The sequence below is a fragment of the Phoca vitulina genome, unplaced genomic scaffold, assembly GCF_004348235.1.
Source record: "Phoca vitulina isolate PV1807 unplaced genomic scaffold, GSC_HSeal_1.0 scaffold58, whole genome shotgun sequence".
NCBI lineage: Eukaryota > Metazoa > Chordata > Mammalia > Carnivora > Phocidae > Phoca > Phoca vitulina.
The window spans coordinates 317,070-389,158 of record NW_022589761.1 but is presented as its reverse complement, the minus strand read 5'-3'; positions in this window follow the sequence as shown (position 1 = coordinate 389,158).

Genomic DNA, 72,089 nt, shown 5'->3' with positions numbered 1-72,089 from the left:
TATTTTGATGGTCTCAAATTACCATGGCACAAATGTCAGTGAAAAAGGGATTATGTCCCACCATTTCTGGAAAAAAGTCCTGGGTTTCTTCTTACCAGACTAGCTTGGGTCATATGCTTATCTGTGAATCAAGAAGTGATAGCCGTTAGGGACCTCTGTCATTGAGGGTGGTTTGTTTAACTCACATGGAAACCATAGTATCCAAATTATCTTTAAATTCTAGTCCTATTTTTTTTTTTCCAGTCCTATTTTCTGAACAGGGGAATGGATGCTGGGCAGCCAGCAACAAGTGTGTGTTGCACATTATGATATCTTCTTAGTTATTTTCCTATTGTGAATAAACTTACAGCTAAATCTTCACACTCATGTTTGTTTAGGAACTATTCTATTTCCCCCCCTTTCAGTTCAAGTAGTGGGGTTATAAAGAAGTCTCTTGATGCCCACCAACGATAGAGGAAACCTTAAATGTCAGGTGGAAATTCCAGGAGAGTTCTTCCCACTGACAAACCCATGCTCTGGAGATGCCCTGGCTGTAGGGCGTCAGGGAAAAGTGTGGTTTTCTGGGCATTGATGGACTATGAGAAGCCCACCTGTCAACTTCTTCTCTAGCATACTCCCTTTGGCCTCCTAGTCAGCATGTGCATAGCTCTGCCTGGAAGGGACCAGCTGCTGCTGTCACCTAGTCCTGTGCCTGCAGTAAGAGTGACTGGGCTGGAAAGAGAGATAACAAACCATATGGCTGCCTAAGCAGCACAGGCAGAAGGCAGGCCGATTTGTCACAATGATGGCTTTGCTTTCTCCCGAATGAGGGACCCTCGTGTAGGTGACAGCCTGCAAGTTTTCTGGTGCTGTAGATGCTGCATGGGCCCTTCCAGCTTCCAATTTCCCTGGGCTCTGGCACAAGTGCCTAATACCCTAAAATGCTACCAAGGAAGCTCTGTATGTTGGGAGTCCACATTGGCCTCAGTTTTAATTTGGGAGTTTGGCCATAGAAACAAAGGCTGCTAGTCACAGGGTCTGGTTTAGTAGCCTTTTGACCTTGGATCTTGAGGGCACATAGGAGCAGAACTTCCAGCCAATCTCACTCTACTGTCTTCAGTGTCTGTCCCAGATTGGAAAATAACACCTGATCTGAGACAGAGGAGCAAACACAGCATATAGCCCTCTTAGATTAGTAGGAGGCTTAGGGAAAATTCCTCACTTGGCGTTAACAGGAAGTGGCCATTGGCTAAGTACCACAACTTAATGCAGATGGAAGGGAGGGAGAAGGGCCCCGGGGAAATGTGGAGCCAGGTTGGTGAGGAAACAGGTGAAGCATGGCCTCATTCTTTCCTTGTCTTTCCTGGCTTTGAAATTTTTGAAATAAACAAGTAAATCGTTTTGTAGAATGTCCGTCCAGTTTGGGTTTGTCTCATGTTTTTGTCTCATGTTTTCTACTTACTAGATTTAGGTTGATTCATTGAGGAGGATCCCATGGCAATGGTGTGCCCTTCTCGGTGCATCACACGGAGTTCATGGCGGTGATGTCTATTATAATTGCTTATTTCTTCATCACCTCACTAAGGTGCTATCTACCAGGATTCTGTGCTGTAAAATTAGTACTTTTTTCTGTGAAATTACTAAGTATTTGAGAGTAGATGTTTGGAGACTGTGTAAATATCTTATTGCTGCTTAAATTTTCATCCATCCATTCATTTTAATATCCATCAATAGATCTTGGCTATGGCAATTATTATTCTGGTATACTATTGATGATTTTTATTTCCTTTATTCCTTCTACATTTATTAATCGGAATTCTTCTGTAAGGAAAAGCTGCTGCTTCTCCTTCATTTATTGATTTACTCAGTTACTTTTTTAAGCAGTATAGACTCATGGATATTTATATTATTCTTTGGGTTATAATTCAATACTATAGTTATTTATTTTGCTCAAATTGTTCCAATGTTGGCCATTGAGAGCTCTTTCAATTTGGCTCCTGTGTCCTTTGAAATACACACACACACATACACACACACACACTTATTTTTGTTGTTCTTTTTTGTTTGGTTTTTAACACTCTCTGCTATCTGGTCCTACAAGATACTTTAGGCTCATCTTGTAATTTCTCTGCCCCATCCCTGAATCAACCAGTCCTCTGGGGTCATAACCTTATTTTCATTTCCCTCATCGTATATGGTCTCTGTATTGCTTCTTTAGAAGCAGGTTACACTGGAGGGTATTATGCTGAGCGAAATAAGTCAAACAGAGAAAGACATGTATCATATGACCTCACTGATATGAGGAATTCTTAATCTCAGGAAACAAACTGAGGGTTGCTGGAGTGGGGGGTGGGGTGGGAGGGATGTGGTGACTGGGTGATGGACACTGGGGAGGGTATGTGTTCTGGTAAGCGCTGTGAATTGTGCAAGACTGTTGAATCTCAGATCTGTACCTCTGAAACAAATAATGCAATATATGTTAAGAAAGAAAAAAAGAAGAAGAAGAATGTAGCAGGAGGGGAAGAATGAAGGGGGGGAAATCGGAGGGGGAGAAGAACCATGAGAGACGATGGACTCTGAAAAACAAACTGAGGGTTCTAGAGGGGAGGGGGTTGGGAGGATGGGTTAGCCTGGTGATGGGTATTGAGGAGGGCACGTTCTGCATGGAGCACTGGGTGTTATGCACAAACAATGAATCATGGAACACTATATCTAAAACTAATGATGTAATGTATGGGGATTAACATAACAATAAAAAAAAATTAAAAAAAAAAAAAAAAAAGAAGCAGGTTACAGGGTGTTTGGGGAATGGGAGATGCTGGAAGAACACAGACCCTTTGCCTTTGACCCAATATGAGAGAGGTCTTGGTAAGGCCTGAGGCATGACCACCAAGGGGTTGTGGCTGAGCATTAGGGGAATGCAATTTCCAAATTCCAGACCTCTAGAAGAGACCTCAGAGAGTCAATCATGTATCTGCAGCTCAAGATCTGTTTTTCCACCTGGAAGATCCATCCAAGGGGACCTGACATGTTAACTCCCAGATAAGAGTGAGGCAGATGGCCTAGTTCCTGAGCTAACTCAACACCCCCACCTGTGACCACTCACAAAGGAGACAGGGCAATAAAATTCTGGTCTTGCCATGAGTGGGGTAGGATTGCGTGTGACAAGGCTAGGTTACTGTTGGTTGGCAAGTCTTTCTGTCTTAGAACTTTGATTCCTTCCAGAAAACAAGGCCTGGGACAAGAGATTGTGTGCACTGAGTTGATTTTTGGGAGTGATTTCAGGGAACAGAAGTGGGGCACTGAGAAGAGTAGAAAAGGGAAGAAACATCAATATAAGGCTGCCTTCCTGAGTTAATTACCACTAATTGGGTTCAGTCCTGCTGGGACCCTTTGGGGAGCCATGTAGAATTCAGCCCAGAATTTCCTGCCCAAAGAGCAGAAGAGAGGCATATTTGTCCACTAGCTCCATCCCTCATTGGTCAAGGGCTTTCCTCATAAGGTGCTAGCTCCCTCACACTTTCGAATTGCATGTGCATCACAATGGCCAAATAGGTTCTTGCAAAAGCCCTGTGCAATGGTGACAGAGAAGCTCTTAAGCAGAGAGAAAAATGCCCAGCACAATTGATTCTGGGAGCCGTCAGATCACACCTTCAGTACACTGGCCAAAACAAAAAAGTGGCCCATGAGCATATGGGGGTATGTGTCACGGAATGTGTCAGGGATAGCCTGCAAGAAGCAGGAGGTGGCAAAAGTCCAAATAGACTCTAGACCACCACATCTACTGCATGCTTGGTGAGAGGTGATAAAACACAGAGCAAGAGAATGACTGGGAGGAGGAACTCAAGGCAGCAGAGTAAGTAAAGAAATGGGCAACATCACAGGTTTGGCTATTGGTCACCCTTCTTTGCTTCTAAACCATCTTATATCTATCAGCATCCCTCCTCAATCTGATATCCTCATCAATTGACATCAGGCTCCATGAACTCAACACATTCTTCCAGCCCCATGTCAATGGGTACCACTTTCCAACATGGATTAGAGCCCAAACTATTCTCTCTAGCGTTTTACAAAACTTACCTCCACTTTTTTCCCTAATGGGCCCAGAATGTATTTCAGCCATTCTTTGTTACTGAGTCATTGCCAAGCCTTCCCTCTGCCCAACTCCCTTGGAAAAGTGATCCTGGGTCTCTAAGACCAGGAGAAAAGTGGAACTCTGCCATTAAAGATTTTGGGTAAAATCTTTACTTCTCAAACTTGGTTTCCCAAGGACTCCTGAATGGTTACAGGGTTCTAAGCCCTGGCAGGTCAGGGGCTTTGATAGTTTAACCCCACTAACAGAAGCCTACAACCAAGGAGGAGCAGTGGAATCCAAGGAAGAGGGTGTGGCCTGAACGGTTGGGGCTGTCTCAAGTTTGTGCTCCTTGAGCCACCTCAGCTTGTGCACAGTGCAGGATGCTTGCACTTGCTAGCTGTCTGCTGTGATGCTCTCTGACCAGGTCTCTCCCAGAGGGCTCCCTCTCCTCCTTTAATTGCCTCTCTGCCCAGTCTTCCTTTATCAGCCAGCCTAAAGTACCTCCACCAGTTTCACCCAGGTCCTTCTCAGTCATTCTCCCTCTTTTGTTTGGTTGTTGTTGTTTTTCTCCAAGGAACTTATCACTCTGTGATGTTTTCTTGTTGATTTGTTTACTTGTTTATTGTTGTCTTCTTCAACTCTAAAGGACACTCCTGGAGGGCAAGGGTCTTTGCCTGTTTTGCTCCCAGATGTGCAGAGAATGAAGTCTAGCACTTAGAGGATGCTCCGTAACTGTCTGCTACGTGACTGAGCAACCCTAGCATCGCACAGGATCTTATTAGAAGCGCAGAACCTTGGGCCCACATTAGATCTATTGAATCAGAATCTGCATTTTGGCAAGATACCAGGTGATTTGTAGGCATATTAAAGTTTAGGAAGTGCTGTGTTGTGTATCCTTCAAGTCAGCCTATAGCAGCCAGCCCTGCTGTAATCACCATGGGGCAGATGTTCTATGGTTCTCTGGGGTACTGCACTCTGTCAGACTCCATCATCTTGTCCCTGATTCATCCTGCAGGAGCTAGGGAAGTTCTCTATCCTATTCTAGCACCATAGAAGAATGTGTGGAGCATGCATATGGCTAAGCAAGGCCCTTGTCCTGGGTGGAGTCCCTGCACCAAATCTCCAAGAGGCACACACTCACACTGTGCCATCCTCTGAGGCCATTTTCTTTTCTATTTCAGATGGAAAGGGCTAACCCATCTCAGATATAATCATATGAAGGAGAATTAGAAGAAACAGAGGCAGTTTTCTTGGTGAGTTTTCCAAGATAGCCTACTGGGGACAAAGTACTGTGGCTGGGGGATGCTCCCAGGGCTCTTAGGAGCTACAGGCACAGTACTGATAACCAAGGGGTTCTTCACGTCCATGGCACGTAGATGTCCAGAGAAGGGCAGGAGCCACCCACTTACTGGGCTTCTGCTTCCTGTTCAGCCCTTCACTGAACTCTTGGGTGGGAAGATTCAGTGCATTTTTCAACTCACTTTCACATTTGACTACTTCCTTTTCCACATCTTCATACCCTCACCTGACTGACACCTACATTTTCTCTATCATTCATCTTAGGGGTCATCTGCTCAAGAAGCCTCAGGCCTCCTTAGCCTGGCTTGGAGGTCTCTGTGATGGCATTTCCAACTCTGTGTTGGGATGATTATTTTTTCTGTTCTGACTTGGTCTTGTGCCCCAGTTGAAGCTGGCAGACCCAAATACGACAAGTATGTAAGGGGCTGCAGTTCAAGGGCCCATGATGCTCCCTGGCTCTGAAATGTCTTTTCCAATTGTCCTCATGGAAATCTTACTTATCCTTGAGAGCTGTGCAAAAGCCACCTCCTTTGGAGAGCTCCCTTCCTCTTCTTTCTGCCTCTCCTTAATGATCTTGCCGCTCTGGCCCATATCTTGTTTCATGATGCTTATCTGGAGGTGTCTTCTCCAGATGTCTCTGAGTTTCTTTTTTTTTTTTTAAGATTTTATTTATTTATTTGACAGAGACAGACAGCGAGAGAGGGAACACAAGCAGGGGGAGTGAGAGAGGGAGAAGCAGGCTTCCCGCGGAGCAGGGAGCCCGATGTGGGGCTCGATCCCAGGACCCTGGGATCATGACCTGAGCCGAAGGCAGACGCTTAACGACTGAACCCCTGTCTCTGAGTTTCTTGAGTGCTTTTCATCTTTGTATGCTGAGTGCTTCCCATTTACAGAATGTACTCCAAGAGACAGTTTGTATCATTATCACATTTAATCCCTTCAACCACCTTACAGTGTAGATATTTTTAACTTCCATTTCACAGAAGAGGAAACTGAGGCTCAGAGAGTTAACAAACTGTCCAAAGTGATGGACCTAGTGGTTCACACTTAGGTCTGTGGGTGTCCTGGTGCCAAACAGGTTCACATAAGTGCTAGTCACATATCCACTCTGGTTCCTAAATGCCTGTAAACTCCAGGTGGTTTCTCCCAGCCTTGGGCTTGCAGAGTGCCATTTGCTCTATCTAGCAAAGTGAGCTTGGATTTCCCCTTCATAGCACACTCTGCAAAAGAGTGGCCCTTGTGCTCAGCACGACTCAGCCTTTCAGCTAGCCATCTATCTCAGACCCCTTCAAAAGAAGAATGAAATGGGGTTTGCTGCTTCTAGCAACCTCATATCTACCCAGCCCTTCAAAGGAACCACTCTCCCCTGACTCTTCAATGTGAGAAGCATGACAAGTGAGTACCTGACAGCCAAACCAGCCCTGCCTGGCACTCTCCATGGACTTCAGAACACATGGCAATAGATGCTGATATCCACTGGGTCCTGCTGTCTGAGCATTGCCTGAATTTCTTTGGAAAATGTCTGACTGCCCATGTTGACTTAGGAACCCTCCTGCGTTGCTCCTTTTGACTGGGATATGGAGGCAGCATAAGGAGTCAGATTGGGGGATATTTGTCGCTATGGCCTTACAGGGCTTTGGGCAGGATCATTCCCTGGTGGTGCCGTTTGGGTGATCTGCCGAATGCTTGATCATAATCCCATTATTCTTCCTCCGTCCCTTTACAACTCCAGGCTCCTCTGCTCAAAAGGCATAGTTAACCTGGGAAGGGCAACACACACTCATACCTTATCATGCTTGTGTTGGTCAGACCTTACCTTTTCCATGCAGATAGCCTGAAGGAGCTGGGCATCAAAGGTGCAGAGGCAGATGCCAAAGGGAAGCTCCATCAAAGTTCTCCCATGGAATTCTCTGCCTGGCTCTGCACTGTGGCCCCCAATTCCAGTGAGAGCTAGAGAGGCTTTCCCCTGTAGGGCTTCTGAATGCCTGCTGACCTGTGCTGAGGGCTTGCTCCTGCTCAGTTTCTGGTCTACTCTGGTGTCCTCCCAGGGGCCTGCAATGTGGGAGCCACCTGTCCTGGTAGCAGAGGCCTTGGCCCTGCAGCAACTGCTGTGTTAACTTAGGCAAGTCACTTCTCCCCTCTGGGCTCTATTTTCTACTCTGAAAAAGGTGAGATGGGGCAAGGAACATGGCATAGTCCAGAGGGCCTCTGTGGGCTTCCCTAGTGCTAAGGACCAGGTGCCAGAGATATAGGAAATGATCCTAACCTTCTATAACTTCTGAAGGGAGGCAGAAGGACATCGGGATGAGCTGCCTTCCTACCCGCCTGTTCTGCTCCAATAACCACTGCAGCAATTGTCTCTGGAAAGAGGGCTTTATGCATATTCATGAATTCTATCATTCTGTACATACTACTGGGGGCGGCCTGTTTTTCTACCAAACAGTGTTTCAGCAAAACAGCAAGCTCAGCTGTTCGGGTACTTTCCAAAGTCTTAACTGGCTAGCTTGGTGTTTTGGGATAATGACATTTAGGTATGTGACAGAGTACCTTCCAAATGGCCAGTTTCTGTGGCAACACGTGGCCAGGGGCTGCATCAGGGTCTGGAAACCAGAAACTTCGCCCATCTATTCACAGACACAGATACCTGAGGCCTGTAGGGCTGCACAGCTATATCTATTCTTGGGCCATGACTTTCCTGGCCCTGCCCTGTCAGATCAGCTTTGGAAACTTTCTTTACCTTCATAGGCTCTTCCCGTCCCCAGCAGGTGCTTCATCCCCACTTTCCTTCACACCTGTAGGCTTGTGGAGGGTCAGACACTGGCTCTACAGAGTGGAGTGCGCCTCTCTGACCCTCTTTCCTCTCCGTAGCCTGCATATACGTGCTTGCATGTGCATAGCCTCATCTGCAAAGTGGAGTGGGAGAGACCATGTCACCACAGGACCCCAGCCCCCAGCCCCAGCCTCCCTCCTCCTCCTCGTGCTGATGCTCCTCTCTCCTGGGCTTCCTCTGCCCCACTCCTCCTCCTCTCCTTCCCACTCTCTGCACCCCCCCCACTCCCCTCTCCTCCTCCTTCCCCTAGTCCTCCTCCGCACCCTGCTCCTGAAGGTGCCCACCTGGCACAAAAGACCTCTGTTCCAGGCTGAGGCTCATGTGGTTTTTACCTTTCAGCACAGGTCAGGGTCCTTAGTTGCCTGTCTGTGTGCTGGATGAGGGCCGCATTTGTGTGGAGGGCCAGTCGTGAAGCACCGTCCACCCTCACAGGGAATGGAGGACAGGCTTCGTTTGCTGCTTTGTCCCACTGCTTGTTTTCTGGATTGTTCTTCATTACAGGCCAGAGCCAATTCACCTGGTAGTCTTTCATTCTTTCATTCACAGGTTTATTCACACACTCATTTTGTCAAGTACCCACAGTGTGTTTCCTGTCCTAGTGGAGCAGTTTGAAAGTACCACCTAGTCTTTAAGGGCTGCGATCCCTAGCGAGAATGCTGGATAGCCCCTTACGCCAGAGCTGAGGCCAAGGCTCCCCTTCCCCTTGGTCCATCTCCTGGTCCATCCTCAGCCCTGGAGCTCTTCCACCCACCCTCCCGCCTCCTGGTCAGAGCTAGGCAGTCAGCAGGCCAGTCCCCTGCTGCCCCCAGGCAGTAGGCTGCAATTTAAATGGCTTCTTACCTAAAACACATTTCTGGCAGGAATCCTTTACTTCCTCACTTCATAGCATGTAATTAAAAAAAAAAAAGTCAATGCAAGTTTCTTTAAATAAAATTTTAACAATCCAAAAGTGTACATAATAAAATAAAAAGTAACCTGTTATTCCACTGCACAGATACAATCAGTGCTACCATTTTAGTGCATTTCTTTACTTTCAATACTTTGCTGGACAGAGAATTTCACAAAATTGAGACCACCAAAATACATAATTTTGCATCTGGTTTTTGGTTTTTCACTTTACATTATCTGTATAACAGTGAAACTTTTCCTCTCTTCAGACTTTTTCTGAAAACATGATTTTAATGGCTTCATGGCAATTTCCATATTTAAAAAGTAAAAAAAAATGTGCTATTTTTGGACATTAAGGTAGGTTTTATTTTTTTCACTACTTCTGTGAGAGCCAGTACCTTGAGCATAGGCAGTAACGGAAGATTGGGGAGGAAGGAACTATATGCAGGGTTTACCTGGAAAGGAGCACACACAGGAGGACTCAATGAGACCTTTGGTCTAAAACTATTGGGTAAATGGCAGTACCATTTGCTGAAAAGGTAAGACACGGGAGAGGCAGGTTCGGGAGGGGGACCAGGAGTTTGATTTGGAACCTGTTAAGTTGGAGATGCTTATTAAATATTCAAGTAGAGAAGATTAGTAGGCAGTCAGATAAGAAAGCCTGGAGCTCAGAGGAGAAGCAGGGACTGGATACATAAATTTGGAAGTCATCAGGGTATAGATGGGTTTTGAAACTATGGGACAGTAATAGATCGCTTAGGGAGAGAGTGAGGACAAAAAGTAGTGCTAGGTTCTGATCCTCGGTCCCCCAGCATTTAGAGATCAGGTAGAGGAGGATGAGTCAGAAAGAGGATGGAAAGGCCCATGAGTTAGGAGGGGAACCTTTAAAGCTGTGCTAAGGAAGGACAGACATCTTCTACTCATTTTTGATTATTTCTTTAGAATAGATTCCTAACAATAAAATTACTAGGTCAAAGAGGGTATAGACACATTTAAAATGCTTGCTAAATGTTGTCATGTCATTTTCCAAAAATGTCGAATCAATTTACGTTTCCATTATCAGTGCATGGTTTTGCCCATGGCAGAGAACCAATGACATCTTCGCCAATTTAACAGGCAAAAAGTATGACATCCTGATTTTAATTTGCAATTCTTGCCTTCTAGTGAGTTTGAACCATGTTTTTAAACCTATGCTTGTTGCTTATTTGTGTTTCTTGCATGTGTTATCTCATAATTCCCTTTTCTATTATGGTTATATAAATATTTTTTTAATTGTTAGAAACATTCTTTATATATTAAAAAACTAATCCTTTGCTGTAGTTTTTATAAATGTATTTTGGTTTGATATTACCCTTTTACTTTCATTATGGTGTTTTCTGATATGTTTCACATTTTTTACTTAAATACACTTATCCATTTTGCTTTTTATGATTCCTTGTTTTACCATTATGTTAAGAAAAGACTTCCCACTACCATATTTTGGAAAATGCTGGCCAAGCAATTTTTCATGCTATTTTTGTCAAATTTGGTTAATATAATTTCTTCATAAAATAAATTGAGTAACCTTTTATTTTTTGCTGTATTCTGCTATAGATTTTGTAGTATGGAAGTTATCTGTTCCATGAAGTCCAAAAAACATTCACCAGTAAAGTCGTGAAGCACCCATCTTTCCAAGGCAGTGTGTTGACAGAACTTTTCCTATTTTTTTCCATGGTTATGGGTGTGTTCTAGGATTTTACTTTCTCTTGAGCTATTTTTCCTAATTTATTATTTTCACTAAATATTACATTTTAACATGTTGATGGAATTTATTAGCATATAACTGCATAATATTATCTCATAATTATAATTACTTTTATCAGCATATGTGATGCCCCTTTTCTTATTTCCAATTTTCTCTATTTCTATTTTTTTAATTAGATTTGTTAAAGTTTTATACTTGATTGGGGTTCCTCAAAGGGTCAACTCTCAAACTTACTAAATAATGTTAATGTTTCTCCTTCCAAGTGTTAGTTCCTGCTTTAATCTCTATTATTTCTCTTGATTTCTCTTGATTTCCACAGGCTTGTCTTACTTAACTCGTTTCACTCCACCAACTACGTTTCTATTTTGCACAGACATAACTGCCTGCTCTCTCTTGCTCTCTGTCTTCAGAAGACAGGACTCGGTTGCCTCCAAGCATTTAATGTTGCAGAGAAATTTGAGGTCAGAAAGATTCCCTTTCCTTTAAAACTATTATTTTCTTGACTGGATGTTTGTGTGCCCTGAAGTTTGTATATTGAAGCGATAACTCCCAGTGTGGCTGTATTTGGAGATGGAGCCTCTATGGGAGTAATTAAGGTTAACTGAGGTCATAAGGGTGGGGCCCCAATCTGATAGAATTAGTGTCCTTAGAAAAGACACCAAAGGGCTTGCTCTCTTTCTCCCTATGTGTCCAAAGGAGAGGTTATGTGAGCACACAGGGAGATGGTGTCTGTCCAGGAGCCACGAAGAGACACCCCAGAGAGCAACTGATGTGGGCTACTCACTGTGGGTGGTGCACTCTCTGGACTGCAGAGCTGGAGGACATATCTCTGCTTCTTCCAGGGTTATGACGGTATCTTAGAAGCCAGGGCTTCTACTGTCCCTAGTGGAGAATGGGAGGGCTGAGCAGATGAACATCAACCACCTTTCTGGCAAGGATCCGTTCCTCACATGTACAGGTTTCCTTGGGCTCTGCCTTGAAAACTCCAAGGAGCACTGCTTTGTTTTAGTCTCAGCAGTAATGCCTGTCCTTGTACACCCACTTGGGCCTAACTTTGGAAGAATCCTCTGATTTTACCCAGCTCTTTCTCAAAATTTCATTTCATTGAGTCTGGGTCTGAGTACGAGCCCTACAACTTCTTAACCCTGAAACTCCTCAGTTGCTGGTAACTTCCTTCACAAAGTTCTTTGGATTGAATCAGAAAAAATATATAAATTCTTTAGCACAATATCTGGCATTTGGCACATACTCAATATTTGTTGGTGGTTTCTGTGGAGCCTCAATACAACCCCATGAAGTGCTAGCAATGACTCTCCCTAATTTAAAGATGAGGGAGGTGTCCCCAAGTACCCTAGTAGTAAGAGAGATCTGGAACCCAGACTCCAGTCTAGTGTTCCTTCCTTTCACAGAGTTCTCTTGATGTTGAAGAATTTAATGTCCATGTGAATACTGTTGCCAGAATTTTCTCAGGCTGTAGATGTAACTTCCCTTTCCATTTCAAGCCCTTAGGAGACCACCAGGATGCTACTCTGTTCTGTCTTCAGCATGGCCACCTACTGGGGAAGGTCTTAACTGCTGGCCCACCAGGGGATGGGCTGCCTGTCACCCCTGTCAATGGCCCCGGCCTCTGGCAGCACCCTCATTTTGTGGATGCAAGTGATCGGGGGAAGAAAAAAAGTAAAATCCTGAATCCTAGGCTTTTCCCAAGATTTCTGTTGTAATCTCAGAATAGCAGCCTGGGAGTCACTCTGGATTAAATACAGAATTTATATCTTTGACCATGATGACTTGCATGCAGATAATGCACCCGTCTCCGTTTAAGGCGGCAGTATGGTAAATGCATCCACTGCTTGCAGAAACTGTTCCTTCCTGTGTAGGTCACCCAAGCATTACTTTAAGAGCAATATTTTGGATCACATAGAATAAAGACCTGTAATGCTGCACTCCTGTTAAGCATCAATTAGGTGATTTATGAGTAGTCTGGGGATTGTTTTTAAAAGCATTTTGCAGGTTTACTGTTTCTTTCATTTAACACAGCAGCCTGATGAGGTGACGACTACCGTGGGCCCTATTCCATGCATGAGGGAGCTGTAGCACACAGAGCGGTGGAGTAGGGGAAGAAGATCACGTAGCCCGCACACAGTGAAGCCAGGATTTAGTCCTACCAGACATTTGGGCTTTGCTTTCAACTCTGTGTTTTATTGCCCTTCTTAATAATCACTTTTGGTCTTAATATCCATTTTTCTGATTAATAATTGGTTGAGAATCTGTTCATAAATGTTCATATATTTATGACCCATTATGTATCCTCTTCTGTGACCTATATTTTAAAACTTTTTCCCGCCTTATTGATTTTTCTTAGGATATTTTGACTAATAATCCTTTCCTTGTTTTGTGTGTTACAAATATCTTCTCTAAGTTGATAGCTTGTCTTTCTACCTTATTGTGTCTCTTGATAAACAGAAGTTCTTAATTATAATGTCATAATAGTTATCCTTTTTTTATGGTTAGCAGTTTTTGTGTCTTAGTTAAGAGATCCTTCCCCACTCTAAGGTCATAAGTATATTCTCCTAAATATGTAAAGCTTTGGCCTTTTACATTGACATCTTTAAGCCATCAAGAATTGATTTTTGTTTATGGCATGAGGTAGAATCCAATGTAACGCTTCTTTCTGTCGTGATCTGTTGCCCCAGTGCTGTATTGGCTTGACCATCTGTCTTATTTGAATTTCTCCAAAAGCAAAGCCTCATGTTGTTTCTTTGGGAGGTGAACACAGGAAGCAAGAGTAAGGGTGTGAGGGGCGCCTGGGTGGCTCAGTCGTTAGGCTCGGGTCATGATCCCGGGTCCTGGGATGGAGGCCCGCATCGGGCTCCCTGCTCAGCGGGGAGCCCGCTTCTCCCTCTGCCTGCCGCTCCCCCTGCTTGTGCTCTCTGTCAAATAAATAAATAAAATCTTTTTTTTTTTTTTTTTTTTAAAGAGTAAGGGTGTGAGGAGAAGACAAGGTAGGGCAGAGTCATAGTTGCCACTGTGGACAACAGGGTTCAAGTCCATCTCTGCCAGTAGGTGCACAGAGTATCTTCCAGAATCTTCCACCTGAAAGACAGGAAGCGGCATAATGTGTCTGTCTACCATCTCCCATTTCCTCTTGTTTGGGGCCTGTCCCCGGGGGTGTTAGGCCCACACTTCTGAGCTGCCCCTTAGTGTGGACTTAGAGGTCTCAACAACTTAAACTGAGCCCTGGAGTGAAGGTAAAATATACCTGCAGCGGAACAACACCAGTGCCAGGGGATCAAGCACACAACCAGGGAACTCCAAACGGAGGTGAGCTGAGGGGAGGCTGTGACCCAGGGCATCAGGGTGGTCTGTTATGCTCTCCCCACACCATTTTCTTCACCTTGCAGAGGACTTCCAAGGGATCCTGCTCAGACCTGGCCCATAGGAGTTTCCTCCCTTGCTCTGTACCTCAGGAAGCAACCTGAATGGCATTAACTGGCTTCCTAGCCCTCTGCTTACTGAGAGCCCTTGGAAGGAGAACAGAGGAAGGGAGCAGGGGACTCAGAGCATTTAGACCTCCTGCTTCCTCTCTGTGGGATTGCCTCTGGCTGACTGGGTCCCTCCTTTCAAGGATGTATGTATGTAGTATGTCTACAGAACTCCTCCTTCTGTGAACTGGGGGATCCCTTGTTCACTGTGTCCCTTCAGGCCTGTGGTCACAGCTCCACTCAGACCTTTGTGAAATGCTACATCATTAAACCCTCTGATGTTGATGTGCACCTGCTCCTTCAGGGACTGTGACTGATAATGGCACTGTTGTCTTGTCTCACTGACATGATGGCACAGCGGGTGCTTGATTTCACGCTGCACTTCCTGGGTGTCAAGCTCTGTGCCTGAGCAGTGCTCAGGGCTACAGGGGAACTGGGTGACTGACACAGCTCCTGTCCTCGGAAAGCTTCCTGTCTAGTGAGCCAGACGAAGGAAAGGGGAGCCAAGGAGCAAAGGACAGCAGAGAGTGCTCGGAGTAGATTTGGGGCCAAATCTGTCCAACGTCAGAGTGAGCCTTGCCTCCCCTCCCATCAAGGTCTTTTAAAGCCAGACCCCTGCCCAGGCCTTTTGGGACAATGTCCCCCATCCAGCCCATCTCCCTGTTCCCTCCATCCTGGCTCGAGTTGGGCTTTTCCCTTATTCTCTTTCATGGTTGCCGTTCCAGAGGTTTCTGCTGACTGACTGATGTCTCTTTTATAGATATTCATATGACTAAAAAACAGGCTTCAGATGCATAAATATCATATTGACAAGAGTGAATGAGGAGAATGGGGAGCTTCATGGTCTTTTAACCAAGCACAGGGATTTTGTGGTAGTGTTTTTTGTTTTTTTTTTCCTTTTCCTCCTGAAATCTGCAGAAGCTGTTATATACTAATAGCTGTGATTTGCATAATTTCTGGAGTGCAGCAGAATAAGCAGCCAGGCTGCAGCAGACAGGCTGACTGCTGGTACAGGGCCGGGCCTTGCGTTATTAGGAAGAAGGCACATTAATGTGTCAGTCCCTCACGGTCCCCTGTGAGGGTGAGGCAAGGTGGATGGAACACGTACAGTGAGCCAGTGGCTTCTAAGCCACTGCCCATGACAGAGTACCTAAATCAAGGACTAGAAGGGGTGGGGGAGAGACAGCCCCCACCCTGCTCCTTAGGGACTCCAAGGCCAGGCTAGCCCTTTATAAGTAGCTGGTGCTGTGTTGAGTTGCACAGACATTGGCTGTTCTGGTTGAGGGCAAGGTTTCTCTGAGTTAGGTTCATCTACTGACGGAGGACTTTGGAGAAATTGATCATTGTCAAGTCTATGCTGTAAATCATGCGGGCTCACACTGTGAAAAAAGTCTTTGCCTTAAACGGGTTAAATGTTTTTTTTTTTTTTTTTTTTAAAGATTTTATTTATTTATTTATTTGAGAGAGAATGAGACAGAGAGCATGAGAGAGGGGAGGGTCAGAGGGAGAAGCAGGCTCCCCACTGAGCAGGGAGCCCGATGCGGGACTTGATCCCGGGACTCCAGGATCATGACCTGAGCTGAAGGCAGCCGCTTAACTGACTGAGCCACCCAGGCGCCCCTAAACGGGTTAAATGTTTACCTTGTTGCGCCACCAAAGGGGATCTGTGTGTGGTATGGAGGAAAATAAATGGGCCTGGAGTGGGAAAGAGCAGGCTCCCCATGCCCTAGGCTAAGCAGGTCACTCTGCTTAAGAATAAAGGTAATGTGGAGTTGTTGAATCGCTATATGGTACACCTGAAACATTAATATAACACTGTATGTTAACTATACTGGAATTAAAACAAAAACTTAAAAAAAAAAAAAACAACCCACAAAGCTAATGTGGCTTTGTGAGGTTCTTGTGACAACATAAGATCATAAAGGAAATGAATGGGGGCTCAGTGTGTGTGCTCACTAAATAGTGCTATTGTTAAATTTCATTCAAATTGGGTTCCTTTGCCAAACCCTTAATTCAGAGTCTGTGATGAGGGGTCTGGGTTGGGGTAAGATTTATCAGTGTCTTCTGAAAGATAAGAGTCACTGTTATAGATGTTTTTTGACAATTCCAAATTTTATGAATTCCCCTCTAGAAAGTCTTATTATTTGCACCACCTGCTGCCTCTCTCTTTTGAAGATTAAAGGCCTCTTATTGGAGGCAGGCTGATTGTAACAGGTTGGTCTGCAGGAGATCTCAAGGCCACAGCCACAGAGGCCCAGAGGAGAAACCTAGGACCTTGCAAGATGCAGTGGCCAGAGAGTTCTCAGGAGTAATTAAGCAGGACAGCAGATGTGGAAGCGTGGGCAGGCTGAGTACTGGTGTCAAAGGACATTCTCCTCTTTCCCTCACCCTCTGTTGGCGTGTCTCTTATTCCTCCCTGGGCTACAACTGTTATTAACGTTCAGATTTTGGAGATAATGGTTTTAATTAAACTACTTTGTTGTTTACTACTGTTTCGGGAATTTGCTAATTAATCTTTATGTAATTGTTTTGCAATGGATGTGCAGCAAAAGTTCTTAAATTATAAGTTGAAGCTCTCACGGAGAATCTAATTTCTAATCAGACTCCCATGTTAATAAGCAACAATGGAGGGGAAAAATTAACTATTTAAAGTCACTCCCTTCATAGAGGTTGTCTGTCTTCAACCTGGCAAGTTGACCATGCTGTGGAGAGTCCCACATTGGTCTCTGCATGTTGATGGTTCTGATGGAACTGCTGATGTCCACGTAGTAAGATATTAGTCTTCCTTCTCTCTTAATTAGCATTAAGATACTAATTCTGGCCCTATATTTGTAGAGAATATTTCTCTGAAAGGGTTACTCCTTAGAGAATAGCCTCTCTAAGATAGAGGACATGTCATCCTTCATCAAACCCTAGACTCTTCCTCTTTACTAAGGCCACTGCAGGTCTGTGAGAATCACATCTATTGAACTTTGGAAATGGGTAATAAGGTGCTGAAGTGATATCTCAGAGTACCCCACAATATGTGACGTAGAAAGAGTAGAGGAGCATTTCTAATGGATATTGGAGATCATCATTCTTTAATTTCTAAAATAAGAACAGTCCTCCACAACTCCTATAGCTTGTTTCCCTACCTTGTCAGTATCTGCCTCTCTCTGACTCTGGGTTCTGATCCTGAGTCTTGTAAGGGACAAGCTACAGAAAGGGCTAATCTCCCTCCTTGTTATTAGCCTCTGGGAATAGGGATATTATCTCAATGATGCTTGTGTCTGCTTGGGAATCAAGCCCTCTCTGCTAGCAGAGAGCTCTATTGAGCAGCACAGTGCTCCAGTTAAGGGCATGGACACTGGACCCAGACTACTTGGGCCCAAAGCCTACCTCTGCCATCTTAGCTGTGCAACCTTAGACTAGTTGCTTAACCTCTCTGCATCTGTAATAGGAGGTTTTACGAATCTATGCCTTATAGTACTGAGATGATGACTAAATGAGATGGAGTATGTGAAGATCTTACTGTGCCTGGTACACAGTAACTGAGTATACTATTATTATCCATCTTTCCCATGGTTTGTTTTTCAGCCTCTCTCATAGTGCATGCTGAATGCCATGGAGGGATTGCCTAATTTGCTCTTAGCTGTGATATTCCCAGGATCACATGTTTCTTTCCGATTTTACTTTTTCAGTTTGGAGGCAAGTTGGATTGTACCTTCTCTGTGTTCCCAAGTGTGTTTAGGGACTGCTGATGTTAAGCAGGTATTAACCATAGAAGGAGCTAGTTCAGGGATGACAGATGCTGTCCACCTCTTCTTTCACCTGTGGTAGACCTCGCTCTTGTTCATTAGATCTAGGCTTAGCTCAGATTCCTCTCAACACAAGAAAGAGAACACTCAGCAAAGCCAGCATGCTAATGCTTTATTAGGAGGTTCAGGTCCAGCAAGCAAAGTGAGGATAAAGGAAGTGGAGCAAGGAAGGAGAGAAAGCAAATATAGGTGATATGTTACCAAGCTGACTAGTTTCTCAGGAACTCCAGCTGGTTGCTCAGTCACATAGGGTAGCTTCAGGGAGGACATAAGAAAACACCATGTCCAGACAGTCCATCTCGGGGGAGGAGCTCAAGGAGTTTATCTTCTGACTTATTTCCATTTCCTGCCTCTCAATGGTCAAAGTCCACTTTGTGAGTCTTCAGTGCCTATTCACCTCCAGGTTGTAATAATTGACCTCCCACCCCCAGGCAGCCACCAAGGAAATCAGAGCCTCCATGAATCCAGTGGGCTGAACTAGGGCACTAGCACCACAGGTTTCATCACAGCAAGTGTGGTGGGCCCCGGCACAGCCCAGGACACTCTCCACGGGAGGCTGAGCCCATCTGGGTGTTAGAGGGTGAGGTGGCAGGCAGTGGAAGTTGGAGCTTTACATCTGTGGGAATGGAGCTTTGGCAGGTGGCCAAAGCTCAGGAAGCTGGAATTGCTGAGTGGATCTGAGTGGCTCATAGACTGGCTCCAGTGCAGTTGGCATGTGACATAAAAACCCATTTGGCATCCACGGTTTGGTTGACAAACATCCCAGGGACTTTGGTCTCAAAGTCTTTGTCCCATTTCTTCCTCATTTTCATCGCCCTCCCCTAGTTCCACAACTATCTGCTGCAGTGCAGGGATCACACTTGACCAGCGTACACTGTGCACCTTAACCCCTCACCCCAGGCCCTGCATGCCCATGATGAGTCCACATGAGAGAAGAACCCAGTGTAGCCAGTGGTTCCAGAATTTAGGCACCTGATGTCAGCTTCCATGTTCTGTCTGCTACACCACATTCCTCTTCTCATCTGTCACTGCACTCTGGCCCAGCCACTTTCAGATCTTATCTCAGGTCATCTCCTTGTCACCTCATGGTCTCTGGCCACACTGTCCTCTTTTCAGCTCCCCCCAGAATCAGTGTGTATAAAGACCCACTTGAAAGACACAACTGCCCCTCTTTGCCGGCCAACTCCTGTTCATCCTGCTAGTCTGAGCTTCAAAAAGCCCTTCCTGGGCCCCACGATATAAAATAGATCTCTACTGTACATCACATCTCATTGCTCCATCTGCAGCAGTATATTTACAGTTTAAGTATTTAAGTGACTTCTGTGTCTTCCACTAAGCTGTAAGCCCCATGAAGGCAGGGGGTAAGATTGTTCTCCACTATGTCTTTAGCTCCTACTCTCTGGCTCATAATAGATTTTACACATGTTAAAAAAATAAATGAATGAATTAGTGAAAAACTGAATTCCTCTATCTTTTTGATCCTTTGTCTCCATGAGCCTTGAGGCTGACAAGCTAATAATTCCCACAGCATGAGTGGGGCCTGCTATCATTTTCTGTAATGGTTGTCATGATGGTCTTTCAGAAAGTAATTGGCTTAATTATGCCCTAAACTGACCCTTTGGATGGAACTGTAAGATAACTGAACAGAGAGAAATGATTTGGAATGGTCCTGTTGGGTCCAATTATCAGTAAAGAAAGTGATTGAGGATTAGGTCTAGTTTATCCAGGACTCCCCAGCATGAACCACACTGCTCATTATAGCTGCCCTGTGGCTTATCCAGGGTTTTGGGAAACTAGTCTGCCCACTATTCATTCCCATCTATTTTCCCTGAAAAGGGTGGCAGGAATAGGCTCCAAGTTGTGGGAACATAGTGGGAACTCTGGGACCCCAAGATCAAGTGTCAATAAGAGCTTTTAACCCTTCATCAGGTTTCGGAGTACACAGGTTGCTTAAGTGGCCCTAATTCCGGGGCCCGAGATCAAAGAAGCAGTTGTCAAAGTTCTCCTCTGCCTCTGATCTAATGATATAAATGTGGTCTACATAGAAAGAATGAAAACTGGTCATAGTGGTTCTAGAGTCACACAACGGACAAAACCAAATATGTAAACAGTGTTGTCTCCTTGGCTGTTAGATGGCAATGAGAATCCTTATGGGGTAGGGTTATAATTATTAGTGCCTGGAGTAGGAGACATATATGCCTCTGGGTGAATCAATAGCCCCAGCCAATTGACTTGGGGTACAAATGTTTATGGGGGGCATCAGAGCTGTATCTACAAAGAGCAGTGTGATGTCTGAAGTTTCAGATTGGTGGTGTTCTCTGTGTTCCCTGGCCATCAGGGCTCCATGCACCCAGCTCAGTCTGTTTTGCAAAGAGCACTGTTCTTTCTCTCAAAACTTCTGGGGACACCTGGGTGGCTCAGTGGGGCACCTGGGTGGCTCAGTCAGTTAAGCGTCTGCTTTCAGCTCTGGTTGAGATCCCAAGGTCTTGGGATCGAGTCCTGCATCAGGCTCCCTGTGCAGGGAGTCAGCTTCTCCCTCTGCCCCTCCTCCTTGCTCATGATCTCTCCCCCAGCCCCAATAAATAAATAAAGTCTTAAAAAAAAAAAAAAAAAAGACGTCTGGGACTTTATGGCAAACTTGCCATATCCTCACTTTGTCCCTCTGTTCAAAGAAGCCTCAACAGTTGACTCAAATGATGACTCTGTGAGCATCAGAAGAGCCAGGAAGATCTACTCTCCCTGTTTCTTTCTCTAAATACTCTCCCTGTTTCTTTCTCTAAATCCTGACTTCCGTCTGAACTCAAGAAAGTTGGGAGCTGTGTGCATCCCCTTGTATGATTCCCATGGGGTTGCAGAGTTTTGTTTTTTAAATGCTGGGGAAGATTGATACATTTATTTTTTGTCTCCAGTTAGGTGGGCTGTCCCTTGCTGCTTCCATTCCTTATTTAGGAAAAATCCCTTTACAACAAACCCCCAAGGGACAGTCCTAAATCTCTAGTCATATTTGAAAGTTTTGAAGAGGTAAGTGGCTAATAGGACTGTACAGAAATATATGATTTTATACAGTCCTTGTCAATCATATCTTATTTCACATTAACTGGAAGTTTTTATTATTTAGGATAAACAATATATGGGGCATAATGTATCCCCCTCTGCTTTTGAGGAAGGATTTCTTGCATACTGAAGGTTCTATGCCCAATACCATCTCCAATGAGACAAGGGTGAAGAGACTCACAAATGTGTCCAGGATTCTGGGGGCAGGGAGACGTACCATGTCATTTTCATGCTGTGCATAATACATTCTAGGGACTGCCAACATGAGATATTATTCTAGCAGAGACCAAATGGGGTATATTGGATTATTTAATTTTTATTCTAAAAAGTTTTGTTGCAGATTTCAAACATATATGCAAGTAGAGAGATTAGTATAATTAACCTCTCATGTACCAATTACCCAGCTTCAGCAATTACTGATAAATGGGCCCTCTTATTTCATTTCTGTTCAAACCTATTGCCATACCCTGTCCCACATTATTTTGAAACATCTCTCAGATTTCTATCACTTTAGATACAGACTGAAATATTTATAAATATAGAATAAAAGACTTTTAAAATGTAATTATAACCACAGTACAACTTTCACACCTAAAAATATCAACAATAATTCCTTAATAACATCAAACATCAAGTCAGTATTTATATTTCCTCAATCATCATACAAATGCTTTAAATGTTTAAACAGGAAGGGTGGGGAGGGCCAGAGGGGAAGAGGGCAGGGCCCGGAGCACTGAGAAGGCTACCCCTAGGAGGGACCCACAGAACCTGGAGCCCCGTAGAAGGTCACTCCAAGTGCATACCACTCCCTGGAGCAAAGAGTGTTTCCCATTCAGGGCTTCGCCTCAGTGTCACCTCCTGTCAGGCAGGTCTCACCTGCCTGCCTTGACTCACATAGGCCCTCAGTACTGTCAAGTGGCACCATTTTAATTCTCTCCCATAGTGTGAGATACCTTTCTCATGTGGTCGTTTTCCTTTCCCCCCACTGCAGAACTGTATAAAATTTCGACAAGAAGCTCCATTTTTCTTTTTAAAACAAATAGCTAATGAACTCTTGAATGGGGCAAAAAGACCTTTGAACTGGGCCAGAAACAGCAATTGTTTTAGGAACAGTTGTTCCTAGAGTCAACAGGGGGACTGGCGTCTGGCCCGTAACACTGTCGGTGTGGGCTTTCCGAAGACAGAAGAATTAATGCTTATCAGGAGTAGTTTCCTTCGTTAGCAACCGCAGAACAGTCCATCAAAGTGTAACCAAAAGCTGTTCAGCCTGGTAGTACCAATCGACAATTTCGTTTTCTTTTATTCAAGTCACGTAATTGCCCCTCTTCCCCTTTCTCATAAAAACCCCTTGCTTTCCCCACACAGGTGAAATATTTTTCTGGTTGCTGCTGTAATCTGTGCTGCCTGAATTGCAATTCAGAGACCCCAAATAAAGGCCTTTGCTCTTTTTCTAAATAAATAAATAAGTAAATAAATGTTTAAACAGCTTGAATATGAATCCAAAACTGCATTGTGATTGGCTGGCATCTTTTACATTTCCTTTAATTTACCTTCTCCCTCCCTCTGTGTTTTTTATTTCTTGCAATGTTTTTTCTTTGGTTGTTGATGCTATTACTGATGCCATTTTTCATTGGAAAAACTGGTTATTTTGTCCTGGAGAGCTTCCAACAATCTGGATTTTGTGATTGTACCCCTACGGTGTCATTTAACATGCTCACTTGTTCCCTGCATTTTCTATATATTGGTAATTAAATCTAGATGCTTGGTCAGGTTCAGGTTTGATGTTTTTTGGCAAGACTGTTTCAGAGATGGTATTGCTAGGAGGCCCATACTACCTTATTGTCTCCCTTCATGTGTTGTTAGCAGCCATTGATGATCATGGGAAGATCTTCTCCTTCACAGGACGTTACAGTTGGGTATTCTAATCCATCACGCCTCCTTCATTCGTTAGCTAGAATGTATGTAAAAATTTCCCTTATCGACTCTGTGCTTATGCTGAGAAGCCACACATATATAAAAAAGGTAAAATGAAAGAGATCTTTATACACTATATGGAGTGATCTCCAGGATATGTTTAAGAGATTTAAAATAAAACCAGTAACATGCATGGTATGTTACCATTTACTTTAAAAAATGGAAATGAATATATATATGTATAGTTAATATATGATGCACAATTTCCTTGTATTACAGAGATAACTGCAACTCTCTTAATGCCTGCTTCTTCCTTTGTATTCTCTCTGGAAACCAATGACCTAAACATGATTTCTCTTCCTTCCTAGTCCAGCTATGGACTAGGCAGGACCACCATCTTTATCTTTTCTGATATGTTGGGTGTATTTCTGAAGTTTTAATTCTGTGATTGGATGTTCTTTTTTAATTTTCATGGAGATAAAACATACTGCAATAAATTTGAGTCCTTATCACAATGAGGACTTTGATTATCCAAAGGAAGCAAAATAAATCAGACATGCTCAAAGGTACTAATCAAAGTCTTGGGCTAATACACTGCCACATATGTTTAACTAATATAGAATTGCCTAGCAGTGACATCACTTGTACAAAAGAGGTCTGGAAGTTGAAAGAAAAGCTCTTTGAATGGTATCTCTATCTTATGGGCCAGGAAGATGCTAGGCTGTTGTGGTAGTTGTTATCTTTTGAAATCCTCTATACAATACTCAGCACCCAAACTATGCAATTGAGGAAAATTGGATAAAAAGCTTATTGCAAGATTTGGGCAAGATTTAAAGGGATAGTGGAATACTTCAGGGCAGGCAAAAGCAGGAAGCTATGTCCACTTCAGGCCCTAGGAGAGTAGATGAATGGAGAAGGCTTCCTGACAGGAGCTATGGTCTTTTTTTTTTTTTTTTTTTTAAAGATTTTATTTATTTGACAGAGAGAGACATAGCGAGAACAGGAACACAAGCAGGGGGAGTGGGAAAGGGAGAAGTAGGCTTCCTGCCGAGCAGGGAGCCCGATGTGGGACTTGATCCCAGGACCCTGGGATCATGACCTGAGCTGAAGGCAGACGCTTAATGACTGAGCCACCCAGGCGCCCAGGAGCTATGGTCTTGATAGACACAGCCAATACTCAATTATCTGGCAGGGAGCATGCTGTGGAGATAAATATCTTGACTCCAGTCTCCTTCTCCTCTTCAATCTCCTGCTGGTGCCTCTCATTGTTAAAACCCAACTAAAAGCCAGAGGGCAAAGTAGCCCATAGAGGTTGGCCTCTGGGGGGCACAGGGCATTATGCCTCTGTCTTCTTATGCCTAGTAGTGCCAATGAAAGATTTATGTGCCAGTCTGAATTTTTTGGTTCATTTCTGGAAGTTTTGAGAACTTCTCTTGACACTTGGTGTTTTAAAATTTCATGGGGAGAAGTTTTTGTGTAGGTCATTTTGTATTCGTGTTACCAAGAAATCAGTGGACACTTTAAATCTGAAAACTCCAGATATTCTTCAGTTTTATGAAATGGTCTTCTTTTTACTCTTGTATATCTTCTCTAGCCACTTCTATTCTCTCTTTCTAGAACATTTATTGATGGCTGTTGCCCTCTAGATGGATTGATTATATTTTTAGGCTTCTTGAGCTTTCTTTTTCTTTTCTACCTCTTTGCTTTATATTTTGGGACATTTGTTGACTTTTTAGAATTTTAATTACATTTTTATTTTAGCCATCATATTTTTAGCTCTCAATGATTTGTTTTTGTTTTCATATTATTCTTTCATATAGAAACTTGCTCTCTCTCTCTCTTTTTTTTACATAAATGTGACATCTTCTTAAATTTCTCTGAGGAAATTATTTGAAGTCCTTTTATTTTTTTCAGCTGTATTAAGATATAGTAGACAAATAAATATTGTGTATATTTAAGGTATACAGTGTGATGGTTTAGATATGTATATATAGTGAGATGATTGCCAAAATCAAGTTAATTCATACATCCGTCAACTCACTTATTTATTTATTTATTTATTTATTTATTTATTTATTATGTAGTGAGAACACATTATTTTTAAATCATTTTGAGAGAGAGAGAGAGCACCTGTGTGCATGAGCTGAGCAGGGTGTGGGGGTGGAGAGGGGCAGAGGGAGAGAGAATCTTAAGCAAGCTCCACACCCAGTGTGGTGCCCCACATGGGGTTTGATCTCACAACTCTGAGATCATGACCTGTGCGGAAATCAAGAGTCAGATGCTTAACTGACTCAGCTGCCCAGGTGCCCCAAGAACACATTAGATCTAAATTTACCTCCCTCCAATTTGCTCTGTCCCCTCCAAAGTCACAATGTTTCATTGATCATGAGAGAGGAAACTATAGTGGTTAAGAACCTGGGTGTGCATTATGGCATTTACTAGTTTTTTTGATCTGGGGCAAGGTACCTGCCTTTGTACCTTGGTTTCCTCACTTGTAAAAAACCACCTCAAGAGGTTAAGATGGCGGAGAAGTAGAAAGACCCTGGGCTTTCCTCGTCCTTCAAACACAGCTGTATTGAGGTCAGATCACTTGGAAACTCAGGAAATTGATTTGAGGATTGAAAGAAGGATTTCCATAGTTGGAGGGAGATGGCGTGATAGGTGCGATGTGCATGTAAGTGATTGGTGGAGAGAAAACCCGCCATGCTGTGTAGGGGAGGGAATGCTTTCTATGGGGAGATAAAAGGGAGAGAGGGAGAGTGGGACAGAGGGGTTGAGAGAGAGCGGTGTCAGTTCGCATAGGAAGAAAACCCCTTGGACCACAGACTGGGTAGCTGTGGGAACTGAATGGTTCAGGTTTTTTGCAAGCAGTGAGTGGAGTTCAAGCTCAGAGAATTTGAAAATGCTCAACTTTCACTGGAGGGGAGCTGTTGCCTGTGCTCCTGGAGAAAAGGAGGGCTCTGGCCCCGGAATGCACAAAAAGTGGTGTAGGGATCTCTGAGGTCGCACTGGGAGAGATCATTCCCCTTCCTGGAGTACATTGAGAATAGGGTATATTGCCTCTCCAAGGACAAAAGACTACAGGTGCCAGCAAACAGTCTTTCATCGGCAATGAACAAAGGTGTGCACAGAGGCTGGACAGCACAGAATCCGGACACCACACAGGCATGGGACTGTTTTTCTGGGACAAAGGGCACTAAGTTGGACCACAGCAAGCCTCAAACCTGGAAGAGGGCAGATCTGAGTGGGCCGACTATTTTATAAAGATTTGGAGTTTTGAATCCCAGCCACACCAAAAATAAAACACAGGAGAGCTGGGTGTCAGGCACACTGATGGCCCTCACTTTTTTGTGAGGGCTTCCTGAACAGCAGGGCATGTGAGACCTCCCCCATCTGGGGTCTAGAGAGTGGGGCGTCACCATTTTACCCCTGCAACCAACATGGCTGGACGTCAGAGAGCAACATAGTGACCCCCAGTGAAGGTGGGAGCCATTTAAACCAACCCTGCCCCCTGTGCTTGGCAAGTGCATTTTTTTGCTGGGGCAGGATTGACTGAGCCAGTGGAGTGGGTCCCTTCCCCCAGAAGAGCAAAATAGGCAGCATGCCACAGGCACCAAATCTACTGATCATACAGTGCTTCAAAGTGTCCCCTTCAATTCAATTATGACCAGGCTGTATTTTTTTTTCTTTTTTCTTTCTTTTTCCTTTGGAATCAGGCTTACAATTTTTTGTTTGTTTGTTAGTTTGCTTTTTCATTACCTCTCTCTCTCTTTCTTTGATCAGGCTTCTTTTTTTCTTTTCTTTTTCCTTTTTTTCCCCCTTTTGTTTGGAATCAGTCTTATAGGTTTGTTTTTGCTTTTGTTTTTCGATGGTCTGGGTTTTTTGTTTGTTATTTGTTCCTTTCCCTTTTCTCTTTTTTTCTTTCATTCCTTTTTTTCCCAGACTTTTTTCAACAAACAAATCAAAGCACACCTAGATAAAGGTCCAAGCACTCCCCACTGCAAGCAAGAAGGAGCTCTGCAGAGGACTGACCAGCGGGGAAAAATCAGCCAAAATGCAAGAGCAGAGTGCACACAGCATACACCAGAAACACTTCATGAAGTGCCAGGCCCTGGACAGTGTATGACCTATTTTTTTTTTAAGATTTTATTTATTTATTTGACAGAGAGAGACACAGCGAGAGAGGGAACACAAGCAGGGGGAGTGGGAAAGGGAGAAGCAGGTGTCAACTCAGCAGGGAGCCTGATGCGGGATTCGATCCCAGGACCCCGGGATCATGACCCGAGCTGAAGGCAGAGGCCCAATGACTGAGCCACTCAGGCGCCCCTGACCTATTTTTAATATAGCATTACTGTGAGGTGCAGGAAATATAACAAGCTTTCATAACACGCAAAAGATAGAAACTTATCCAAAATGACAACATGGAAGAATTCTCCCCAAAGAAAGGTCAGGAGGATATTGCAGCCAGACACTTGCTGAAAGCAGATGCAAACAATATATCTGAAAAGGAATTTAGATCAATAGTCATAAGACTACTAGCCAGATTTGAAAAAAGCACAGAAGATAGCAGACAAACCCTTGCTGCAGAGATAAAAGACCTAAAAATTAGTCAGACTGAAATTTAAAAAAAAATGCTATAACTGAAATGCAAAACAGTTTGGGTATAATCACAATGAAGAGGCAGAGAAGACAGTAGGATCTAGAAGATAAAATTATGGAAAATAATGAAGCTGAAAAGAAGAGGGAAAGAAAACTGTTAAGATCATGAAAGTAGACTTAGGGAACTCAGTGATTCCATAAAGCAAAATAATATCCATATCATAGGAGTCCCAGAAGAAGAACAGGGAAAAAAGGGCAGAAGGTTTATTTGAACAAATTATAGCTGAGAACTTCCCTAATCTGGGGGAAGGAATAGGCATTCAAGGCCAAGAGGCACAGAGACCTCAACTCAAAATCAATAAAAACAGGTCAACACCAAGACATATCATAGTGAAATTTGCAAAATACTAAGATAAAGAGAGAATTCTGAAAGTAGCTAGGGAAAAAATCGTCCTTAACTTATAAAGGTAGACACATAAGGTTAGGCAACAGTCCTGTCCACAGAGACCTGGCAGGCCAGAAAGGAGTGGCATGATATACACAACATGCTAAATGGGAAAAATATATGCAGCCAAGAATACTTTATCCAGCAAAACTGTCATTCAGAGTAGAAGGAGAGATAAAGAGTTTCCAAGACAAACAAAAACTAAAGGAGCTTGTGAATACAAAACCAGCCCTGCAAGAGATATTAAAGGGGCAGGAAAGAGAGACCAAAAGTAACAAAGAATAGAAAGGAACAGAGACAATCTACAGGAACAGCGACTTTACAGGTAATAAAATGGCACTAAATTCATATCTTTCAATAATTACTGTGAATGTAAATGGACTAAATGCTCTAATCAAAAGACACAAGGTATCAGAATAGACTGATATTCTGCTGCTTACAAGAGACTCCCATTTTAGACACAAAGACACCTCCAGATTAAAAGTGAGAGGGGGGAGAACAATTTATCAAGCTAATGGACATCAAAAGAAAGCTGAAGTAGCCATCTTATATCAGACGAACTAGATTTTAAAACAAAGACTGTAAATAAGAGATGAAGAAGGACACTATATCATAATAATGGGGTCTATCCAACAAGAAGATTTAACAATTGTACATATTTATACCCCTAACTTGGGAGTAGCCAGTAATGTAAATCAATTAATAACAAACTTAAACTCATTAATACTAGTACAATAATAGTAGGGGGACTTTAACACCCCGCTCATAGCAATGGACAGATCATGTAAGCAAAAGATCAACAAGGAAACAGGACTTTAAATGACTCACTGGACCAGATGGACTTAACAGATATATACAAAGCATTTCATCCTAAAGCAGCAGAATACACATTCTTTTTGATTGCGCATGGATAATTCTCCAGAATAGTTCACATACTAAGTCACAAATCAGGCCTCAACTGGTACAAAAAGATTGAGATAATACCATGCATATTTTCAGATGACAATGCTATGAAACCTGAAGTCAACCACAAGAAAACTTTGGATCACAAATACATGGAGTTAAAGAACATCCTACTAAAGAATGAATGGGTCAACCAGGAAATACAAGAATTTAAAAAATACATGGAAACAAATGAAAATGACAACACAACAGTTCAGAACCTGTGGGATGCAGCAAAGGCTAAGAGGAAGTGTATTGCAATACAGGTCTTCCTCAAGAAGCAAGAAAAGTCTCAAATACACAACCTAATCTTACATCTAAAGGAGCTGGAAAAATAACAGCAAATAAAACCTAAATCCAGCAGAAGAAGAGAAATAATAAAGATTAGAGCAGAAATCAATTATAAAGGAATTTAAAAAAAAACACAAAACGGTAGAATAGATCAACAAAACTAGGAGGTAGTTCTTTGAAAGAATTAACAAGATTGATAAAACCCTAACCAGACTTATCAAAAAGGAACAAGAAGGGACCTAAATAAAATCACTAACGAAAGAAGAGAGATCACAACCAACAATGCCAACCACAAACAATTTATAAGAGAATACTATAAGCAATTGTATGCCAACAAACTAGGCAATCTGGAAGAAATGGATAATTTGCTAGAAAATATAAACTACCAAAATTGTAACAAATAGAAAACCTGAACAGACCCATAACCAGTAAAGAAGTTGACTCAATTATCAAAAATCTCCCAACAAACACGAATCCAGGGTTGGAGGGCTTCCCGGGGGAATTCTACCAAACATTTAAAGAAGAATTAATACCTATTCTTCTGAAGCTGTTCCAAAAAATAGCAAAGGAAAACTTCCAAACTCATTCTATGAGGCTAACATTACCTTGATCCCAAAACCAGACGAAGACCCCACTAAAAAGGAGAACAACAGACCAATATCCCTGATGAACATGGATGCAAAAATTCTCAACAATATACTAGCTAATTGGATCCAACAGTACATTAAAAGGATTATTCAGAACCACTAAGTGGGATTAATTCCTGGGCTGCAAGGGTGGTTCAACTTTTGCAAATCAATAAATGTGATACATCACATTAGTAAAAGAAAGGATAAGAACCATACGGTCCTCTCAATAGATGCAGAAAAAACATTTGACAAAATACAGCCTCTCCTTTTTTGATAAAAACCCTCAACAAAGTAGGGATAGAAGGAACATACCTCAACATCAGCTATTATCATCCTCAATGGGGAAAAACTGAGAGCTTTTCCCCTAAGGTCAGGAACATGATGGGGATGTCCAGTCTCACCACTGTTGTTCAACATATTGCTGGAGGTCCTAGCCTCAGCAATCAAACAACAAAAAGAAATAAAAGGCATCCAGATTGGCAAGGAAGAAGTCAAAGTTTCACTCTTCCCAAATGACATGATACTCTATGTAGAAAACCTGAAAGACTCCACCAAAAAACTGCTAGAGCTGATACAGGAATTCAGCAAAATTGCAGGGTATAAAATCAATGCACAGAAGTCTGTGGAATTTCTATACACCAATAATGAAGCAGCAGAAAGAGAAATCAAGAAATGGATTCCATTTACAATTGCATCAAAAACCGTAAGATACTGATGAATAAAACTAAAAAAGAGGCAAAAGATCTGTATTCTGAAAACTATAGAACACTTGTGAAAGAAATTGAGAAAGACACAAAGAAATGGAAAAACATTCCATGCTCTTGGATTGGAAGAACAAATATTGTTAAAATGTCTATATTACTCAAAGCAATCTACCCATTCAATACAATCCCTATCAAAACAACACCAGCATTTTTCACAGAGCTGGAACAAACAATCCTAAAATTTGTATGGAACCAGAAGAGACCCTGAATAGCCAAAGAAATGTTGAAAAAGAAAACCAAAGCTGGTGGCATCATAATTCCAAACTTCAAGCTCTATTACAAAGCTGTAATCATCAAGACGGTGTGGTACTGTCTTGACACATAGATCAATGGAAAAGCATAGAGAACCCAGAAGTGGAGCCTCAACTTTATGGTCAACTAATCTTTGACAAAGCAGGAAAGAATATCCAATGGAAAAAAAGACAGTCTCTTCAACAAATGATGTTGGAAAAACTGGACAGCCACATGCAGAGGAATGAAACTGGACCACTTTCTTACACCATACACAAAAATAAATTCAAAATGATGCAAGACCTAAATGTGAGACAGGAATCCATCAAAATCCTAGAGGAGAACACAGGCAGGAACCTCTTCAACCCTATTGGTAGCAACTTTTTACTAGACACATCTCCAGAGGCAACAGAAACAAAAGCAACAATGAACTATTGGGACTTCATTAAAATAAGCTTCTGCACAGCAAAGGAAACAATCAACCAACCTGAAAGGCAACCTACAGAATGGGAGAAGATATTTGCAAATGACATATCAGATAAAGGGCTATATCCCAAATCTATAAACAACTTTTCAAACTCAACACCCAAAAAACAAAAAATCCAATCAAGAAATGGGCAGAAGACATGAACAGACATTTCTCCAAGGAAGACATAAAAATGGCCAATAGACACATGAAAAAATACTCAACATCACTCATCATCAGGGAAATACAAATCAAAACCAAAATGAGATACCACCTCACACTGGTCTGAATGGCTAAAATTAACCAATCAGGAAACAACAGATGTTGGCGAGGATGCAGAAAAGGGGGTATCCTCTTACACTGTTGGCGGGAACACAAGCTGGTGTGGCCACTCTGGAGAATAGTATGGAGGTACACAAAAAGTTAATGATATGTCTTTTGCAAAAAGTTAAAAAATAGAACTACCCTAAACCTAGGAATAGCACTATTAGGTACTTACCCAAAGGATACAAAAATGGTGATTCAAAATGGTACATGCGCCCAATATTTATAGCAGCAATGTCCACAATAGCCAAAATGTGGAAAGAAACCAAATGCCCATCAACTGATGAATGGATAAAGAAGATGTGGTGTGTATATATAATGGAATATTACTCAGCCCTAAAAAAGAATGAAATCTTGCCATTTGCAACAATGTGGATGGAACTGGAATGTATTGTGCTAAGTGAAATAAGTCAGTCAGAGAAAAACAAATACTATGATTTCACTCATATGTGGAATTTAAGAAAGAAATCAGATGAACATAGAGGAAGGGAAGGAAATATAAAATAAGATAAAACAGAGAGGGAGGAAAACCATAAGAATCTCTTAACTATAGGGAACAAACTGAGTGTTGCTGGAGGGGAGGTGGGTGGGGGGAAGGGGTAATTGGGTGATGGACATTAAGGAGGGCACTTGATGTAATGAGCACTGGGTGTTATATGCAACTGACAAATCACTAAATACTACCCCTGAAACTAATAATGCACTATTGTTAACTAACTTGAATTTAAATAAAATCTAAAAAAAACCCCAAAAAACAAAAAGCGGGTGTGAAAATTATATAAGTTAATATCTGCAAAATCTTTAGAAAAGTGCTCAATGTTAGCTAGAACCTCTATTCATTTTGGGCTCTCCTCTGTGCTGCTGTTTACCCTTGAGTAGCTGCTGATTCTTAATTGCCTAAAACTATTTATAGAGTACTATGGGTTTTCTATATTATTTCTGGACTTTGAGCTCTGTGTGGGTAGGTAGGTATATCTTGTCCACTGGCAGGTTTACCTGGAGGGATGGGGATGGGCAGGCCTGAGGCTGTGCTGACTTCCATCCTACAAGCCCATATAAGGGGGCACAAGAGGATTCTACTCAGAAGGGCTAGCTGCCACTTACAAGCAGATAACTCAATATCTTCATGGGAACTCCCTTGCTGTATGTGTGCATACCAGGGAGAACAACTTGCTTAGACATTAACTAGGCATTTCTTTAGGTATATATTTCTATTTTGGCCCATTCTTTTTTAAATCGCTGTACCTGCCAATTATGGAGTGGCATTTTCCCCTATTCTTTAAATGGGAGCTCTTGCCTTCCCCAGAGATTTCTCCTGTGTCCACTTTGAGCTGTGCACCCCCACCATCAGCACACTATCCACATTCAACATTTCAGAAATTCCTCACAACTCTTCCTCCTCTGATATCCCTCCATTCTACCCCAATTCTTATAGGATTTTTTTTTTAAGATTTTATTTATTTATTTGACAGAGAGAGACTCAGCTAGAGAGGGAACACAAGCAGGGGGAGTGGGAGGGGAAGAAGCAGGCTTCCTGCAGAGCAGGGAGCCCTATGCAGGGCCTGATCCCAGGACCCTGGGATCATGACCTGAGCTGAAGGCAGATGCCCAATGACTGAGCCACCCAGGCACCCCTCTTACAGGATTTTATTTCCTCATATGCCTCTTTTCTGTTGTCTTCTAGAGGAAGAGGAAATGAATACATACTCTATCAGCTGAACTAGACACTCCAAACTTGGCTTACAAATTTTACGTTTTAGGGATGCTGTGAATTTTGCTATCTATGAACACTGGCTATTTGCAAGTTCATATCCTCCCCCTAGGTCTCCAGGGCACCTGTACACTCATGTGCTATAGACATAGTCTCACTGTACACTGATTATCTACTTGTCCTCCTCTCCTAGGACAGATGGGAGAGGAATATCTTCCAGTAATCACAGTCCCTGACATAGTGCCTGACATGTGCTCAGCATTTTATCTGGCCTCCGTGTGTCCCCCTACTCCCCACCTCACCACCGAACACTAAATTTGACACAGATTACAAATTCATACTGAACAAGGGCAGTGGATATTTTTTAAAAATCTGGGACAAAGAAAATGTTCAATAGAGTGGGGGATATAATCCCAGTTTACAGAGTGTGCAGTGGAGAAAAGATTACATTCAGGTCCTCCGTGCCTACATAGTTACGAGCACTGGGCTACAAATCTGGCACTTAGCCTCTGGGAGGCCACAGTAAAGAGTGAAACACATTAGAAACATCTATTTTTTGTAAATAATATGTTCTTGAAAACATGCATAAAAAACATTTATAAATAAACAAGAGTATTACGGTTTTTGTTGTGTTGGTGGTTGGGTGGTTATGTGTTTCATGCCAGAGTTTGAAAAATACTATAATATCTCTAAATACATTGTGCCTTTTGGGCACAATATATTTAAAACATTACATTTAATCTTGTTCTTTTTCTTTGTAATTCAACCATATTTGAAAGTCCATTTGAGAAGGAGATTCACACCATTTGAGAAGTGATCACGCTTGATCAATTCTATCTTGGCCATAATTATATTACATTTATGGGACCAATATTTTTGTTACTAGTTATCAGCACTTTCATTTTCCTGTTCTAATTTATTTTTAAAGCATAAAATAACAAACACATAAAGAGTTGCATAAACACCGTGGTTTATCAAATGAAACTCTTGGGAGGTGGGCACAACTATACCCATGAGAGCTCCTGATGCTGTCCACCCATGTATGAGAGCCCATCCAAATTCAGATTGTTAAGGTTTAATTCTGTCACTATATAATTTATGAAAATAAAACATATGAAAGTTAAAGAAGCCTTCAATCATGAAATTCACATTTTTTTTTCCAGAATACAAAGTTCAACTTTGTATTCTGGGGGGTTCAACTTAATGTGAATGAGTAATCCAGGCCTCAGAGTTCTGTACCTTGGAAAATGGAGTACCCTCAAACACACACATTTTTAACACACACATACCATTGTGTAGTTTAAATGTGTATGCTTTTACTATGACTTTCCTTCACCTGGGTAAGTTATTACATACAGTGAAATATCTTGTGATAGATAATATATTCTCAGCCTAAATGAAATTATTATTATTTAAATTCATATTTTCTTAATGCAAGACCTACTCATAGATGAAAGGATGTTAAAATTTAGGTACATTTTTAAAAATGGTATTCTCTCTGTTTCAGTTTTGGTGGGAACCGCAACACAATTGGTACAAATTATTCCCACATTCCATAACAAGATGTGAGACCACCTGTTTTAGTTAGGGTAGCAACTACTGCTTTGACAAATAAATCTCTACATGTAGGAACTTAACAAAATAGAACTTTATGTTTCATCCACATAGTGGTCTACTATAGCTTTCCTCCACCCAAGCTTTTTCCATTGTGTCTCCATAATCCTTCAGGGCCTCAGAATCCTCTCCATCCCCTCAGAGGGAATGAAGAGGAAATGTGGAGAAGGCACACACACTTCTCACATACCTGGTCCTCGGTGATATTCATTACTTCTATTTCCATTCCTTTCATGAGATTTCATAATTGGCTTGGCCTACATGCAAAGAAGCCTGGGAAATGTGGCACCTCTCTGGAAAGTCACTTTCCAGAAAAAATGCAGTGCAATGAAAGGGGAAACTAGAACTTTGAGCTTTGGTTGATAGCCAGACATTTCCCCATCCAAAACAAATAATGGGAGATGGGCTAGAACTAGCTAAAAATGTCCCCTGAGATGAGAATGTACAGGGAAGGGAAATGGGAGGTCTTGTGAATGAATCTGCTGGGCCAGCTGCCTGCCCCTCCACCCCATCCACTCCAACCCCAAATATTACATTTTAAAAACTGAACTTAAAAAAAAATACGCATTTTATCCTCAGACATGAACAATTTCCTAACTCCTAACCTCTCCAACTTCAGTGTCAGGCTCTGCACAATGGGAACAATATTATCAACCACATGGCAATGTTGTGAGGATAAAGGGACATAACAAATGTAAAATAACTTTCTAAATTGTGGAGTGCTATGTGCCTAAATCTGAACTTAATGACAAGTTGGCCCTCATGGACCTTCATTCTTCACTGTTGTTTGTAGGTCTGCCCTGGTTACTATTTTGTGTGATGTAGATGAAACACTCCTCATTTTCTTAGTATCCTGACTACAGGGGAAAATTATAGTCATTAATGTGCACTATTAAATTATGTCAAATACTAGACTCAAAATTTCTGCTGAATACCAAATAGGTTTTGGCTAAAAGGAAAATCTGATGTAGATTTAGGGTTGTATTTGCGATTTTCTTTCTAGCCTCCCCTCTGTTCTCCCCCTTCTTCTCCAAAGTGGCATTATATGTTGATACAGTTCAAAGGGAATGAGAGTAAATAACTTCATAAAGATTTGGGTCAGTTGTAAAGTATGACCCAGTATCTGGCAGTGTCAGACTATAGACTCAAGTCAAGGTGTATAAGATCTCATACCAGCCATGGAAAGAAAGGAGTGTTCTTTTGCAAGCCTAGAATATGGCAGGTCTCCCATGGGCATCCTGAGATCTAACTTCAGACCAACTGTGAAACCCCCAAATGCAAGCCCTTTTTGCAAAGTAGTAGCAAGCCATGTGTTTACTGGAAGTTTCACAGGGAGACCCAGAAGGGGGTCCATAACCTTACCGCATATTAGAAAACTTCATAACACACCCCATAGACAGTGTAGCCACCATCACCTCCTCCTTCCTGCTATCCACTCACCCACCACTAAATTTCACTGGCCCCACCCCTATCCCAATATTCTCCACTATGTTATTTTTCATTTTTCTCTTGTAGAGCAATCCAACTCTGTCCCAGGTCCTCCACTACTGCATCTCCCTACCTATCACCTTCCATGATACAGTTCACCTTCTTAGGGAGATAGTTGGGAAGGGTAACTTACACATTTGCATGGGTTTTCCTTTCTCTTTACTATGCTGTACGTGTCACAGTGTGAGGCACTAGGACCCCAGTGGTGATTAAGCATCAGACCTTGTCTGCAAAGTGCTCTCTCTCTACTGGGTTCAGCAGCTAACTTTCTGTGGTGGCTTAGTTTTCATAATGCTTTTAACATTCCTCTTCATTTTGTTCATCAAAAACCCCTCCATGAAGACAGGCTTTATCATGTGCATTTGTCAGCAGAGGACTCAGAGTTAGTGAAATGTGACTTTTATAACGTCACACAGTGATCTTGAGCAGAAGAGAATCCACAACTCCTTATGTCTTAAGAAAAGGATTTTTGCTTTTGCAACAGAAAACTCACAGGCCATCAAGAGAATTCCAAGTGACAAAATGACAGAAAAGGTTTTTATAGCTGAATTGAGCCCCTTCTCCTTGCTAGAGGCATCTGGAACTTGGTAAGGACTTAGGTGTCCCCCTGCCATCAGGAAGAACCATATCAGTAAAACTTCCTGCAAATGCCAGGCTTCAGAGTGTAAAAACAACTGTTCTTTCCCAGTGAATCTTGCCTTCCCCATGGTCTCACCCACAACCAGCCATATCTTTGAGGAAAAATAAAGTTTCTGCTCTTGAGTCTGGAATTTGGATCCAGCTATGGTGGAGGGAGGAGGGAGTCAGCCCACTGAACATCCAGCCGAGAGTACTGGGCCCACTTCACAATTTCCATGGTGCCTCCTCCCTTCTGGCAGAGTTGCTGACAGGAGCTAAACAGGGCCATCCATCCAGGCAGCTGTGCAGGTTTAATCAAGGGTCTGCCTGACAGCTCTGGGGCTCAGCAAAGCAGCTCCCCCGCTGTGATAAAGAGCTGATCAATGTTCCATTATTCTTTCATTTATTGGTGGCTCTCCTCCTCTCTCGCCCATCTCCCCCTCTTGCCTAGTACTTCCCATCACAGCATCAGAGCCTCAGTGAGAGAGATTGCTCCTGCCACAGCTCTTCTTGCTTATTCCACAACCAGGATACAGTCACCCGTTGGGCACTTGGAGAGGCCAGAGGCACAGCTCCACCAGGCTGTCTAGTGGGAAAGGGAGGAGGGCAATGCCTGGCCCCAGAGAGAGGCTTGTGTCATCCTAGCCTTCTCCGTCTGCAGGGACTCTCCTCTCCTCCTTTGGTGCAGGTTCCTAAGCAGTTTAAGACAGTGGTTGAAAGGGTTGTGTCATGTAGTCAGTTAATGGAAGTTTCAGTCTCTCACTTCTAGTATTTAGATTTCCCATCTTCCTAGACCAGGGTTTCTTAACCTTAGCACCAGGTTTTAGGCTGGAGAAGTCTTTTTTTGTTTGTTTAACAAAAAATCATGTATTGTACATATGTGACATATAACTTTTTCTAAAAAGACATTTTTTTCAATGCAGTTTTTAGGTTCACAGCAAAATTCAGGGGAGGGTACAGAGATTTCCTCTGTACTCCCTGCCCTCACACACCCATCGCCCTCCCCATATCAATGTCCCCCACCAGAGAGTTACATCTGTTACAATTGGTGAACTATGCTGACACATCATCATCACCAGAGTCCATTGTTTACCTCAGGGGTCACTTGGTATTCCATTTTACGGGTTTAGACAAATCTATAATGACATGTGTACATCATTATGGTATCACAGAGAGCATTTTCACTGCTCTAAAAATTCCGTGTTTTACCTATTCCTCCCTCCCCCCTACCCAAACCCTAACAATCATTGATCTTTTTACAGTCTCCATAGTTAGCCTTTTCCAGAATATCACATAGTTGGAATAGTACATTATGTGGCCTTTTCAGATTGGCATCTTTCCTTAAGTAATATGGATTTAAGGTTCCTGTATATCTTTTCAGGGCTTGATAACTCATTTCTTTTTGTCACTGAATAATATTTCATTGTCTGGATGTACCACAGTTTATCCATTTACCTGCTGAAGAAATCTTGGTTGCTTCCAGTTTTGGGCAATTATGAATAAAGCTGCTTTAAACATCTATGTGCAGATTTTTGTGTGGATGTAAGTTTTCAACTCCTTTGAGTAAATGCCAAGAAGTGTCATTGTTGGATGATATGGTGAGGGTATGTTTAGTTTTGTAAGAAACTGCCAAATTTCTTCCAAAGTAGCTGTACCATTTTGTATATCCAGCAATGAATAATAGTTTCCACTGCTCCATATCCTTGTCAACATTTGATGTTGCTAGTGTTCCAGATTTTGGCCATTCTAATAGATGTGTAGTGGTATTAATATATACATCATGATGATTTTGGATATATGCATATGTCCATGATAGCATCACCACAATCAAGATACTAGACATATCCATCACCTCTAAAATTTTCCTTATTTCTTTTGTAGTTTTTTGATGTGGTGTGTACACTTAACATGAGATATATCCTCTAAATATATTTTATTTATTTATTTTAGAGAGGGATAGAGAGAGAGCACAAGCAGGGAGAGGGCAGTGGGAGAAGGAGAGAGAGAATCTCAAGGAGACTCTGTGCTGAGCACAGAGCCCCAGATGGGGCTCAGTTTCATGACCCTGAGATCATGACCTGAGATGAAATCAAAAGTCAGACACTCGACTGAGCAACCCAGGCACCCCTAAACATATTTTAAAGTGCACAATAACTGTATTAGTTATAGGCACCATGTTAGGCAGCAGATCTCTAGAATTTATTCATCTTGAAAAACTGAAACTTTAAGTGCATTGAGCAACAACTCCCCCTTTCCCCTCAGTTCCTGGCAACCACTATTCTATTCTCTGCCTCTATGAATTTGACTACTTTGGGGCCTCATACAGGTGGAATCATGAAGTATTTTTCTGTCTGTGATTGGTTTATTTCATTTAGCATAATGTCCTCTAGGTTCATCCATGCTGTCATAATGGTTTATTTCATTTAGTATAATGTCCTCTAGGTTCATCCATGCTGTCATAAATGGTAGGATATCCTTTTCATTTTTAAGACTGAAAAATATTCCATTACATGCATGTATCCTATTTTCTTTATCCATTCATCTGTTGATGGGCATTTGAGTTGTTTCCACATAGTGGTTATTGTGAATAATGTTGTAGAGGACTGGTGGGAGATGTGTGTGTGAAACTATCTCTTCAAGATCCTGATTTCAGTTCTTTTGGATATTTACCCAGAAGTGGGATTGTTGAATTATATGGTAGTTCTATTTTTAGTTTTTCCAGGAACCTCCATACTGTTTTCCACAGAGGTGTGCCATTCTATATTTCCTCCAATAGTGTATAAGGGTTCCAATTTCTCCACATTCTTGCCAACATGAATTTTTTTGTTTTTGTGAAAATAGCCATCCTAACAGATGTGAGGTGATATCTTACCTTGTGGTTTTGACCTTCACTTCCCTCCTGATGACTGATGTTGAGCACCTTTTCACATACCTGATGGCTATTTGTAGGTGTTCTTTGGGTTTGATAATTCTTTACTGTGGGGGCTGTGCTGTGCCTTGTAGGGTGTTTAACAGTATCCCTGGCCCCCACCCTCTACATGTTAGTAGCACCCTCTCTTCACAGTTGTGCCAATCAAAACTGTCTCTAGGTATTGGCAAATATCCCCTGGGAAAAACCTCCTCCGGTTAGGAGCCACTGACTTTGGTGGCCAGCCCCTAACCCATCAGAACCATGTCCTCCTACTTCATTGCTACCATCATGCCAGCAGCAGCAACGGTAGCAGTGACGTCACCACCACTGTTTTTATCACTCCCATCAACACCATTACCATTAGCATTAGCAACCACAGATCTTCATTAGTCATCATCACCACCAGTATTCATGATGACTGAAGGTCTCATTGATGAGCTTTTTTGATCCCCAGGTGCCTGGCATGCTCCAGAAAATGTGAATGGACCAACCCATGATTTCTCACAACCCTAAGATATAGGTACTATTAAAAAAGAAGAAGAAGAAGAAGAAGGAAGAAGAAGAAGAGGAAGAGGAAGAGGAAGAGGAAGAAGAAGAAGAAGAAGAAGAAGAAGAAGAAGAAGAAGGTATTTGAGACAAACAAAAAGAAGTAGGTACTATTTTATCCCTGTTTTAAAGATGAGAAAACTTATGGTCAAGGAGTTTAAGGAAGTTTTCTCAATGAGGCAGAACACAACCTTGCATTTGTCTGACATTTGCGGGAGCTTTTATTCACTATGCTAGTCTGCCATCTGCTTTCTTTGCCCCACTATCTGCATCTCCTCAGCTCCTGGCATAGGTCAGGCACAAGCCTGGCACTCAAATCTTTGTAAAGAACAGGAATCAAATCACTCAGCTTAATTCAAATTAATTTGCACCTTGTCTATCTAGGAAATAAAGAATTGTTTTGTAACACAGGACTAAATCTAGAAATCTGGCTCCAAACTTGACCAACTATGTGAGCTCAGACAGGCCACTTGACCTTTCTAAGCCTCTGAGACTTCATTTGTAAATGAGCTAATGCGTGTAAAGAGATAAGAACTACACCTGGATACAGCCAGCACTCAAAAGTAGGATACTGCTTTTAGTAATAGACACTGTTAAGCCCCCAGTTCTTTGTGTCCTCTGGTCCTGTCACTCATCAACTCAGGGTATAGTACATATTTCTCCTTTTTCTCTTTGCATGAGTGATTGGGAAGCTATTGTGTATATTTAGAAGAGATGAGAGCCAAGGTGTTCTAGGTCAGACAGGAAGATGACTGGCTTCTTCTCTCAACTTCTCTCCTGACAAATGGCAGCCTATCTTGGACAGAGCCTATCTGGGTGTCCAAGGCCCTGAAGTCCAGTCTCTGAACTGCAATGGAGCAGCTGCATGAAAACTCGGCAAGTCATGTACTCTTTCAGGGTCCTGATTTTCTTATTTACATGTCAGTCTAGACAATGTCAAAGCTCCTAGAGAGGCAGGTTATATAATAGATAATTGTATAACCTATTATTATAATTTATATATTGGGGGCATCTGTTCCAGGTTTAAGTGAGTTCCTTCTCTTATGCTGCCTGGGGGTTGGTGCACTCTCTCTCTAGATAGATAGATAGATAGATAGATAGATAGATAGATAGATAATAGATAATATCGATAATTTTCTCTCTCTGTCTCTCTCTTTTCTTCTTATGCAGCAAATTCTTCAGGCAAGCTGTGATCCCCATGTGTTCCTCTGTCAGGCATGCTTTTCTTAGGCAGTAAGCAGGATATGTAATTAGAATTCACAAACAGCTCATGAGACTTCGTGCACACATCTGAAAGGCTGATTAGCTGGACATGTTTTTAAATACATGTCCTCTTGACCAGTAACCTGAAGATTGATCCTGCTGAGAGAAAGGGCTGAATTGCAGGTCAATATCTCTTTCTAAGAACCTTCTGACTTTAATTAGTTATCCTCACAAAGTCCTAGATTAGAGCTGAGGGACAGGTGATAAGGAATTAATGCAAGTGCAGATACCAGGGAAGAGGTAAACCATGACAAGAAAATAGAACTGTGGGGAGCCAAAGGATTTGGGAAGTGCACTGAGAGGAAATGTCAACAACTTGGGTGGAAGCAAAGGAAAAATGGTCTGTTTGTCTGTCCCTGTATCTACCCATCGGACAATGCTGCCTTTCCCCAGCAATGCTAGAAGCAGCTTGAATCATCACCTTCATTTATAAAGGACAGTGCTATTGGAAAGAGCATAGGCTTCACAATCACATACTACCCGTTGCAGGTCTTCCCCATCTCACTTTTGTCTGCTTCTCTGGTAAATGGGGATAAGAATTCTTGCCTCATAAGGAAGCTGTCTAACTATATTCCAAGCAAGAGCTGTGGAGGGGCAAGGTGGGGAGGGCTGAGCAACATCCCAGGGACACCCTAAAGCCCAAGCCTAGTATCCCGCCTTGTCTCTGAGCTCCCTGTGGCAGTGTGCTTCCCCTCTGGGTCAGGAGGAATAAACACAGGACAAAAGTCATTATGGATCTCCCAAGTCAGCTGGCTTTGCACCTCATGCATTTACATTTCTTTTGCTTCCATTCCTTCAGGAAGATGGGGATGGTAAAGTGGTGAGAGTAGGGGTCTTGGAAATCAGACAGCCACAATCAAGTTCTGCCTGCCTTCTTGGAACTTATGATGTATATATATATATATATATATATATATATATATATATATCACTTATATATATATATATATCATAAAAACACATACACACACACACACATATGTGTGTGTATATTTTAGAGAGAAAGTGAGTGTGCGCAAGCAGGGGGAGGGGCAGAGGGAGAGGGAGAGAGAGAGAGAGAATCCATGCTGAGCATGGAGCCTGATGCAGGGCTCCATCTCATGACCCTGAGGTCATGTCCTGAGCCTAAATCAAGAGTCGGATGCTTAAACGACTGAGCCACCCAGGTGCCCCTGAGAGATGTATAGTAAACAGATGAGTGCACAAGTGAAGGCATGCTTATGAAAGTTTTGGTAAGTGCCATACAGGAAAATTAGAGTATTCATTAGCAGTAAGTGGACTGGAAGGTCAAGTAAGTTTTCTCTGAGGAAGTGATCTTCAAGCAAAGACCTAAAAGATAGATGGGAATTAATCTGGACAAGCATGGAAAGGGTGGGAGATAGAGAAGACTTCTAAGGAGAGGGAAGAGCAGATGCAAGTCTCCATGTAGGGAACAGGTTTGCGGTTAGCATGCCAAGGAACTTGCCAAGCTAGGGGGAGAGGCGAAGTGGCAAGAAATGAGGTCAGGGACTAAGGAAGGAGAATGGACATGCTGGGTGATTATAAAGTGAGTAAGAAGTTGGTATCTTAACTAAACTGCAAGGAGAACCTCTTCAAGGGTACATTCAGGGATGGTGATAAAATGCTCTGACTCCCCTTTTAAAGGACGTCATTCTAGTCGCTGCATAAATGACAGGGCACTTGGTATTATATTTCATTCTCCTAGTTCTTTTCTCTATAAATATGTGTCCTTTTATTTTATTTTATTTTATTTTATTTTATTTTTTTAAGATTTTATTTATTTAACAGAGAGAGACACAGAGAGGGAACACAAGCAGGGGGAGTGGGAGAGAGATAAGCAAGCTTCCCGCCGAACAGGGAGCCCGATGCGGGGCTCGATCCCAAGATCCCGGGATCATGACCTGAGCCGAAGGCAGACGCTTAATGACTGAGCCACCCAGGCGCCCCTATAAATATGTGTCCTTTTAAATACTATTTAATACCTGGCTATTCTGGCCAAGGCTGAGTCCTTATTGTTCCCCTTAGCTGAGGTCACCCTTCCTCAGAGGAGGAAGTGAGTAATAACCTGGTGTGTGTGAGATTTTCCAATGAACCCTTTTCTGAACATTTATGGTCTGTGATCATTCCAACTCCCCAGCCACTACCTGAAATGTTCTCCCAGTAACCTGTCCACATCTGTTTTTATTGTCAATAAAACTTGTCCTGCCTCTGTCAATCCTAGTTGGTCTCCTCATATTCATGTTCCATACCAGAATGTGGACTAACTGGGATACTCATTGTACACATGAACTCTACATCACAATCTTTGACAAGCCTATTTTCCGCACCACATGATCTTCTATGTGCCCAAAGAGAGGTGAAAGACCCAAACATATGCTAGGTATGGGTGGTCAAGCCACAGACACAGGACTGAATTGGCTGAGTGGGAGAAGCTGACAAAAATCTGCTGCATGATGCTTCTCTCTTTTTTTTTTTTAAGATTTTATTCATTTATTTTGACAGAGAGAGAGAGAGACAGCGAGAGTGGGAACACAAGCAGGGGGAGTGGGAGAGGGAGAAGCAGGCTTCCCGCTGAACAGGGAGTCCAACATGGGGCTCGATCCCAGGACCCTGGGACCATGACCTGAGCCGAAGGCAGACGCTTAATGACTGAGCCACCCAAGTGCCACTGCATGATGCTTCTCATTGACAATCAGCCTCTCCAGTATCTGCTGTAGCCCACCTGCATTTCCCAAACACAGTAGAGTTATTCATACAATACAGCTTGGACAGGTATGAAGGAAGTCTTAGGGCATGGATAAGTGTCATTTCTGCTAGATAATCCACAATAGCAAAGGGTCTGCCCATCCATTGCCTGTCCTCCCTAAATAACAGTGCCTAGAAAGAAAGCAAGAAGCCTGCACAGCACTGTATGAGCTGGGTTGGATTGTGCCTGGAGGGTCTTCAGGCCCTGCATGTCCCTACAGGACACTGTGACAAGGTTGAGGGGTACCCTTTGTGGGGGCCATGGATGTGGAGAGTCTATTAGCACTAACTTTTCTGGCCATGTGGTCCTCAGTCCTTCCCTCCAAGACCTCACCAACTGCTCCTCTTTACCATCTCCCTCCTCTTACCACATATCCTCTCCACATAAAAGAACATTATTTTGTCTGAAATACTAGCTCTTGTTTGATTTTTCTTAATCTACCCCTCATGGGAGTAGAGGCTTATTATTATATTATTACTTACAAGTACTTACAAGTTCTTCAGACTTTAGAAACTCAAAAGTTCTGTTCCCTACAAATAAATACTCTTGGTTTCCAAAGACTACTTTGAAGCTCAAAATCCTGAATTGCCTTATTTTGTTCTGGTACATCTAGGCCCCTCTTCCCTTTGAAAGGTACTTACTGCCTATGTTGGCAGATGCAGAGAATTCATAGGACCTAGGGAAATGTGTGGGTAGACAGTGAAAACATGGTGATGGAGTCTTCAGAACACAGTCCTCATTGGTTATCGAGAGGTTTTTTTTGTTAGCTGGACTCATGGTTTAAGTCTAGAGAAAGTCTTCCTCCCACCAGGTCCCTAAAATTTTCTAGCAGTCTGAAAAATCTATTTAGCAGCTTAGAGTAGAAGAAAGTGTTCCTTGTGCTGCTACTCATGTCAAGGATTAGATCTATGATGGCTTTAGTCATCATTCCAACCACTCATTAAGAAATGTTTCATTCGGGTAGAAACAAATTTTCTGCTGATTTTAACCAGGAGGTGGAAAGTCCAAACAGTATTCCACGTGCTTGCATGGATGGAATTCAGGCCACTGACCACCCAATTTGTCTCACTTTGCTAAGAAAAATGGTTTCTCCAGTACACCACTACTCCAAATAAACAGTTTCAGGACCCTGGATCGAGTCCAGTGTAGGTAGGTGTATGTACCTTGAAGGCAGAGACCAGGTCTATTTTCCTCATCATTTCATCTCCAGTGCCTAGCATATGGCCTGGGATATACAAAGTGTGTAGAGTGCCCATCTGTGGACAGTACCAGCTGTACTTCCTGACTGGTGTTGGTGAGGGGGTGTACAGAGTGGCAGAAGGGAAAGACCTTGGCCTTGCAGTCAGAAGGCCTGGTTTGTAACTCAGTTTCAGTCTTTAATATGTGAGGTGAACTTTAGGAAATAATTTTCTCTCCATGGGTCTCATTTTCCTTATCTGAGCTAGTTCATCTCTAAACTCTAAATGATCTTCCATTTCTAACATTCTTTTACTCTGACAGTCTGAACACTGATTGATCCCTTATAACTCAAGTAAAATGCATTGGGAGTGAGAGATCATTTGATAGGAAGATGGTGTCAGTCCTAAGATGCTTGTAGGGAGAGATTCAGGTGCAAAGCCAATAAGCTCATGCTTCATTTTCAGCTGACTTAAATGGCACAGGAACCAGGCTCTGATGATGTGGATCTAAAACCAGGTGCCAGTAGAGCAACGAAAGGGATTTCCTTGATGAAATGGGCCAGAGAATGGAATGGTTTGAATGGCATGTTTTGTTCTATGAGTTTTTCTATCATCTAGGTGATAATTTCTCAAAGAGTTATTATCTTTTCTCCTGACCTATATTCCCAATAAAGGCTAAATAACAGCAGAAAGGGTAGGGGGACCAAGGGAATGTCCCATCTCTTATGAAACCTTACTTTTTTTTTATGCTTTTCCAAGTGTGTTCTGAGGCCTTGGAGGGGGATGAACAGATTCATCCAATCCAACTAGGGAGGTATAACCTAGGTGTGTGTAAGAGAAATATAGTTTTATTTTTCTGTAATTGAACTTATTTTCGGTCTTGACTTTCCATTCCCACATTGGCTGACACTTAATTTTAGTCCACATAAGAGTAAACTCAATCATTTCATGAGTTTTCCCTTCTCCTCCTCAGTGGGGTTGCAGTTAATTTTCAGGAAGCCAATGTAATGCACACACTCTGGTTTTTGAGCAAAGTCATCTGTGAATATTGACATCCACTGAGATGATCTCTATGATCCCATTGGCCTCTGGTCTCAGAACCTCTGAGTCCAACCTCTTACATCCTCTTGGGATGTGTGCAAGTGAGGACACATGGAACTGCAAGGAGCTCTCTCCTGCACTGTGGACACTGCACTGTGCTCTTTGGCCTTGCAGTTAGACTATGACCATGGCCATGTAGCTCTAATGTTGCTACAAAGGCTTGTGCTGGAGATTCCAGGAGACTTGCTGCTTCCCCAGGCTCCATTGGAAGTGTAGCACAGACCACCTAAGCTCTCAGCTCCTGAAACTGATCTAGGGCTTAACTTCCTCATTCTATGGAATTCAACCTAGAGGATAAGATAGAGCCTTCAATAGGTAACCCCTCCCCAGCATCATGTTGTCTTACTTCCCCTCCACCTTCCCTTTGCTCTAGTCCTAAGGTTTTATTTTGAGGGACTAACAGGAAGGGGCAAGAAAAACTGGTTCTGAGATCACTCACTTTTTTCACCAAATTTATTGTTATGGAATAAACTTTTGGCTGATGGTTTTTCTAAACTTCATTCTCTGAGACCAATATTTGTCTGTTCAGCATGTCTTCTGTTTTCCCTTCACCTCTGTGCTCTGGAAGACTGCCCTATATGGGCTTTATCAGTGAGCTCCCTTGTCCTCTGGTTTCCAGTTGGGTTTTGGCAAAAGGGAGCCAAAGAAGGATTTAAGGGAAAAAAGAGCATAAAGTTGGTTATTTCTACTCCCAGATGCACCCCTGCCAGGTTACTGTAGGTTGTCTAGGTCCCTTAACAGTGTATCTCTGCACTCTCTGCAAGGCTCTCTCCTTCCTATTACCCTTTCTGGCTACAGTGGTAAGGGCATCCTGGTGCTGTTTTTCACATGTCTCTTTACACAGTGTTCTTCCTACACATTTCCCACTCCTTTGTAAATAACCCTTTGTAAAATTCTCTTCAATTTCTGTCCTCAGTCAGCTTCCTACAGATTTCCTGGTGACATCCAGTCATTGGTTTCAGTGGCCTGATCTGAAACTAAGAAGTGAGCATCAACTTTTCTTTCTCTTTGCTTTTATGCTGTAACAATCTTTCTCAAAGGCAATAGTCACCTCTGGTCTAGTTTGAATTAGGAAATTAGTGGGGAGAAATGAAGTAGGAATGGGGGCAAAAAGGTAAAAAAGAATCACCAGCCAAGAAAAAAACATGGGTTAATATTTTAAATGATTATACCACTACCCATTTTTGGTCATATTTTGTTGTTATTTTTTCATTGGTAAGTGGGACTAGTTAGCTTAAGAAGACATGGGATGGTTTTGTTTTGTTTTTTGCCTCATCTAAGTGAGCTATAATTACTAAGTGTAAGAGTTGCTGATGTAGTCCAACTCTCACATTCTCTAGATGAGAAAACTTTAGTCCAGAAAGGGAGAATTTAATTCACCTATTTATTCAATGAATGTTCCCCATATAGTTATTGAACACAGGCTCTGTGCTAAGTGCTACAGATAAAAAAAATAACCAGGACCTACCTTGGGGACCTTGGAAGAGAACTTTGTAGACTAGACTAATCATACAATCACTTATAATTCCTCTGTTAGACCTATGATGTGCTGGGCTCTGTACTAGAAGAACCATCAGACATAATCTATGCTCTACAGAGCTTGCTGCACAGTGAGGACATAGCATTGAGCAAAAAAAAAAATCATGGGAAGTGGACCAAATCAAAGAAGTAGAACATATGAGCTGTGATTTAAGGAGTCATGTAAGCAAAGAGGAAAAGAGGACTTCAGGGCAAAGACAGTGTACACAAAGGCCTTTTGTCAGGAGAGGCCATTGTAAATTTAAGGACTGGAGTAGAAACTGAAGAGAGGTAGGTTGGGGACTCTGCAAGTCTTATGAGACTTGTGAGCAATTCAACAGCATATTAATGGCAGAGGACAGGGCATGGGGGTAGAAGGTGAGGCTATAGAGGGAGGTGATTTGGGTCAGATCATGAGAACTTTCTATACCAAGCTAGGGCCACCTGGAAGGAAGGTTGTCCCAGCTTCTCAAAAGAGCACTCAGCCAGTGACTAGTAGGGTGAGGACTAGGATTCAGGTCCAAGGGGGTAGCTTGTCAAACAATCGCCCTTTAAGAGGAAACTAAGGCACCTTCTAGCCCTGACATCCTTTGATTCTCTAATTTTTTTTTAAAGATTTATTTATTTGACAGAGAGAGAGCACAAGCAGGGGGAGCAGCAGGCAGAAGGAGAAGCAGGCTCCCTACTGAGCAGGGAGCCCAATGTGGGACTTGATCCCAGTACCCCAGGATCATGACCTGAGATGAAGGCAGATGCTTAACTGACTGAGCCACCCAGGCACTCCTGATTCTCTAATTAGATGTGTAGACTCAGCCATCCTAGCCTTGACAACTGTTGGTAGGTAGTGAGTAGAGTCTAAGGTATGGTGTTCTTATGCCTCAGTATGCCTGAGCTCCAACAGAAACAAGACAACTTTATACCATGCTTAGAGATAAGACCATGTATTACTTACCTGAAGATGCTGTAACAAATTATGTGGCTTAAAATACCAGAAATGTATGCTCTTATGGTTCTGGAGGCCCAAAAGTCCAAAATGAAAGCGTTGGCAGGGTCATGATCTCTCCAAAGGCTCTAGAGGAGAATCTTTACTTCTTCCAGATTCTGGTGGCTCCAGATGTCCCTTGGCTAGTGGCAGCATCACTGCGATCTTTGTCTCATCTTCTCATGGCCTTCTCTTCTCCCTATGTCTCTCCTCTGTGTGTCTCTTATAAAGGACACTTATCCTTGGATTTAGGGCCTATCAGTTAATCTAGGATGATCTACTTATTTTGTGATCCTTAATTACATCTGCAAGACCTTTATTCCAAATAAGGTCACATACATAGGTTCTGGGAATTAGGATGTAGGCATATCTTTTTAGGAAGCACTATTCAACCCACTACAGATCAGTACCAGAGCTTACAATTACATTGCTCTTTCTGCAATAGGTGCTTATGGCAGTCTTATAAGACTTTCTAATGTATTAAATTGTTTTTCAGATTGTTGCCTATGCAAAAACAAAATAAAAGGAGGATGCTCCTCACTGGCAAAATTTGTTCTAAAACTCTTAATTCTACCCTATACCCATCTGTCCTGGACCCAAGTAGATGAGGGTGTGAAGGTCTGTCTGGAGCTGATTTTTATTCTGTCTCAGTACAAAAGTTCATGCCACCTCTGAAACCAAATAAAAGGTGACAAGAAACAGGAAACATATACTTGGAGTCCTGAAGTACCTTAGTGTCCACTCCTGAATAAGAGTATCTCAGTGAGTGCTTGTTGGTTGCTGGGCTTGAACACATGATCCCTGATTACTGAGATGTTCCTGTTAACCAGCACTCAGTGGTTGTCTGATGCCTTTCTCAACAATACCCTGGTTCTGAGAAATTAAATTAAACATGAAGTCTCTCTGCCACTGAACAGTTCATTGGAACCCTCCTAATAAAAATTCACTTGAATGTGCCACTCAGCGGAATTCTGTGTAATTCTAGACAAGGAAAATTATTTCAGAAATATGTTTCTGTATTCAACTGTGTAATGAATACAATTATTCTTATCACCCGGCACTAAGATTGTGAGTGTTACTGCATGGTAAAGACTGTATTTGTTAAAGGGGCACGTTAGATATCCCAGCAGCATACCCAGCCATCAGTTCATTCGGGACCCACCGTATCTCCATTCTGCTGCTGAGATTGTGGGAAAGGAAGATAATGAGTTTTTTTTTTTTTTAATCATGTCACAAAAGGTAAATAGAAACTTAAGCCCCCAAAGAAATTTCTCCATTAACACAACTTTTGAAAACATTTTGCACAAAGAAGTCCGTTTTGCTACCTCTCTAAAACCCTTACAGAAGAGAAAGATGGAAGAGGAACATGTGGAAACTTTTTGTCTAAACACAGAGTTAGAGTGTTCCTTGTGGCCCATTCAAGGAAGGTATCTTCATCCTCACAAACTCTTCAAAGTTCTTATCCAGGCTGCTTGGGGCTGAGAGGCCAGTCTGGATTGCTCAAGTTCAAATTAGACAGTATTTGAAAAGAAAAGCCATTTCATTCTGTTCCCTCTCAACTACACAGATAATGAAATGCAATGCCAGTGAAGGGTGGGACAAATAGAGCCCCTGCTGAGCCTACTTCAATGAACTGATAAAAAGGACTATAATTTGCTATGCTGATTTTCATATTTTGTGTTAAAACCATATTGTTTTATTATATAGGTTAAATATGCCCCCTACAATGTTATTTTCCCCTCTCTGAGAGCACACTTTGGCTCCATCAGGGCTGAGTTCTTAGTGACTGACTGGATTTTTCATGTTTCCTAAGTTCCTAAATTCCACAAGTCAGTAAGGACATGAGCAGTTTATCATACTTAGCAATTCCCAAATGGACTTGGAATGCAAACTGAGCTCTTTGAATTACCCTTTTCAGTCAGGATGTTCCTGCATATTTTCCTGATACAGCTGTATCTGCAGCTATATCTATAATTATAGCTATTAAAAAAATAAATCCCGGGGTGCCTGGGTGGCTCAGTCAGTTGAGCCACTGACTCCTGATTTCGGCTCAGGTTATGATCTCAGGGACCTGTAGAGTTTGCTTGAGATTCACTCTCTCCCTCTCCCTCTGCCTCTCCCCACCCCTGCACACTTGCTCACTCTCTCTCTCTCTCTGTCAAATAAACATATCCTTTTCTTTGCTATTTTTTTATTTAAAAAAATTTTTTTATTATGTTATGTTAGTCACCATACAGTACATCATTAGTTTTTGATGTAATGTTCCATGATTCACTGTTTGTGCATAACACCCAGTGCTCCGTGCAGTATGTGCCCTCCTTAATACCATCACTGGGCTAACCCATCCCCCCATCCCAGACCCCTCTAAAACCCTCAGTTTGTTTCTTGGAGTCCATAGTCTCTCATGGTTTATCTTCCCCTCTGATTCCTCCCTTCATTTTTCCCTTCCTTCTCCTAATGTCCTCCATTTTATTCCTTATGTTTCACAAATAAGTGAAACCATATGATAATTACCTTTCTCTGCTTGACTTACTTCACTTAGCATTATCTCCTCCAGTTCCATCCATGTTGATGCAAAAGTTGGGTATTCATCCTTTCTGATGGCTGAGTAATATTCCATTGTATATATGGACCACATCTTCTTTATCCATTCATCTGCTGAAGGGCATCTTGGCTTTTTCCACAGTTTGGCTATTGCGGACATTGCTGCTATGAACATTGGGGTGCATATGGCCTTCTTTTCTCTACATCTGTATCTTTGGGGTAAATACCCAGTAGTGCAATGCTGGGTCATAGGGTATCTCTATTTTTACATTTTTGAGCCACATCCACACTGTTTTCCAAAGTGGCTTTACCAACTTGCGTTCCCATCAACAGTGTAAGAGGGTTCCCCTTTCTCCACAACCTCTCCAACATTTGTTGTTTCTTGCCTGGTCAATTTTTGCCATTCTGACTGGTGTAAGGTGGTATCTCAATGTGGTTTTGATTTGAATTTCCTTGATGGCTAATAATGATGAGCATTTTTTCATGTGTCTGTTAGCCATTTCTATGTCTTCTTTGGAGAAGTGTCTGTTCATGTCTTCTGTCCATTTTTTGACTCGATGATTTGTTTTTTGGGTGTTGAGTTTGAGAAGTTTTTTATAGATCTTGGATATCAGCACTTTTTTTTTTTAAATTTTTTTTTTTTGTAGTTTTTAATTTTATTATGTTATGTTAGTCACCATACAATACATCATTAGTTTTTGATGTAGTGATCCACGATCCATTGTTTTCGTATAACACCCAGTGCTCCATGCAGTACGTGCCCTCCTTAATACCCATCACTGGGCTAACCAATCCCCCCTCCCCTCTAAAACCCTGTTTGTTTCTCAGGTCCATAGTCTCTCATGGTTCATCTCTCCCTCCAATTCCTCCCCCCCCCCATTTTTCCTTCCTTCTCTTAATGTCCTCCATGTTATTCCTTATGTTCCACAAATAAGTGAAACCATATGATAATTGACTTTCTCTGCTTCACTTACTTCACTTAGCATAATCTCCTCCAGTCCCAACCATGTTGATGTAAAAGTTGGATATTCATCTTTTCTGATGGCTGAGTAGTATTCCATTGTATATATGGACCACATCTGCTTTATGCATTCATCTGTTGAAGGGCATCTCGGCTCTTTACAGAGTTTGGCTATTGTGGACATTGCTGCTATGAACATTGGGGTGCATATGGCCCTTTTTTTCACTAAATCTGTGTCTTTGGGGTAAATACCCAGGAGTGAAATTGCTGGGTCATAGGGTAGCTCTAGTTTTAAATTTTTGAGGAACTTCCACACTGTTTTCCAAAGTGGCTGCACCAACTTGCATTCCCACCAACAGTGTAAGGGGGTTCCCCGTTCTCCACCACCTCTCCAACATTTGTTGTTTCTTTCCCTGTCCATTTTGGCCATTCTAACTGGTGTAAGGTGGTATCTCAGTGTGGTTTTGATTTGGATTTCCCTGATGGCTAATGATGATGAACATTTTTTCATGTGTCTGTTAGCCATTTGTATGTCTTCTTCAGAGAAGTGTCTTTTCATATCTTCTGCCCACTTTTTGACTTGATTATTTGTTTTTTGGGTGTTGAGTTTGAGAAGTTCTTTATAGATTTTGGATACCAGCCCTTTATCTGTAGTGTCATTTGCAAATATCTTCTGCCATTCTGTGGGTTGCCTCTTTGTTTTGTTGACTGTTTCCTTTGCTGTGCAGAAGCTTTTTATCTTGATGAAGTCCCAAAAGTTCATTTTTGCTTTTGTTTCACTAGCTTTGGAGATGTATCTTGAAAGAAGTTGCTGTGGCCGATGTCAAAGAGGTTACTGCCTATGTTCTCCTCTAGGATTTGGATGGATTCCTGTCTCACATTGAGGTCTTTCATCCACTTTGAGTTTATTTTTGTGAATGGTGTTAGAGAACGGTCGAGTTTCATTCTTCTGCATGTGGCTGTCCAATTTTCCCAGCACCATTTATTGAAGAGACTGTCTTTTTTCCATTGCATATTTTTTCCTGCTTTGTCAAAGATTATTTGACCATAGAGTTGAGGGTCCATATCTGGGTTCTCTATTCTGTTCCATTGGTCTATATGTCTGTTTTTGTGCCGGTACCATGCTGTCTTGGTGATCACAGCTTTGTAATATAGCTTGAAATCGGGCAATGTGATGCCCCCAGCTTTGTTTTTCTTTTTCAACGTTTCCTTGGCGATTCGGGGTCTTTTCTGATTGCATACAAATTTTAGGATTGTTTGTTCCAGCACTTTGAAAAATGTTGTTGGAATTTTGATCGGGATGGCGTTGAAGGTAGAGATTGCTCTGTGTAGCAAAGACATTTTAACAACGTTTATTCTTCTGATCCATGAGCATAGAATATTTTTCCATCTTTTTGTGTCTTCTTCAATTTCTTTCATGAGTGTTCTCTAGTTCCTAGAGTATAGTTCCTTTACCTCTTTGGTTAGGTTTATTCCGAGGTATCTTATGGTTTTGGGTGCTATTGTAAATAGAATCGACTCCCTAATATCTCTTTCTACAGTTGCGTTGTCAGTGTATAGAAAAACTGATTTCTGTGCATTGATTCTGTATCCTGCCACATTACTGAATTACTGTATGAGTTCTAATAATTTGGGGGTGGAGTCTTTTGGGTTTTAGACATAAAGTATTATGTCATCTGCGAAGAGAGAGAGTTTGACTTCTTTGCCGATTTGAATACCTTTTATTTCTTGTTGTTGTCTGATTGCTGTTGCTAGGACTTCTAGTACTATGTTGAACAATAGTGGTGAGAGTGGGCATCCTTGTCGTATTCCTGATCTTAAGGGAAAGGCTTTCAGCTTTTCCCCATTGACGATGATATTTGCTGTGGGTTTTTCATAGATGGATTTTATGAACTTGAGGAATGTTCCCTGTATCCGTATACTCTGAAGAGTTTTAATCAGGAAAGGATGCTGTATTTTGTCAAATGTTTTTTCAGCATCAATTGAGAGGAACATATGGTCCTCTCTCTCCTCTTATTAATGTGTTGTATCACGTTGATTGATTTGCGGATGTTGAACCACCCTTGCATCCCAGGAATAAATCCCACTTGGTCGTGGTGGATGATCCTTTTAATGTACTGTTGGATCCTATTAGCTAGGATCTTGTTGAGAATTTTGTCATCCATATTCATCAGGGACACTGGTCTGAAATTCTCCTTTTTGATGGGGTCTTTGCCTGGTTTTGGGATCAAGGTAATGCTGGCCGCATAGAATGAGTGTGGAAGTTTTCCTTCTGTTTATATTATTTGAAACAGCTTCAGTAGAATAGGTATTATTTCTTCTTTGAATGTTTGGTAGAATTCGCCAGGGAATCCATCAGATCCTGGACTCTTGTTTTTTCGGAGGTTTCTGTTTTTTGGGGCTTTTTAAATTCATTTTTTATATTTTTAATTTATTATGTTATGTTAATCACCATACATTACATCTTTAGTTTTTGATGTAGTGTTCCATGATTCATTGTTTGCATATAACACCCAGTGCTCCATGCAATACATGTCCTCCTTAATATCCATCATTGGGCTAACCCATCCCCCCACCACCCTCCCCTCTAAAACCCTCAGTTTGTTTCTCAGAGTCCATGGTCTGTCATGGTTAATCTCCGCCTCCGATTTCCCCCCCTTCATTTTTCCCTTCCTACTATCTTTTTCTTTTTTTAACATATAATGTATTATTTGTTTCAGAGGTACAGGTCTGTGATTCATCAGTCTTACACAATTCAAAGTGCTCACCATAGCACATACCCTCCCCAATGTCTATCACCCAGCCACCCCATCCCTCCCACCCCCACCACTCCAGCAACCCTGTTTGTTTCCTGAGATTAAGAGTCTCTTATGGTTTGTCTCCCTCTCTGGTTTCATCTTGTTTCATTTTTTCCTCCCTTCCCCTATGATCCTCTGTCTTGTTTCTCAAATTCCTCATGTCAGTGAGATCATATGATTCTTGTCTTTCTCTGATTGACTTATTTTGCTTAGCATAATATCCTCTAGTTCCATCCATGTTATTGCAAATGGCAAGATTTCATTTTTTGATGGCTGCATAATATTCCATTGTGTGTGTGTGTGTGTGTGTGTGTGTGTGTGTACACACACCATATTTTCTTTATCCATTCATCTGTTGATGGACATCAAGGCTCTTTCCATAGTTTGGCTATTGTGGACATTGCTGTTATAAACATTGGGGTGCAGGTGTCCCTTTAGATCACTACATTTGTATCTTTGGGGTAAATACCCAGTAGTGCAATTGCTGGGTCATAGGGCAGCTCTATTTTCAACTTTTTGAGAAACCTCCATACTGTTTTCCAGAGTGACTGCACCAGCCTGCATTCCCACCAGAAGCGTAGGAGGGTTTCCCTTTCTCCGCATCCCTACCAACATCTGTCGTTTCCTGACTTAATTTTAGCCATTCTGACTGGTATGAGGTGGTATCTCATGGAGGTTTTGATTTGGATTTCCCTGATGCCAAGCGATGTTGAGCACTTTTTCAAGTGTCTGTTGGCCATTTAGATGTCTTCTTTGCAGAAATGTCTATTCATGTCTTCTGCCCATTTCTTGATTGGATTCTTTGTTCTTTGGGTGTTAAGTTTGATAAGTTTTCTATAGGTTTTGGATACTAGCCATTTATCTGATATGTCATTTGCAGATGTCTTCCCTCATTCTGTTAGCTGTCTTTTGGTTTTGTTGACTGTTTCTTTTGCTGTGTAAAAGCTTTTTATCTTGATGAAGTCCCAATAGTTCATTTTTGCCCTTGCTTCCCTTGCCTTTGGTGATTTTTCTAGGAAGAAGTTGCTGTGGCTGAGGTCGAAGAAGTTGCTGCTTGTTTTCTCCTCTAGGACTTTGATGGATTCCTGTCTCACATTGAGATCTTTCATCCATTTTGAGTCTATTTTTGTGTGTGGTGTAAGGAAATGGTCCAGTTTCATTCTTATGCCTGTGGCTGTCCAATTTTCCCAATACCATTTGAAGAGACTGTCGTTTTTCCATTGGACAGTCTTTCCTGCTTTGTTGAAGATTAGCTGATCATAGAATTGAGGGTCCATTTCTGGCTCTATATTCTGTTCTACTGATCTATGTGTCTGTTTTTGTGCCAGTACCATACTGTCTTGATGATGACAGCTTTGTAATAGAGCTTGAAGTCTGGAATTGTGATGCCACCAGCTTTGCTTTTCTTTTTCAGCATTTCTCTGGCTATGCGGGGTCTTTTCTGGTTCCATACAAATTTTAGGATGATTTGTTCCATTTCTTTGAAAAAAGTGGATGGTGTTTGGATAGGGATTGCATCAAATGTGTAGATTGCTCCTAGGTAGCATTGACATCTTCACAATAATTGTTCTTCCAATCCATGAGCATGGAATGTTTTTCCATTTCTTTGTGTTTCCTCAGTTTCTTTCATGAGTATTCTATAGTGTTCTGAATACAGATCCTTTGCCTCTTTGGTTAGATTTATTCCTAGGTATCTTAGGGTTTTTGGTACAATTGTAAATGGGATTGACTCCTTAATTTCTCTTTCTTTTGTCTTGTTGTTGGTGTATAGGAATGCCACTGATTTCTGTGCATTGATTTTATATCCTGCCACTTTACTGAATTCCTGTATGAGTTCTAGCAGTTTTAGGGTGGAGTCTTTTGGGTTTTCCACATAAAGTATCATATCATCTGCAAAGAGTGAGAGTTTGACTTCTTTTTTGCCGATTTGGATGCCTTTTATTTCTTTTTTGTTGTCTGATTGCTGAGACTAGGACTTCTAGTACTATGTTGAATAACAGTCCTGATAGTGGACATCCCTGCCGTGTTCCTGACCTTAGGGAAAAAGCTCTCAGTTTTTCCCCATTGAGAATGATATTTGCTGTGGGTTTTTCATAGATGGCTTTTATGATATTGAGGTATGTACCCTCTATCCCTATACTCTGAAGAGTTTTGATCAAGAAAGGATGCTGTACTTTGTCAAATGCTTTTTCTGCATCTATTGAGAGTATCATATGGTTCTTGCTCTTTCTTTTATTAATGTATTGTATCACATTGTTTGATTTGTCGATGTTGAACCAACCTTGCAGCCCAGGAATAAATCCCACTTGGTCATGGTGAACAATCCTTTTAATGTACTGTTGTATCCTATTGGCTAGTATTTTGGTGAGAATTTTTGAATTCATGTTCATCAGGGATATTGGTCTGTAATTCTCCTTTTTGATGGGGTCTTTGTCTAGTTTTGGGATCCAGGTAATGCTGGCCTCATAACATGAGTTTGGAAGTTTTTCTTCCATTTCTATTTTTTGGACCAGCTTCAGAAGAAGAGGTATTCATTCTTCTTTAAATGTTTGGTAGAATTCCCCTGGGAAGCCATCTGGCCCTGGGCTTTTGTTCGTTGGGAGATTTTTGATTACTGCTTCAATTTCCTCACTGGTTGTGGGTCTGTTCAGGTTTTCCATTTATTCCTGGTTCAGTTTTGGTAGTTTATACGTCTCTAGTAATGCATCCCTTTCTTCAGATTGTGTAATTTGCTGGCATATAGTTGCTCATAAAATGTAGTCATAATTGTTTGTATTTCTTTGGTTTTGGTTGTGATCTCTTTCATTAATGGTTTTATTTATTTGGATCTCTTCTCTTTTCTTTTTGATAAGTCTGGCCAGGGGTTTATAAATCTTATAAATTCTTTCAAAGAACTAGCTCCTAGGTTCGTTGATCTGTTCTACTGTTCTTTTGGTTTCTATTGCATTGATTTCTGCTCTGATCTTTATTATTTCTCTTCTCCTGCTGGGTTTAGGCTTTATTTGCTTTTCTTTCTCCAGCTCCTTTAGGTGTAGGGTTCAGTTGTGTATTTGAGACCTTTCTTGTTTCTTGAGAAAGGCTTGTATTGCTATATACTTTCCTCTTAGGACCGCCTTTGCTGCATCCTAAAGATTTTGAACAGTTTGTTTTCATTTTCATTTGTTTCCATGAATTTTTTAAATTCATCTTTAGTTTCCTGGTTTTCCCATTCGTTCTTTAGTAGGATGCTCTTTAACCTCCATGTATTTGAGTTCCTTACGACTTTCCTCTTGTGATTGAGTTCTAGTTTCAAAGCACTGTGTTCCAAATATATGCAGGAAATGATCCCAACCTTTAGGTACTGGTTGAGACCTGATTTGTGACCCAGGACGTGATCTATTGTGGAGAATGTTCCATGTGCACTAGAGAAGAATATATATTCTGTTGCTTTGGATGGAATGTTCTGAATATATCTGTGAAGTCCATCTGGTCCAGGGTGTCATTTAAAGCCTTTATTTCCTTGTTGATCTTTTGCTTAGATGATCTCTTCATTTCAGTGAGAGGGGTGTTAAAGTCCCCTACTATTATTGTATTATTGTCGATGTGTTTCTTTGATTTTGTTATTAATTGGTTTATATAATTGGCTGCTCCCATGTTATTACTGCCGTCCAGGTAATCTGCTTCGGTTTGCTCTCGGTAGCTTTTTTTCCTTGAAAGCTTTCCATACAGCTTTGGAGGACTAGAATGAAAATGGTGACCTTCCAATCTCTGGCCCTGGAGGAGCTGAGAGCTCAGGGCCCAACTGCTTAGTGAGCCCTTAGAGAAAAGCAGTCAATCACTCCTGTCTCCCTGGTCTTCGGCTGCACTCTGTCCTCACCCGGTCTGTGACTGAGCATTTCTATCTCTGGCTCATGACATCCCTCAGCAGAGCAGACTTCTAAAAGTTCTGATTTTGTGCTCTGCTGCTCTATCACTTGCTGGTAGCCAGCTGATGGAGGCTCCCTCCCCCTGCGGTCTGTCTTCTCAAATATCGCCTCAGGATTCACTTCTCCGCACATCCTACCTTCTAGAAAGTGGTCACTTCCTTGGTTCTAAGATTTGTGAGTTTTACTATTACAAGCCTGGGTGTTGGTCCATTTTCCTTGATCCTGGGAGGGGTCCTCTCTGCCTCTAGGACACGAATGCTTGTTTCATTGCTCACGTTAGGGAAGTTCTCAGCTACAGTTTGCTCAAATATATCTTCTAGTCCTCTCTCTCTCTCCACCCCCTCAGGGACCCTGATAATTCTGACATTGGAACATTTCATGGCATCATTTATTTCTCTAATTCTGTTTTTATGCAGTTTAAGCTATTTGTTCAAGGCCTCCTCTTCCTTCTTTTCTATTAGGTTGTCTTCTAGATCACTATTCCTTCTTCTGCCTCATTTACCCTAGCTGTTAGATTATCTAGATTAGATTGGATCTTATTGATAACATTTTTAAGTTCTGCCAGATCAGCTCTCATTTCTGTCCTTAGAGAATCTATGTTTCCATTAATCGTTTTCTCCATCCTAGCTATTGTCTTCATAACTGTTACCCTGAAGTCTATTTCTGACATATTGCTTATATCCATATCCTTTTGTTCTGGGGCAGAGGTCACAGTCTCTGAATTTTTCCTATTTTGGGGGTTCCTCCTCTTAGTCATTCTATTGAGGGGTGGTTGAGGGAATGTACAGAGTCCAAATTATTGACCATGACCCAAGCAAGATGCACCTCTTTTATAGGGACCTTAAGGTTGTTGGCCTCTTGTTCTTCCAGCCTGTCTTCTGGGGGAGGGGCCTGCCATGCTGTTACTCAGGCAGTCCTTGCCCTGCCCCTGATCGGGGGTAGGGGGATTGGCTCAGTGAAAACCAGTTTTGGGGGGCTTTTGTTCTCTGGAGACTTTCCCTGGTGGCTTTCCGTATCTCTTCTGAGAGTCAGAGCAGAAGTGACCATATCCAAACCTCTGTCTTAGAACAGAGAGATCGCAGTCTGCTTTCCACTGAGCTCTCCAGGCCACACTGTCTCCATTTCTGTTTGTGCTGCTATAAAGTGCAGCGTCTGGGTTGTGCACCCCTCCGCAGTGCTCCCAGTCCTCACCTCCAGGTTGGGGCTAGTCTCTGCCCTTTGTGTTTCTAAAACCGCCAGCGGCTCCCTCCCTCCTTTTCACATGCAAGCCCCCCAGCTTCCGGTTTCAGTCTGGGGTCTGCCCTAAAGTCCTTTCCCAGCTACTACTGGTCTGAGAGTCTGTGCCTGGTCCCCAGCACAGGAGGCTTTTGCACTCCAGAGGCGCAGGATCCCGGAGGCTCCCTCTGCCTTCCATTTATCTTCTGACACCTGCGCACAGAATCCCGGCTCTCCACTTCATACCTTGAAAACAACCGCCAGGGATATTCTGTTTGTAGAGATCCAGATCTGTCTTACATCTAAGGCTGATTTTGTGGATCTTCAGAGTGGTCTGGTAGATATCCAGTTCAATTCCGGGGACCAGTTGAAATATGGTTCCCTACTCCTCTGCCATCTTTGTGACATCCCCAAATAAATAAGTCTTAAAAAAAAAAAAAAAAAAAAAAAAACAAGAAATAAATCCTTTCCTTAGAATCTTTCCATCACTACCACTCCCAAAAGTCACTTAAAGTATCATTCAAATTTTAAAACATATTAGGTCCCTGGAAGTGTCTCAGAGTTGACATAATGTGGCCAGGCAAGGAGGCCTGGGGAAGAGTGTGTGCTGAGTCCTGCTTGCAAGGCAGCCAAACGACATGGGTTCTGTCATCCTAACCCAGTCCAAATATAGAGCTGAGTCAAATAGTGCCATGCAGGAATGCTTTCTTCATGGTCGACCTTTGCTGAAAGGTGCTCACTAGCTGGATTGCCTGTTACTTTCTGGCTTAGAGCATTACAGAATATTCCCGATGGTCACTTGTATAATAGAATCTATGCTGTAGAATAACCAAGAGTTTTTAAAAAGGCAGATTCAGCAAGCGGGTTTTTCATTCAGCATATAACACAGAACTTTGTTTCTTCCTCCAAACTCTGCCTCCCTGTGTCTCCCTAACCAAGTGACAGGCATCACATTCTTCTCTTCTGCCTAACCAGCCACAAAGCACCTATTCATCCCTTATTTTTTCCTCAGCCCCCAAATTTATCCCAAATCATTTGGTCAGGACTCTCTATTACAAATGCTTTCTAGTTCCTTTACTTCTAATTCCTCTCTTTTAGCCATTATCTTAGCTAGATGTCATAATGAGCTTCTTTTAAGAAAGTCACCCCAGTATCTTAGTTCCTTTGTCATCTCCCCACTACTGCAGGAAGCTCCAGCCTCCTTGGGGTGATCCTGGTCTCTTCATTGTCTTGCCCCAACCTGCTATTCCAGCCTTTCTCTTCATTCCCTTTGACTAACATGTGATGCCCTTTGTAAAATGTGTTTGGCCATCTTTGGGCTTCTACTAAATAATGTAAAACATATGAATGTGTAAATAGAGCACTAGTTATTCCCAACTACCAATAATTAAGCAGTTACTGTATTAACCCTGACAATAGATATGAACAAAGCCCTGACACACAACATTTACAATTTCCCTTTACTATGACAGATATGAGTTGGTATTGAAATGTGCTCTATCCACTTGTGATCTGCATTTTCATGCCGACTCGTAAGGTCTTGCAACATGCTGCCCAAGCACAAAATGCTTTTACTTCTCATTATAAATTCAGCTTGCTTCTAAGCTGATTCTTTGCACATTGGAGGAACGATTAAATAAGAATTTCAGAAAGTATGTTTCATGGTACACTAGTTCAACTAGAAGCTAACAGCTGTTAATCAGGGGAAAAAAAGATTTATAATCTCTTCTTTTTATAAAAACAAATTTCTGGTTTGTTTTTCTCTAGAACTTCTCAAAGCCTTTAATATGCATTGTGACTTTTAAGAGAGGATGGGGGGCATTAGAGTATGTAAACCTTCCCAAACTCAGTGTTCTTGGAAATTTTATCTTTTCATTTTTTTTATTATGTTATGTTAGTCACCATACAGTACATCATTAATTTTTGATGTAGTGTTCTATAATTCACTGTTTGTGTATAACACCCAGTGCTCCATGCAATACATGCCCTCCTTAATTCCCATCACCAGGCTATCCCATCCCCTCACCCCCCTCCCCTCTAAAACCCTCAGTTTGTTTCTTGGAGTCCATAGTCTCTCATGGTTTGTCTCCCCCTCTGATTTCCAGTCCCCCTTCATTTTTCCCTTCCTTCTCCTAAAGTCCTCCATGCTATTCCTTATGTTCCACAAATAAGTGAAACCATATGATAATTGACTTTCTCTGCTTGACTTATTTCACTTAACATAATCTCCTTCAGTCCCATCCATGTTGACGTGAAAGTTGAGTATTCATCCTTTCTGATTGCTGAGTAATATTCCATTGTATATATGGACCACATCTTTATCCATTCATCTGTTGAAGGGCATCTCGGCTCTTTCCAACAGTTTGGCTATTGCGGACATTGGTGCTATGAACATTGGGGTACATGTGGCCCTTCTTTTCACTACATCTGTGTCTTTCAGGTAAATACCCAGGAGTGCAATTGCTGGGTCATAGGGTAGCTCTATTTTTAACTTTTTGAGGAGCCTCCACAATGTTTTCCAAAGTGGCTGCACCAACTTGCATTCCCACCAACAGTGTAAGAGAGTTCCTCTTTCTCCACATCCTCTCTAACATTTGTTGTTTCTTGCCTTGTCAATTTTTACCATTCTAACTGGTGTGAGGTGGTATCTCAGTGTGGTTTTGTTCATCATCATTAGCCATCAGGGAAATTCAAATCTTTTCATTTTTTTAAGGGCACCTTTCATACTGGTTTTCCACAGAGCTCATTTGAAATATACCATTTTAGAATTTTCTCTTTTCATTCTTGTAGGTCTATGGAAGATTCTGCTATGAGTAACCACTGCAGAATGAAACCCTGACCATCAAATGGCACTCCCACATTTATTTTTCTATTTCCTGCATCAGTTTTTGAAATGGGAGGCCTGGCCCTCTGCTCTCTATATTACTCAGTGTTGGTTGTCATAACAAAGTACATGGACTGGGTGGCTTAAACAACAAATTCATTTTCTTGCAGTTCTGGAGGCTGAAAGTCAAAGATCAAAATGTCAGCAGGGTTTGTTGCTTCTGAGGCCTCTCTCCTTAGCTTGTATATGGCCATCTTCTCCCTGTATCTTCACATGGTCTTCCCTTTCTACTATCTGTGTCCAAATCTCCTCTCCTTATAAGTCATATTGGATTAGGGCCCACTCTAACAACCTCATTTTAATATAATTATCTCTTTAAATACCCGTTCTCCAAATATAGTCACACTGTGAGGTTCTGGATATTAAGACTTCAACATATAAATTTTGGGGGCTAGCCTTATAAAAATGTCAGAACTCAAAAACCAGGTTCATAGAAGGATAATTCTAAGTGATGGGAGTGTCAGACAGGTCCAGGAATATAGAACACTTGGGCTAGTCCCCTAAGGAGAGGGAGAACATTTCCTGTAATGATGCAGGATGGATCTGCTCATTAGTAATAAGAAGAATGAGGAGTGGAGGAAAGGAGGAAAGACGGTGTACAGAAGTTCTTACAATGACAGAGCCTTGACCAGGAGTTGGACCAATCATGGCATGCTTGGTATTTGCACAGAGGACATGCCATGCACTCCACATGGAATCTCTAATGTAATTGTTCAACATCCCTAAGTGGTAGGTGCTATTATGATCACCATCTTGCTAATGGTGCTGAATCTTGAGATTCAGAGAAGTGTATAATTTGCCAAAGGTTGCAAATTCTTGTGGTACATCTGGAATATGAACCCAAACAGCTTTACTCCAAAGCCCACACTGTAAGCATTTCTCAGCCTGTCTAGAGTCTTACTAGCTGCATGTCTTTGAGAAAGTCAAATTTATAGTTCTCAGCATTTCCATCTGCAAAATGGGATGAATGACACATGGTTTCCTTTTTCACTTGGATATTGAAAGCCTTTCTGCAACATCAATGAGAAAACCAGTGCAACTAAGGAGAGATGAGAGGTTATCGTGATCTTCCTGAAACATTCTTGGCTATAGAATTCCTTTATATCCATGATCAGTTTGTTTCTTTGTTCACTCATTCATTCATTTATTCAATGACCCAACATATACTAAGCACCTATTCTGTCAATAATATGCCAATAATAGCTAGCATTTGCTAGATCTAATAAAGGTCAGGCCATTTCTCTGATGCCTCCTCATATGTTATCCATTAAATTGATGCAAATTCATTGTGTGAGTAATAGTGAGAGTGAAATAATTTATTTCAAGAGCTGAGTGTGCAATGCCTCTGAGTGGGGAGAGAGGTTATACAGAACTCTCTGTTTTAGGAGCACCATCTAATAATCATATGAAAGCCCATTGAGCCCAGGATGGGCCAGGGTGGGCTGCTATATGGACAAAATGAGGAATATATAAACAAAATGAGAGAGAGAAAGTGAGAGGGAATAGAGGAGGAGGGGTGAGGGAGAGAGAGATAGAGACAAAGAGAGAGATCACACAAAATTTTCTGAATAATATTTAAATATTAGCTCATGGGGTTGGCATGAGTGAGCTACAGGGAGGTAGAAGATCAAAGAAAAGAGAGGAGGCCCAGCAATACAGCAGAAGGCTGGATAAAATTTGAAATGGTTACAAGAGTAGAAATGGCTGAATTTTATTATTATTTTATTATATATATAATATATTATATATCATATAATATTATTATATCTTTTAAAAATCTTTCTTCCTCTTCCCTTTTTTTAAGATTTTGTTTTTAAGTAATTCCTATACTCAACATGGGGCTTGAACTCATGACCCCAAGATTAAGAGTTATGTGCTCTACCAAGTGACCCAGCTAGGTGCCCCTGGCTGAGAGAATTTTAAAGGAGAAATCTCAAATTTCAAACTTAGATTGTTTGCTGTGATGGGTACAATAAAATCCCCTCCACTGTCCTGAACTTTTAGGAAAGTCTACTGCACACAGCTTTGAGTTGCTACTGCCCAGAGGAATCAGGATGGTGCCCAGCAAGGGAATTTGGCAAGCAACAGTGAAAGTACTCACATAAACATTGTGTAAAAGTAAATGCAATACAAACCAGAGGAACTGGCATTTATTTGAGAAGGAGGTTACACCACCTTCTATTTGAATGAAAAAGGGATTGACCTTAAGAGATATACGGGTTATTCTCCTGGGACAGGTGGTTTTTCAAAGGAGCCATATCTCAAGAATAAGATTCAAACCAAAAACAGGAAACAACCACCCATGGCTATTGGATTTCTGAACAACTAGATGATCCTTTTATGGTTGTAATGTGCAGACTTGATCTTTAGACTTAAACCAGAAGAGGCCCTGGTGGTGGGGCAGAAACACAGTATACTCTTCTCCATAATTGAGATGCTATCTGTCAAGAGGGCAGCCTCAAAGGGTACCAGGACTTTGGAGGATTAACACCACACAGAAGCTGAATGATGGAGCCCACAGCAGGGATGATGAATGGAACAGGGCATTCATAAACCTGGAGAGTGCTAAAGAGGGTTTTCCAGCATTGATATTCCAGCAGCTCTCTTAGAATACACTGGAGTTAGGGGCACCTGGGTGGCTCAGTTGTTAAGCGTCTGCCTTCGGCTCAGGTCATGGTCCCAGGGTCCTGGGATCGAGCCCCACATCGCGCTCCCTGCTCATCAGGAAGCCTGCTTCTCCGTCTCCCACTCCCCCTGCTTGTGCTCCTGGTCTCACTATCTCTTTCTCTGTCAAATAAATAAATAAAATCTTTTTTAAAAATTTTTTAAAAAAGAACATACTGGGGTTACAGAAAGCTACCTAAGTCTTAAATAAGAGACTGAAAATCAATGGAAGGGCCAGGTCCACAGAGAATTTATCTCAGAGTGCTATACAGGGAGGGCATTATAAGCAACATGAAGAAATCACTAAGTTCAGACAAAGTTTCAGGAAACTGTAGGAAAATAAGTAATCGAAGTGTTCAATCATATAGAAAACTCCTTTGGAAACACAGATCCAACAAAGGAAAAAATTTGCTAGCTTTGGTGACATCCACATGCATATGAAATCCATAGCATAGTTCTATGGATAAAAGTTTCCAAAAAAGGGGCAAAAAATAGAAGGTGGTGGATTATCTACCTCATTATCTGACATATAGATAACCTAGTTCTCTTCCTTAGCACACACACAGCCACACACATACACCTGGAATTTAATTTTTAAAATTCTATATACATTTGTCAAAGAACTTTAATATCTGTTATCTTAGCTGGTTTCTACAGTAATCCAATTAAACAAATACCAGATAAGTTTATTTTTTTTCCATTGACAGATAAGACCACTCAAAATCAAAAGAAATTAAGTGGCCTTCCTAGAAGAGTCCCCTCTAGGCTCTTCCTACAAACCTATTAGGACACTTTGGGCTGCAAATAACATAGCTTCAGCACTTATTGGCTTAGGTAAAGGGGAAATAATTGGCTCATGTAACTAAAGTCCAAGGTAGATCTTCCTGACTAAAGGCATAGCTAGATCCAGATTTGGAAAGTATGTCATCAGAAATCAGTCTCTTGTCTTTTGGCTCTGATTTTTTTGGGTTGTCCTTACTTTCAGGTAGCTTCTCTCCTCTTGGTGGAAGACGGCTACCAGTAACTCCAGAATTATCTCCTATCATCTGAGCAACTTCAGTAGAAATCATGTGCTCCTTTCCCCCACAAAAAATAATTTGTTTTAGTGATGAATTTATAATTAAGGGTTTTGTTTTGTTTTCCCCATAGGCTCTCCTGGTTGCTTGATGGAGTATTCAAATTTCTTTTGGTTCGTTCATTCATTCTACACTTATGGCAGACATTGCTAGTCAATCATGGCATACTTGCCCAGTCTATTCAGAAGTTTCCTTGCAATCCTTTTCAACACAGGAATATAAGAAGCCATTTCTAATCAGTAGGATCTGGTGTGTGAGTTGAAACCTTAAACTTCCTGCAAGCAGAAATGCACATTCCACTGTCATTGTCTCTTAGCTTGCGATTTTGTTAAAAATTCATCAATCATCTGAAATTTTTTTCAGAAGGCTCTGGCTGTCAAAGATAAGTATTTTCCCCAGTAAAACCTTAATGGACCAAAAAACAGTGGGAGTGAATCACTGAAGTGTAGATATATTCTTCACCCTCCCCTTGGCTCCTTCCTCTCCCTAAACTCCTGCACCAGGATTTTAACCCTAAAATCCAGGAAACATTTTTCAGCCATTCAGCCACACCCTTACTTATTAAGAACAGGTTCTCACGGGGCACCTGGGTGGCTCAGTTGTTAAGTGTCTGCCTTCGGCTCAGGTCATGATCCCAGCGTTCCGGGATCGAGCCCCGCATCAGGCTCCCTGCTCGGCAGGAAGCCTGCTTCTCCCTCTCCCACTCCCCCTGCTTGTGTTCCCTCTCTCTCTGTCAAATAAATAAATAAAATCTTTTAAAAAATAAAAATAAAAAAAAAAAGAACAGGCTCTCACAAATATTACTCATAATGATGTCTTATCAAGGGCCTAAATATTGACTGCTACATTGTATCTGGTATAATTTGATTTGGGAGGACTACATCAACTCAATCTAATTTGGGCATTTTAAAGTACAATGTGGCAAAGCCATATTAACTAATAACTCTGCAGAAATTATAAAAATATTAGGATTGCTATAGGGAAAGGAAAGCCACACACCCTTCCATTTCCTGCCTTCTATTCTCTTTACCTCACACAATGGCTGATGACAATGGTTAGTCTGCAGAGAGTGACAGCTCCAGTCTCCAGTTTAGTCATACCTAAAACCAGCCTATTGGTACTGGTGGTGAACTCTTAGTACAAGTGGCAATAAGACAGAACCAGGGAGTACTCTGACAGCTGACTGCAAGTTGCTGTTTAATTAATTGGATGCCAACCAGTAGTTGCAGAAAGCTTTGCCACTGCATTTGACAAGACAGCTTTCCATACTTAAAAGAGCTATGGCCCAAGAAAAGCTTTCTGGAAAGAAAGACATCATGACCTCCCTCAGTGTCTTGGCTTAATACATTAGGAAGCTGTGCTCAAGAGGAAAATAAGGAAATTAAGCCTGAGGGGATTTAGTGAAAGTATTCTCTGTGTCCTCAGAGTCTTGACCAGGGTTATGTGAAAACAGCCTCTGCTCTTGAGTGGCTCATGATCTTTGGAGAGAAGCTAATATCTTTGAAGAGAAGCTAATATGCAGAGATCCCACAGTAACACAGGCAGTCATCAGTGTGTGTGATGGTGGAGGTAAAAGCAAAAGATCATCAAAGCACAAAGGCAGGAAGCAATGAAATGGGTTTTTGCCTGGAGGATTAGGGCTTCTTGTAGCTGAGTCCGGAGAAGTGAGTAGGATTTTGACAGGCCAGGAAGTTGTTCCAGGAAGAAGGGATGGCATCAGCATTGTAGGGGGATCTCCATCTGGAGTAAATCACAGTGGGCCTGGAGCCCTTGGTAAAAAGATCAAGTTTTATTTCCATAGGCAAAGAGAACCACAGAGGGTTGTGAGCAAGCCAGTGATCTGATCAGAAACATAGCTAATGAACAGAATGTTTGTGAAGGCTCTGGGAGGAGAAATTTTTTTTTCTTTTTTAATCACTGACTTCATGGCCTCTCTCAGAAAGAAACTTATGTGCTAAGCTGTCATGTATTTACTCACAATTTTTTCTGAGCACTCATCCATGCTTGTATTGTGCTCCATTCATGGGCTCTTTGAAATACAACATAAACATGATTTACCATTGGACCTCAAGCACCTAGCAAGGCTCCTGGCAGGGGATAGACTCCCAAAATTATGTTTTGAAAAAATAATTCCATAGTACTTCTTTAGGCAGTCAGGCCCATCTGAAGTCACTGACATTTGTCTACAACTTCTCTTAACAAGAAAGTCAAGGGATGCCTGGGTGACTCAGTCAGTTGAGCATCCAACTCTTGATTTCAGCTCAGGTCATTATCTCAGGGTTGTGAGATCGAGCCCTGAATTGGGCCCTCTGTCAGGCCCTGCGCTGGGCATGGAGCCTGTTTAAAATTCTTTCTCTCCCTCTGCCCTTCCCCTCAGCTCTCTCTCTCTCTCTCTCACATAATCTCTCTCTCTCAAAACAAACAAACAAACAAGCAAACAAACAAACAAACAAGAAAGTCAAGTGCACTGATCAAGCCAAGTTCCCCAAGGGGAGCAGGCATTCTTTATGGAGCAAGATAAACACTTCTTGGAAGAGAGAGCTCATGAGCCATACTTGAAAGATGCTTTGGGGAATGTCATTTTTTTCCTCACCAAGCATCTATTCCCTCTTCTGCTGGTACCAGCTCTTGGTTTTCCTTGAAGAATGATCCTCCTGTCAGTCTCCAACAATATGGTTTAGGTGCCTGGCTCCATCCTACATTCACTGGCTTGAGCAGTTGACAGCTGACTCCAGCCTAGCAAATAGCTATACCATCCCTGTGGTTGTTCAGGAATTAAATAGGTCAGTCTAATAAGAGTCAATTCCATAACTTTTGCTAGAACTGTTGGAAAAGGGATGCATCTTATCTTAGGGACCATGTGAGGCCTTTGGAGTGCGCCTACCCAAGAGTGTAGAGAGAAGACAACAGAGCAAAGAGATGGAGAGGGGCCAGGGTCTGCTCAGAGTTGGAGTAGGCCCCCAGGTGGCTCCTTTGAAGTGGAATTGTCTGTAGACAGCATTAGGACACTTTTTGAATAAGGATGAAAACTCCTCCAGCCAAGTTTTAGTCCCAAGCAAGCTATATTGCCACCTAAAGATGCTGCAGGTTAAACCTCCTTCCAGGTCCCAAAGAACACTGGAGGATGATTTTACTGAAGAAAGCATGCAGGAACTTCAATCCTGAAGTCACAGTACTGGCAAGTTTGGGCAAAAATAATTAGAAAATTAGAGGGCCATAACATCTTGAGTCATACACTTCCTCTACCATCTGCTTTCAGGTCACCACCACCTCTCCCTAAATAACTAAAAAAAAGGTACTCAGTTTTCATAGCCTCCCATATTCATTCTCCACAGATCATCTAGAATCATCTTTTGAAAATGTAAATTCTGTTGTCATTTTCCTTCTTAAAATCCTAGATAACTTCTTATTCACATGAAAATAAAATCCAAGTTCCTTACCATGACCTACTTGGCCCTGTAAGATCTGTCCCCAACCTCCTGCTCCATCGAATTCATGTCACTCTAAAATCCAACCATTACAGCCTTCATTTGGTTTATGAAACACACCAGCTTCTTTCTAACCTCAGAGCTTTGATTTTGCTGTTTACTCCATATGAAGTAGACTACCTCATGTTCTTCTCATAGCTGAATTCTTAATCTTCTGGTCCACGTAAAATGCTACCTCCCTAAAGACTTCTTTTGCCACCATTTCTTCTCAACTCAGGTAACTTTGATAATTTCCTTTATGGCCTTCAATCATGTAGTTATATTGCTTCTTAAAAGATAAAGGTAAGCTGTGCAAAGACAGGAATCTTGTCTATTTTCTCCATAGAATTTTTTTTAACTCCTAGAATGAATGAGCCCCATATTTAGGATGGATGGGTGGGATGGATGGATGGATGGATGGATGGGCAGATGGATGAATGGGTGGATGGATAAATGGTGATTGCCCATGGGATTGCAATTCCTGGTCTCTACTAAAAGTAGCCATCCTCAATCTGAAGCACTGAACCTAGGTAACTTTATAACAAAAGAATCTCCAGACTTTAATGCCATAGAGCAGGTGGCAGGAAGGAAGTTGTTCAAAACAGACTACCATCAAGTGTAGAAGCAGACAATTCAGATGAGAGTCTGTATTTTCCACTGTAATAACATGAACTCCACTATTAGGATCAGGTGCTGTGCACCTTGATAATTCACATCTATTTCCATTGAGACAACTATTAAATTCTAAATTGCCATGTTGTTTAACCTATCTTATTATGGAAATGAGGAAGAACTTTGGGAATCAAATAAAACTTAATGTATACTTTGACTGTCTGTGGGCACTTGTCTTACTCCAAGGATGGTCCATTCTGGGATTAATCTGAGCACATTCAGCTGTGCACTTCACCTGGTAAATACCAGGCAGCCATGGCATTCAAACCCTTGACACAAGATGAAAGTGGATCCGATCCTGAATTCCTTCCAGCAGTGATACTTCTCAGCATCATCAATCACTCCAGCGCCAGAGAGTGGGCAGACAGCTTTGGGCTAAGGTCTCCAGCAGTCCTTCAGCTGATAAATGTGTCTGCAGGCTCAGAGACATTTTCTGTGTGTTCTTTTGATCAAAGTAAAGCATTATAGGGTAAA